General features: G+C 42.7%; 3 protein-coding genes, 1 non-coding gene and 1 pseudogene across 5 annotated transcripts in view; 3 read left to right on the top strand and 2 right to left on the bottom strand.

Annotated features, from left to right (window-relative positions):
• cryl1 (crystallin, lambda 1) overlaps positions 1-4,167 on the top strand; it is a 36,701-nt gene extending 32,534 nt beyond the window's left edge. Inside the window, exons 7-8 of the mRNA XM_024008645.2 lie at positions 1,833-1,939; positions 3,671-4,167. Of these exons, the coding sequence (XP_023864413.1) occupies positions 1,833-1,939; positions 3,671-3,769 (206 nt within the window). The 3' untranslated portion in view covers positions 3,770-4,167. The remainder of the gene's footprint in view (positions 1-1,832; positions 1,940-3,670) is intronic.
• Positions 4,168-5,334: 1,167 nt separating this feature from the next.
• LOC111978549 (gap junction beta-2 protein) lies at positions 5,335-7,344 on the top strand. Its single transcript, XM_024008663.2, has 2 exons — positions 5,335-5,422; positions 6,406-7,344. Exon 2 carries the CDS (start codon positions 6,433-6,435, stop codon positions 7,249-7,251), a length of 819 nt encoding a protein of 272 aa, XP_023864431.1. The 5' UTR covers positions 5,335-5,422; positions 6,406-6,432; the 3' UTR covers positions 7,252-7,344.
• A 758-nt stretch (positions 7,345-8,102) lies between these two features.
• trnav-uac (transfer RNA valine (anticodon UAC)) lies at positions 8,103-8,178 on the bottom strand. The gene has a single exon. It is a non-coding gene; the product is annotated as a tRNA-Val (tRNA).
• Positions 8,179-9,419: 1,241 nt separating this feature from the next.
• LOC111978522 (gap junction alpha-3 protein-like) lies at positions 9,420-14,208 on the top strand (annotated as a pseudogene).
• An 11,051-nt stretch (positions 14,209-25,259) lies between these two features.
• On the bottom strand, positions 25,260-60,041 carry LOC111978512 (zinc finger MYM-type protein 2). 2 transcript variants are annotated; one of them, XM_024008627.3, is made up of 23 exons: positions 59,714-60,041; positions 46,208-47,083; positions 45,777-46,065; positions 45,525-45,687; positions 41,437-41,655; positions 37,844-38,000; positions 37,186-37,301; positions 36,612-36,737; positions 36,219-36,369; positions 33,769-33,941; positions 33,503-33,668; positions 33,385-33,419; positions 33,123-33,255; positions 32,884-33,005; positions 32,472-32,619; positions 31,878-32,015; positions 30,018-30,118; positions 29,477-29,648; positions 29,205-29,359; positions 28,392-28,506; positions 27,777-28,022; positions 27,469-27,607; positions 25,260-26,075 (listed from the first exon to the last, which is right to left on the bottom strand). In XM_024008627.3, exons 2-23 carry the CDS (start codon positions 47,055-47,057, stop codon positions 25,868-25,870), a joined length of 4,122 nt encoding a protein of 1,373 aa, XP_023864395.1. In that variant the 5' UTR covers positions 47,058-47,083; positions 59,714-60,041; the 3' UTR covers positions 25,260-25,867. The 2 variants fall into 2 exon arrangements, with proteins under 2 accessions (XP_023864395.1, XP_070304695.1); XM_070448594.1 differs by lacking the exon at positions 59,714-60,041 and adding an exon at positions 48,109-48,169.
• Positions 60,042-72,089: the final 12,048 nt, after the last annotated feature.

The raw sequence follows: 72,089 nt of genomic DNA, 5'->3' as shown, positions 1-72,089 counted from the left end.
CAGAAGAGACAGAGAGAACGCGTTGGCAGAAGAGACAGAGAGAACGCGTTGACTGAAGAGACAGAGAGAACGCGTTGACTGAAGAGACAGAGAGAACGCGTTGACTGAAGAGACAGAGAGAACGCGACAGTAAGAAACAAATTAACAAGCTTTTTACACCTAAGAAAGAAGTTGACTAGTTTTAATGCTTAAACCCACTTACTAAATTCATTCAAATACACTGAACAAAAATATAAATGCAACATGTAACGTGTTGGTCCCATGTTTCATGAGCTGAAATAAAAGATCCAAGAAATGTTCAATACCCACAAAAATACTATTTCTCTCATTGTGTGCAGAAATTTGTTCACATCCCTGCGCATTTCTCCTTTGCCAAGATAATCCATCCATCTGACAGGTGTGGCACATCAAGAAACTGATTAAACAGCATGATCACTACACAGGGGCACCTTGTACTGGGGACAATAAGGCCACACTAAAATGTGCAGTTTTGTCACACAACACAATGCCACAGATGTCTCAAGTTTCTAGGGAGCGCGCAATTGGCATGCTGACTGCAGCAATGTCCAACAGAGCTGTTGCCAGATAATTCAATGTTCATTTCTCTACCATAAGCCTCCTTCCAGCATCATTTTAGAGAATTTGGCAGTACGTCCAACCGGCCTCACACCCGCAGACCACGTATAATCATGCCAGCCCAGGACACCACATCCGTCTTCACCTGAGGGATCGTCTGAGACCAGTCACCCGGACAGTTGATGAAACTATGGGTTTGCACACCCAAAGAATTTCTGCACAAATTGTCAGAAACCGTATAAGGGAAGCTCATCTGCGTGCTTGTCGTCCTCACCAGGGTCTTGACCTGACTGCAGTTCAGCGTCGTAACCAACTTTAGTGGGCAAATGCTCACCTTCGATGGCTGCTGGCACATAGGAGAAGTGTGCTCTTCATGGATGAATCCTGGTTTCAACTGTACCGGGAAAATGGCAGACAGCGTATATGGCATTGTGTGGGCAGGCGCGGTTTCAACGTTGTGAACATAGTGCCCCATGGTGGCGGTGGTGTTATGGTATGGTCAAGCATTAGCTACAGACAACGAACACGATTGCATTTCATCAATGGCAATTTTAATGCACAGAGATACCGTGATGAGATCCCGAGGCCCATTGTCGTGCCATTTATCCGCCGCCATCACCTCATGTTTCAGCGTGATAATGCACGGCCCCATGTCGCAAGGATCTGTACACGATTCATGGAAGCTGAAAATGTCCCAGTTCTTCCATGGCCTGCAGACTTACCAGACATGTCACCCATTGAGCACGTTTGGGATGCTCTGGATCTATATGTACGACAGCTTGTTCCAGTTCTCGCCAATGTCTAGCAACTTCGCACAGCCATTGAAGAGGAGTGGGACAACATTACACAGGCCACAATCAACAGCCTGATCAACTCCATGCAAAGGAGATGTGTCGAGCTGCATGAGGCAAATGGTGGTCACACCAAATACTGACTGTTTTTCTTTTGTTATCTGTGACCAACAGATGCACATTTGTATTCCCAGTCATGTGAAATCCATATATTTATTTAAATTGACTGATTTCCTTATATGAACTGTAACTCAGTAACATCTTTGAAATTGTTGCATGTTGCGTTTTTATATTTTTGTTCAGTGTAGAATGCAACTAGGCCTAAATGACTTTGAGCACTTTCATTCTTGGTCATGGTGAGACAATACAAATCTGTTTTGTTACTATATACTGAACCAAATACAGTAAGATCTGCCCTTGGCCTTAAAGTCTACCCATCCCTCTCTATCCGGTCCACTCCCCCAGGTCTGGAGGAATATCTCCAGCGCTACAGAAAGGGAATGAAGAGGGTTCTGAACGCCTTTGGACCTGTTCCCGAATTCTCTGGGGAGGCAGCCGAGCGCATCAACAAAGTAAGCTTATGTGTTTGTGTGTTGTACTGTTTGTACCAACGCCTCTATATTCTAGGACTAGGTCAAATGTCTTCAGATTTTGCTCATCAAGTACAAGAAGGTATGAAAAACTGGGTTAGTTCAATGAGGGCAATGGAACATTAAGTCCAGCGAGCTCAAGGGCGAGCATTCAAAAGTTTTTCCCTTCTAGTACTATACCCTGTTAACTAGACATTACTCAATCATATGCAGTCAGGCTGTTCAAACATCATTCTCCACACTCCAATGGAAGCCGTCATGTGAGAACACCCTGGCCCTAAGCGTAAACTATTTCACAAGCATAAAATATTTCATATTGGACCGATTTTTAAATGCATAGTGTAACCAAGGAAATATTTCACTAGGATAACACCGAAATGAAATCCTAGCAGTTAAAACTATACTGAACAAAAATATAAATGCAACATTTAAGTGTTGGTCCCATTTTTCATGAGCTGAAATAAAAGATCCCAGAAATGTTCCATAAGCACGAAAAGCTTATTTCTCTCAAATGTGCACAAATATGTTTACACCCCAGTTAGTAAGCATTTCTCCTTTGCCAAGATGTATTTATTTATTTATTTTTATTTCAACTTTATTTAACCAGGTAGGCTGGTTGAGAACAAGTTCTCATTTGCAACTGCGACCTGGCCAAGATAAAGCAAAGCAGTTCGACACATACAAAAACAGAGTTACACATGGAATAAACAAACATACAATCAATAATACAATAGAGAAAGTCTATATACAGCATGTGCAAATGAGGTAGGATAAGAGAGGTAAGGCAATAAGTAGGCCATGGTGGCGAAGTAATTACAATATAGCAATTAAACACTGGAATGGTAGAATGTGCAGAAGATGAATGTGCAAGTAGAGATACTGGGGTGCAAAGGAGCAAGATAAATAAATAAATACAGTATGGGGATGAGGTAGATTGGATGGGCTAATTTACAGATGAGCTATGTAGAGGTGCAGTGATCTGTGAGCTGCTCTGACAGCTGGTGCTTAAAGCTAGTGAGGGAGGTAAGAGTCTCCAGCTTTAGTGATTTTTGCAGTTCATTCCAGCCATTGGCAGTAGAGAACTGGAAGGAGAGGCGGCAAAGGAAGAATTGGCTTTGCGGGTGACCAGTGAAAAATACCTGCTGGAGCGCGTGCTACGGGTGGGTGCTGCTATGGTGACCAGTGAGCTGAGATAAGGCGGGGCTTTACCTAGCAGAGACTTGTAGATGACCTGGAGCCAGTGGGTTTGGCGAGTATGAAGCGAGGGCCAGCCAACGAGAGAGTACAGGTCGCAGTGGTGGGTAGTATATGGGGCTTTGGTGACAAAACGGATGGCACTGTGATTGATTGCATCCAATTTGTTGAGTAGAGTATTGGAGGCTATTTTGTAAATGACATCACCGAAGTCGAGGATCGGTAGGATGGTCACGAGGGTATGTTTGGCAGCATGAGTGAAGGATGCTTTGTTGCGAAATAGGAAGCCGATTCTAGATTTAATTTTGGATTGGAGATGTATTCCCAGTCATGTGAAATCCATAGATTAGGGCCTAATAATATATTTCAATTGACTGATTTCCTTGTAACTCAGTAAAACCTTTTGAAATTGTTGCATTTTATTTTTGTTCAGTGTACAATTCAGAGAAGAAACAATGCATTCTCTCTACTCATCTTATTTCCCTCTCCCTCCCTTCTTCTTCTGATGTGTCCCTCCAGGAGATGTGTGAGCTGATCCCAGCTGACCAGCAGCACCTGTCTGCCAGGAGAGAGAGAAGGGACCAGCTTCTCATGGGCCTGGCCAAGCTCAAGAAGTGACCCCAGGACTATCACCACCACTGATGAACAGGGTGGGCTGAGGTCTGGGACTCTGCTGTCCATCACTCAGCCAAATAGCATGGTGATGAGGATGATCTGATCTCTCAGTAGGGCCTACACTGGGGATGTTACTGAATACTGTAGCCCTGAGTCCTCACACACAATCAATCAACCAATCTGGGATGTTACTGTAGCCCTCACACACAATAAACCAATCTAGGGATTGATTACCATGCCATCTCAGAAATCTAACCACATGTTTTATGCAATCAACACGTTGATCAGACAAGGAAATTATTGGTTTGGTCATACCACAATGGCTTCTTGAATTATGAATATGAAATGTTAATGTGAAAACCTTATGGGAGATTTTTTTTATTAAAATGTTGAGATTGTCATTTTTCCTTCACAATAACAGAGATGCACAACAAACAGTATTATGTACTATATCTGGTATTTTCCTATGGTCTCCCAAAATATCATAATCGCTAGATAGATCTTCAGTCAGCATGAGGTCATGCCTACTTTGTTGTGGTAATCTTGATTTCACAGAGGAAGTGTCCATCATCATGTGACTATACTGACTGTCTCATGACGACTTAGGCCTTGACCATGACTCTCAGTTCAGTTACATTACACAGAAGAGTCATTGGAGGAAGGCCTCTTCTGTAGAGGGGAGTTTTGTTAAGAGCCGCAATGCTCGGTCTGAACATTAACACGAGTCCCTTGCAGTATTGGAAGCATAAGGACATTTCATATCGTAAATAATAATAAAACAAAGTTACATTGATACACACCTTTTTATAGGGTTAGGGTTCCCACACGGACATATTTCCATGTTACAGCGCTTGTTTACGGGAGACAGTGGACTGACTACCTGTGTTAGTTAGCTATCTGCTTCTCTGAACACCTGTGTGTAAATGGAAGATTTAGCCACACACGTCACTGAAACGTGCTGCAACTGTGCTAAACCCTGTTAAAACAGTGTACACTAAGTGTGTATTCTGCATTTGTGAAGTTATTTTTATGTGATATGAAAGTAAAGGGATTTATGTTTCTAGAACCGTACTGCAATTGAGAATCTAGTCACGTTTATATGGAGTATTTAGCTGTTTTATCTTCCAGGGCCAATTCGCCTCTTAAACAACATGTAAGGTCCTTGGACTACGGAGTAACGTTGGGTTCTTTTAGTCTAATATTGGGCTAATGATGACTGCGTGCTTTATAGCTCGTACCGTAAATGAAGACCGAATTCAAGTGTATCTCTCTGAATTGTCTATAAACAGTCAATGTGAAAAGAATGTGATTGTGTTTGATTCAAATAAACAAATCAGTGTATTTCAGTGAAATCAGGTAAAACTCTACACGGCTGACACTTTAATCTAAAAGTTACACACTCCTGAACTGATGAGCGCTCTTTTTCTTCGTCCCGCCCCCTAGCAGGTGGATCGTCCTCAAGTGAAGATCGTAAAAACTCAGGTACATCTCATCAGAGCGCAGACTTCAGTCGGACCTACTTCCAAACAACTAAATTTTCCCCTCGGCTTCGTTTGGAGTTGCTCTCTCCGTCTTTGGTGTTTCTTGAAACGACGGCATTAAAGAGCACCGAAAAGTGAAATTAATGGACGTTTGCTGAAGTTCCGAGAAAGTGAGGTGAGTGCTGTGATTTGTGAATCATACTCACTTGTCTTATTCGTCATGTAATGATACAGCCACTGGTGATTTTTTTTTTTTTTGTTGCTGATGTTTAGGATTTTATTAAAGAAATGATTGTTCCTTATTTTTTTCCCCAATATACAGGTTAGAATTAACAGATTAGAAACTCGACAGGGAAACCTAACGAGATATGATTATTAATTGGCAAATTATGGACAGTTTACATTTGGAATAAAATGCAGGTAAACTCATCACTAATAATGCAGTCTTAGTAACTAGCAGCAGCCAATTTTAGTAAGTGTATATTTAAGCAACCACGCACGAGGAGGTGTAGTATATGGCCAATATACCACAGGTAATGACTTCTACACACGACTCAACGCGGGGTGCCTGGATGTATACCAAAACCCCCCGAGGTGCCTTATTGCGACTATAAACGGGTTGCAAACGTAATTAGAAAAGTAAAAAAATGTTTTTATATGGTCTGATATACCACGGCTGTCAGCCAATCAGCATTCAGGGCTCGAACCACCCGGTTTATAATGTATAATATACAAATGCTAATTTATTGCTTTGTCTTAAGTTAATGGAAATTAACTTTCTTGTGTACTGTTTGATTATTCATTGTTTTACTACACTGTTTTATCTGTCAATATAGCCTCACTTTTGATAGCCAGTGTTGTGTAAAAGTAATTACTTGAATGACAACACACATTATTATATAGTTTGATTAAGTTGTAGTTCGATTAAATTGTATTGGAAAGAAACACCACCTAGTGTTCAATTGAATAGTTCATGTTTGTACATTTTTGGTTAGGTTTTTCAAATGTCTAATTGTGAAAGACAAAAGGAAACGACAGTGATGTAGGCCTACTGGTCTCCTTCCCAGTGTACTGTTTGGGTTTCTGAACATGAAACCTTTTTGAAGTTCACTAAGAACTGATATTAATTTGTACAGTTTCCATTCTTGTGTTCTCCAGGTGGTCTAAGCCAAAGCTGCTGTAGAGATGAGTTGGGTGGCTCTGTACGCCCAGCTGGGCGGGGTGAACAAACACTCCACCAGCCTGGGGAAGATATGGCTGTCTGTCCTATTCATCTTCCGTATCACCATCCTAGTACTGGCTGCAGAGAGCGTGTGGGGAGACGAGCAGTCTGACTTCATCTGCAACACCCAGCAGCCTGGCTGTAAGAACGTCTGCTATGACCACTTCTTCCCTGTGTCGCACATCCGTCTCTGGTGCCTACAGCTGATCTTTGTGTCTACACCGGCCCTGTTGGTGGCCATGCACGTGACTTACAGGAAGCGTGGGGACAAGAGGCACATCATCGCGACGGCCTTGCACAGCGGTGGTGATGACAAGACCAGGCAGGTGGACCTAGAGGCCCTGAAGAGGAGTCGTCTGCCCATCACAGGGCCTCTGTGGTGGACATACACCTGCAGCCTGTTCTTCCGCCTGATTTTTGAGGCTGGCTTTATGTACGCCCTCTACTTTGTTTACGATGGCTTCGCGATGCCTCGTCTGGTGAAGTGTGAGCAGTGGCCCTGCCCCAACAAGGTGGACTGCTTCATCTCACGACCCACAGAGAAGACCATCTTCACCATCTTCATGGTGGCTTCGTCTGCCATCTGCATGGTTCTCAACGTAGCCGAGCTGGCCTACCTCATCGTCAAGGCCCTGATGAGGTGCTCCACCAGGATGTCCAAGAAGAGCCGTGCCGATGCTCACCCCGATCACATAACCACGGACAAGTCCCTACTACAGAATAAAAAGAACGAGATGCTGCTGTCCTCTCTTACACATTCCTCCAGCAACAAGACTGTGTGAGCCCAGCATAGTGGCCATGTTCTTCCCCATTTAGACTACAGAGAACTAGGGAGTAGAAACCTATCAGTGTTTTGTTACCATGAGAAGAGAACATACTTGTGAGGACATACCTGTAGCAGCTGAGAGGATTGGCCTAACCCTAAGTCTGCTTTTCTAGAGCAGTTTGCCAATTCCAGTCCTCGAGTACCCCCAACAGCAGACGTTATTGTTGTAGCCCTGGACAAACATGCCCGATTCAACTCATTGAGGGATTGATAATTAGTTGACAAGTTGAATCAGATGTGCTTGTCCAATGTGTATTTTTGGGGGTACTCGAGGACTGGAGTTGGGGAACACTGTCGTAGAGGATATTTCTCTCTCTGTGCCTTCCACTATGACTGACCCATGGGGTAATGTTTTAGCATTTTTTTTAAATGTATTTTTTTATTTATCTTGGTGCTTGTATGTTTGAGCTACATGTCTGTTTGGGAGGTTGAACAGCAGTGACAAATGGGTCTAGATCGCCACCTTCTGGTTTACAATGAGCTTGCAGGAGTTTGTTAATGTTTTATTGTGGAGCGCAACCAGAATTGGTTAATGTTACTTCTACAGCTTTTGTGTGAAACTTTACCAAAGCAGAAACTCACAAGTGTGCAGTTTAGCTCCAAGTTCTATTTGAGGCTCACACCGGCGAAGGAAATGTATTGAGTACCAAAGCAATTTTAAAACAGTGCCTTAGTCTATTAGCGGTGTCAAATAGTATGATAGATGATGCTGTATATTGAGCACTTACATTTTAGTAATTTAGCAGATGCTCTTATCCAGAGAAATGTACAGTAGTGAATGCATACCTTTTCACATTTGTTCGTACCGGTCCCCTGTGGGAATTGAACCCACAAGCCTGGCATTGTAAGTGCCACGCTCTACCAACTGAGCCACACAGAGCACAATGTTTTTAGGTGGCATGGCTGATACGCTTGAACATTCTGGACAGATTTCCTGGACCCAAATGAGGCCTATTCCTGTACTTAAAAATCATGCTCAATGGGGAATATCCATTGGAAGTGCTTCTTGGTCCAGGAGTTGGATTAAGCTGGGTACTGGAAACTGACCCTCTGAGCATTATGCCAACTGAGACTGATGTCTAGCCTATTGTTGTCAAGACTGATTGTAAACCTGGCTTCAGAGCCTATCATCTTTCAGCTTGTTCCTTATTTTAGGCACTGAATTTATCACTGCACCTCTTTCAATGTGAGTTAGCGGGCTGATCTACAGGCAAATTGGCCTAATGTGCTTTGTCCAAAAATGCATGTAGAAGTTGGACCATAATAACTTGTATCACTGTAGTGACAGTCTGACTGTTACCTGTGAAAAGGTAAGGACAGTTTTAGCAATGAGATGCATCACACACATTTGTGAAAGCACTTTGTGGGCTTACTTTCTCTCACAATCTTTACAGATGTATTGGGGCTTTTTGTCTGTTTTATATTGACTGTTGGGAGGAAATGCAAAATTCAGTAGTACAAATCATTCTTGGACATTTTTGAAAGCCTCAACATTGTCACTTGCTTCTTTACAGCAGCTAGAGCCTTTACAGCAGCTAGAGCCTTTACAGCAGCTAGAGCCTAGCTTTAATGTACACATTTATAAACTGCATGTTATTTGAAAGAAGGTTGTTTGTATTTTTTATTAGATCTGCACTTTGACCCTGGGTCTTGACTTTTAATAAAAAAACTGAAATGATACTGCAGGTTTACTTATTGCTTTCACAGTATCTGTTGTAATACCAATGTTATCAACCTCCAGCCACTGGGATGCGCTTCTCTGGACAACCAAGAGAGGGCGGGAGGTTACATGGGTTTGCGGTGGGTGACTGGATTTGCAGTGTAACTTTTGATAGCCATGTATCACAAGTAAATTGTATTCTAGTGAGGTGTAGAATCACAAATTGAAGACAATTTTATCTCACAGGCCTATGTTCTCTTCAGCATTCCAAATGAACTATTTCTCACAGATGGGCTACCTTATTGTCAGAAATGGCCAGCTTCCGTCACTAAAGGCCGAAGGTCAGATGTAAAACTATGAAAGCAGAACTGACTTTTCCCGGATGGTAACATGCACCACCCAGACTGCATAGCCTATTTGAAGCTCGATGTTTTATAGGGGCGTGGCGTGCATCGGTCCAGGGTGATGACTTTCTGAATTCACTCATGCATGGTCACACAATGTGACAGTCGCGATGGCTGGGAATGGGAGTGAGGTTTCCGCGAAGCGCAGCTATCTTCAGGTTCAATTCGTCTCGAAAAACTAACTTTTCTTGCTCAAATTTGGCGGCGAATCCACGTGTGAAGTTTGAATGAATAACTTGGCCTGGCTGCGTTTAAAAGAGTTTGGTAAACTGGCAGAGGTGCCAGGATTTGGTGAAGTAGGGAGGGCACCAGCTTCCCTGGGAGGTCTGTAGGCTATCCGACGCACTCAAAATATGGCACCAATGGCAGATGGATATTGCTTTCCATATTTAAATTGGGCATCTCCTGTCTAAGGTATGATTGAAATGAGGTGCGATTATTTTTCCTGGCATTCGTACTAATGTGATGCTGGTAACTCGTATCAATGGACATTTTATTTAATGAACATTTAAATGTTGAGTATTTAATTATTAGAAATTACAGTAGTGACCTATTATAATCGGTCAAACAATACGATAACAAAGGTATAAGGGAGCTAAAAATAAAGCTAGTGGACACAAAGCCTATCTGGCACCCTCTGTATTGTCGATTTGTGAGGCAGCACACTTTGTAGGTTACTGTTGGCTACCTGAACTTGATCGAGTTAATTATTGACTTATTTAATGGTCATCAAAACCTTCAAAAATCATCTGATATTCAATCTATTCGATTTGTATAATATGATGGGATATTTTCTGGACTGATACACGTGTTTAAACAAAACAAATGTTGAGACAACAAAGAACATACAACATTCCAACCTTATCAGATAGGCTATTCTAATACTGTAGTCCTTATAATAGCAGTAATAATGACAATACAAATAATAATACAAATAACTTTTAAAGCATTTCGATTTTTGTATTTGTATTTTTGACTGTGTTATACGGTCATGTATGTATCCAATCTTTAGGCGCGCATTTCTTTTAGATCAAAGTGTTTCTCTTGATCAGCACTTMAAATTCTGATGAGATGAGCATTCATTTGGGGTATGGCACTTTTAATATGTTTATAAKGTTAACACTTAATATATATTTCATATGTATTTGCCTTGAAGGGAAAAAAATCCCACAATATTTTCATCAGGATACAAACTATGCGGTGGGATGTTGATATGGAGAGAGAAATAGGTTAAAACATCTCTCAACTCTAGAGATTAACATTTCTTTGCATATCAATTCTGTGTCAAAATGCCTTGTTTTTCCAATCTAATTAATATCTTAATTTATGACGCCAATTAATATTTATGAATCAGGGCATGGTCTTTTTCACTTCAATAAGAGTTTTTTTTAAATAACAGTAAACCAAAAAAATACCTATCACGTGTGTCAGTCTGCTTAAAGATAAGGGAATACACTTTTGATGTAAATAAACCAATTAACATATTCATCCATCTTTTTTTCTTTACAGGTGTCATATTTATTCTGAACCCTAGTCGATGGATTTATTACCCTCAATACAAGAACATTTGAGTATGTTCCAACTATTTTATGTTTCTGCTTGCGTTTTGCTTTTGGTGTGAATAGTAGATTGATAGGCCTCTGCTGGCAAGTTCATGTGCACAAAGCTAACCAAACACTATACATATATAACAAATAAAATACTATCTTATTTGTCACATGCGCGGAATACAACAGGTGTAGACCTTACAGTGAAATGCTTACTTACAAGCCCTTAACCAACAATGCAGTTTTAAGAAAATACCTACAAAAAAAGTAAGAGTATTTGGCTTCATTCTCCTGTATTCAACAGTATTTTTTTGTGACTAGGGCTGGCAAATGTTGTGCAATGTCTTAGTTTCAAACGTATATTCAGAGGTTAGTTAAAAATCATTCTCATAGCTTGTTTTTGAGGATCACATATGGGGAAAGTGTAATCTGATTATTCTGTTTGGTTTTAACTTATACAGTATGACAGTATACATTGTTAGATAGTTAATAGCTTAGTCAATATATGTAATTGTGAATATGGTGTCTTTGCATTTATTGGCTGCAATTTCTTATATAATTGGCCATGAAAATAGCACAATATTTTTTACAAGTGTGTTACAGATGTATTAGATTTAGCTAATGATTTATCAGCATGTTAAAAGAGGCCTATAGCTGCCCCTGCTCTCAATGAAAATGTCATTCTGTACATCACAGGATATAAAGGCCTATTAGATGTTGAAGATTGTATGTTATATCTTGGACTTGACACCTAAGGCTCTGTTGGATCTGTAACAGTGGGAGTCGTGTGTGTCAGGGCCTACACACCGCAGTCCAACCTCTGCTCACTGCTGTTTTTGAACATTATAATGTTGATCTCAGCAAATGCCTGCTGGGCAGTGGAGCGAGCAGGTGAGAGAGAGAGAAAGAGAGAGGGAGTGTGTGTGTGTATGTGTGTGTATGTGTGACAGTGACCGAGAGAAAGATTTAGAGAGAGAGAACAGGAGAGTGAAAGAGTGTTAGCATAAATGTCAGGTTCATAGTTAATGCTAAATAGTGAAATAGGGGGCTTCACAAAATTCTGTGGCATTACAGAACATTTCTATACCGTTCACTTGCTTTGACCGATTGTTCGATTAAAACAATTGATTTAGCAGTTAACGCCAATGACTTCTTCAAGGCCATTCTATGGAAGTAATTTTAATAAGCGCTTAATGTGTTGTGCCGATGTGAAGTGTGATTAACTCTTTGTATGTTTGTGGGTGACGCGACCATTGCTTGCTCTCTCTAGGTTTGTAGTGTTTCTCTGTCCTTTATCCCCCTGCAGTTTATGCTGGGGTATTCATGCTTTATGTTACATGGTATCACTTTAACAGGTAACTGACAATCTCTTTCCCCCTCTCTGTCTTTTCATCCCGTCATCTTTCTCTCCTCCCTCTGTTCACTCCAGACTGTACTTTCTCCCTAGGCTAGAAATCTTGAAGCATGGGTGACTGGAGCTTTCTGGGGCGTCTGTTGGAGAATGCACAGGAACACTCAACAGTAATCGGCAAGGTCTGGCTGACTGTCCTCTTCATCTTTAGGATCCTGGTGCTGAGCGGCAGCCGAGGACGTTGGGGCGACGAGCAGTCTGACTTCACCTGCAACCACAGCAGCCTGGGTGTGAGAACGTCTGCTATGATGAGGCTTTCCCCATCTCGCACATCCGCTTCTGGGGTGCTGCAGAATCATCTTTGTGTCCACGCCCACTCTCATCTACCTGGGTCACGTACTGCACATCGTCCGCATGGAGGAGAAGCGGAAAGAGAAGGAAGAGGAGCTGCGAAAGGCCAACAGACTCCAGGAGGAAAAGGAACTCCTTTACAATGAAGGAGGGGATGCAGGGGGAGGAGGAGGTAAAAAAGAGAAGCCACCTATCAGGGATGAGCATGGCAAGATCCGCATTAGGGGTGCCCTGCTGCCGCACCTATGTGTTCAACATTATTTTCAAGACCCTTTTTGAAGTGGGGTTCATTTTAGGTCAATATTTTCTTTATGGTTTCCAGCTGAGGCCGCTATACAAGTGTGCACGGTGGCCCTGCCCCAACACTGTGGACTGCTTCATATCTAGGCCCACTGAAAAGACGATTTTTCATCATATTTATGCTTGTGGTGGCTTGCGTGTCTCTTTTGCTGAATTTGTTAGAGATCTATCACCTTGGGTGGAAGAAAGTAAACAGGGAATGGCCACCCCTGATCATGTGTTGTTGCCCGCTCTTAATGGTGTGGGGCCGGAGTCCATAACTTCTGCCTCCAGAACTGCCCTTCCCAACCTCAGCTACCCACCGACGTACACGGACGTGACAGCTGGAGTGGTGCGTTCCTGCGCCCAAGGTAGAGGCCTCCCCGGCAGAGTTCAAGATGACCCCCTGCAGGAGGCCCTCGTCCTCCTACTACATGAGCAGCAACAACAACCAAAGGCTGACCCGCAGCAGAACTGGCCAACCTGGCCACCGAGCAGCAGACTCGGGAGATGAAGGCCACATCCCCCTCCTCCTCCCCTTCCTCCGCACCCTCCTCTGATAGTAAGCAGCAGCCTTGTAATGCTGCTCCCCCACCACCACCACCACCACCACCAGCCCAGCTCCAGTGGGGGCAGTTTGAGTGGGGGGAATGTTGATCAGGAGGAAGGCCACGTCACCACCACAGTGAAATGCACGAGGCCCCCGTCATGGTCACAGACCCTCGCCGGCTCAGCAGGGCCAGCAAGAGCAGCAGCATCAGAGCCAGGCCCAACGACCTGGCAGTATAGTCAGTCCCCCTACACCTCCAACCTTCCAAAGCCCTCCCAACCACCCCAATGATTTTTCTATAAAAAAAAGATTTAAAAAAATAAATAATAATAATTGGAGGCAATGTGAGGAAAGGGTCTGGGATCTGGAGTTGTTGCCTAATTTATATATTAACAGCAGTTAATATCAGTGCAATTGGTGAGTTGTAGCATATGCATTATGATACAAAAAAAATGTGCAGTGTGATTGTGCAATGTGCGTTAAAATGGTCTCACAGGCCGAAGGCTTCAATATACTGGACATCAGGGGACTTTAGGGTTCTCATTCCAGTTTAAAATGGCCAAGTAACTTTTTTGTTTGAATTCGGTTTCAATGGCCTGGTCTGTGTCAATGTGCTCTTGTCAACAGTGGTTGTTGTTGTTGTGTTTATTTGATGAACATAAAAGCCTATTTATTCCAATTAGGAATGATACTGTACATTCATCAAGTTGTTGAGTTCGATTGGCAAATTGCTGAGAACCAATTTCGAATAAAACTGTAATGTGGAACAAGTACAGGGTGTTTTGAGACTAGTTGTTTGTTTAGTATATTTTCTCTTTTGCTGTTATACAAGTTGAACCTTTCTTAAAGATCCAAGGCAGCCGTTTTTATCTCAATATCAAATTATTATTAACAACCTGTGATTTTTTTCAATTAAAATGGTGAAGAAAAAGAATTTGCTTCTTAGCAAAGAGCAAATTCTCCAAGCAAGAATGTTCTTAGAACTGTCTGGGAGGGGTCTGAGTGGGGAGGGGAAAACTGAAAACTAGCTGTTATTGGCAGAGAGATTTGCAACGCTCTTTCTTATTGGTCTATTAACTATATCACCAGGCAGGTAAAAACTCCATCCCACCAAAACAGGCAGAAATTTCAGGCAGTCTTTTCAAACAGCTCAACACTAAAGGGCCATTATGATCATGTTCACAATTTTACAGTATTATTCCAACCTCATAGTGTGGAAATATAAAACACAGGAAAATCACATTTTTAATAGCACTGGGCTTTTAAAATACGTTTTTTTTAAACAATTTTTTGGGTGTATCATAGAAAGTCCATTGCAAGACAAACTAAATCAGCAGAATGTATGCTCTCATCCTTTCTCTAGGATTAAGAATACTGTACAATGTCAGCAATGACACAGATATGGGGATAATAACATTTGCTTGTTCATTATAGAACTTTTATCTTGTACTTTATGACACTGCCTGAATTTCACAGTCTAAATTACTTTTAGAATATTCAGGAAATAGCTCAGTGTTTGGAAATACATTTTTTGTATTATGTGTTTGAAGAGTAATGGTGGAATCTGTAAATGCAAAACTACAACTCACTGATTCACTAACAGGTCTGCAGGTGCATTTCTTTGTCTTAGTTTTACCCAGGATCCACTTACTGAACACATCATTTACACAAAAACTATAAGAAAATTATGGGTCAAAACTAGGAGTTTAATGTTTTCTTGTAGTCCACAGCTGTTATTACTGCAGGTTCCATAGTTCCAGACCCTGCTCCTACATTTGATTCTCRAATGCAGAAATTAAGCAAATAACGTACTTTTTTTTTTGCCTGAAATTAGAAAGCATACTGACATATGCACAATGAAAAGTTAACATCCAATTTTCAAGAGGTTGAAAACAAAATAAACCCAAATGCTTTAAATTAAGAGGGTAAATAAACCAATTACAGGATATTTAAGTATCACACATCTTGCAAATGTGATGAAACTAGATTAACAACACCATCTAAAAAGCTGACACGTTGAAGATTTCCAAATAGTTTTTCCAGATGTTAATTTCAATCAAAAGTAACAAAGCGCTTTGATTTTACTGGAAAGATTTGTTTATATTTACAGAACCAGTCAAAAGTTTGGACACACCTACTCATTCAAGGGTTTTTCTTTATTTGTATTATTTTCTACAGTGAAAACATCAAAACTATGAAATAACACATGGAATAATGTAGTAACCAAAAAAGTGTTATACAAATCAAAATATATTTTATATTTGAGATTCTTCAAAGTAGCCACCCTTTGACTTGATGACAGCTTTGCACACTCTTGGCATTCTCTCAACCTGCTTCAATTTTCAGGTCGCCTTGTTAAAAAGTTAATTTGTGGAATTTCTTTCAAGGCACACTRAAGCAGCATGTTTGAGCCAATCAGTTGTGTTGTGACAAGGTAGGGTTAGTATACAGAAGATAGACCTATTTGGTAAAAGACCAAGTCCATATTATGGCAAGAACAGCTCAAATAAGCAAAGAGAAACGCTAGTCAGTCAATCTGAAAAATGTCAAGAACTTTGAAAGTTTCTTCAAGTGCAGTCGCAAAAACAATCTAGCGCTATGATGAAACTGGCTCTCATGAGGACCGCCACAGGAAAGGAAGACCCAGAGGTACCTCTGCTGCAAAGGATAAGTTCATTAGTGTTACCAGCCCCAGAAATTGGCAATTAACTGCACCTCAGATTGCAGCCCAAATAAACGCTTCACAGAGTTCAAGTAACAGACACATCTCAACATCAACTGTTCAGAGGAGACTTTGTGAATCAGGCCTTCACGGTTGAATTGCTGCAAAGAAACCACTACTAAAGGACACCAATAATAAGAAGAGACTTGCTTGGGCCAAGAAACATGAGCAATGGACATTAGATCGGTGTAAATCTGTCCTTTGGTCTGATGAGTCCAAATTTGAGATTTTTGGTTCCAACCGCCGTGTCTTTGTGAGACGCAGAGTAAGTGAACGGATGATCTCCGCATCTGTGGTTCCCACCGTGAAGCATGGAGGAGGATGAGGTGTGATGGTGTGGGGGTGCTTTGTTGGTGACACTGTCATTGATTTATTTAGAATTCAAGGCACACTAAAGCAGCATGTTTACCACAGCATTCTGAAGCGATACGCCATCCCATCTAGTTTGCGCTTAGTGGGACTATCATTTGTTTTTCAACAGGACAATGACCCCAAACACACCTCCAGGCTGTGTAAGGTCTAATTGACCAAGAACTAGAGTGATGGAGTGCTGCATCAGATAAGCTGACCTCCACAATGACCCGATCTCAACTCAATTGAGATTGTTTGGGATGAGTTGGACCGCAGAGTGAAGGAAAAGCAGCCAACAAGTGCTCGGCATATGTGAGAACTTCAAGACTGTTGGAAAAGCATTCCAGGTGACTACCTCATGAAGCTGGTTGAGAGAATGCCAAGAGTGTACAAAGCTGTCATCAAGGCAAAGGGTGGTTACTTTGAAAAATCTCAAATCTCAAATATATTTTGGTTTGTTTAACACTTTTTTGGTTACTACATGATTTCATATGTGTTATTTCATAGTTTTGATGTCTTCACTATTATTCTACAATGTAGAAAATAGTAAAAATAAAGAAAAACTCTTGAATGAGTAGGTGTGTCCAAACTTTTGACTGGTACTGTGTGTGTGTATATATATATACACACACACACACACACACAATATCACTTTTTAATCATTGCATCTTCATGTTGAGGGTAACTCACTCTCATACATCACGTGGTACTTTATTGGTTTTTCTTAAAAGGGTTGTTMTTTTTTTTAAACATAATTAAATTATAATGGAATCTAATTTCTTAACTGTAGTCAGTTTGTGACAACCAAAACAGTTATTTGGTACAAAACAGACAAAGGCAATGATGTTGCAAGTGTCATAATGCCAGGATGAAAAGTGAATTCCCATTTGATTTTTTTGTGTTTCAGTTAACATCTTGATAGAACCTCAACTATTTCTACTACACCTGTTGTAAGCAATGGCATGCACAGTCTTCCGTTTAGTTAGTATAAATGTAATATTTCACCCTGTAGATTACCTGAACCATCTTGAATAACTGAAAAACTATGCAAGTCAATGCACGACATGACCACTCACTTAAAATAGGCCTTTTCATAAAGGACTTAGGCTACCTGTGAAACATGATTGGTATGGTACAACACCTGTACCAAAATATATGTATTTCTTATACCTTCAAATTACCATATGTTAATAGTTTATAGTTAGAGAAGGATCTGAAATAAACACAATAACAAACAATGCAAAGTAAAAACCATAATTACAACAGTGGTGAGACGACCAGAGGAGACTATGTAATGCTTTGCTTATAACAGTGTTACTCTTATTGGAACAATCCATTTTCCCCCAATGTATGTTACCTTTTCATTGAAACTATTTCAATGTACCAAACCACAAAAAAATCTGTGTTATTGCATTTTGGTTCTTAAAGTTTACATTTTAGTAAAAATATCAAAGATTTGCACATTAAGACAAAACATGCTGTTCTATGAATCATATATCTATGTATAGGAGAGAGAAGTAAAGACACCAGACTGCCAATGTTTATAATCCTTAAAGGAAAATGTCTTAACCGTTAAACACAGCGGCTCTTTGCGTTAAAGACATCGTTTCATAAAATGACATCAAATGTGAATATAGGATACATCTATAAGTTAACTCATGGTCTAAGATGATTGCAGAAAGTTTGGATTTTCAAATATAGAAAAAAGTGGGCTGTGAGTATTTTCTGTGTGCTCACTCAGTGCTTTCACTGTGTTTTCTTCTCACAACATTCATGTGGCTCTGTAGTTAGCTTGTAATACAATGTCACACTAATGTTGAGAGAATGTCAGCTGGGTAGCTGGCCCTTCCTCTCTTCTACACACAGCAATGTGTGTATTGTTTTGAGTTGCCCGCAAGCCCCTCATCCAATAGGTTAACATACAGTAGCTTTCTTCAAACTCTTGATGTGTGTCATCAGAGCGTTATTTCTCTGGCCAGTCAGTGAGTAGGAACCATCTACTGTATGCTCAGAACAGCAGCCTGTTTCAATTCTGTCTTAAGAGAAGTGCCTTGTGTATGACATTTTGTAAGAACAAGTTGATGTAAATGTTAATTTACCTCAAATGTTTACAAAACTGTTATTAAATAAACTTTTTGTACCATATTTCTGGAGTATGTGGTGGTCAATAAAATTGAGCCAGTGTGTGGACCTTCTGTACTTAGGTATACATTTGCAACACACACACACACACACACACACACACACACACACACCACACACACACACACACACACACACACACACACACACACACACACACACACACACACACACACACACACACACCTACACACAACACACACACACACACACCACACACACACACACACACACACACACACACCACACACAACACACACACACACACACACACACACGTGTACCTCCATGAGTACACTACATGACCAGTAATATGTGGACACCTGCTCGTGGAACATCTCATTCCAAAATCATGGGCATTAATATGGAGTTGGTCCCCACTTTGGTGCTATAACAGCCTCCACTGCGTGGACTTACTTCCATTCAGCCACAAGAGCATTAGTGAGGTTGGCCACTGATGTTGGGCGATTAGGCCTGGCTCGCAGTCGGCGTTCCAATTTATCACAAAGGTGTTCAGTGAAGTTCTTCCACACTGATCTTGACAAACCATTTCTGTATGGACCTCGGGCATTGTTCGGGCAGTGCACGGGGGCATTGTCATTCTGAAACAAGAACTTCCCAAAACTGTTGCCACAAAGTTGGAAGTACAAAATCATCTACAATGTCACTGTATGCTGTAGCCTAGCCCAAACCATGAAAAACAGCCCCAGACCGTTATTCTTCCTCCACCAAACTTTACAGTTGGCATTATGCATTCGGGCAGGTAGCGCCAAACCCAGATTCATCCGTCGGACTGCCAGATGGTGAAGCGTGATTCATCACTCCAGAGAACACATTTCCAATGCTTCAGAGTCCAATGGCGGTGAGCTTTACACCACTCCAGCCAACACTTGGCATTGCGCATGGTGATCATAGGCATGTGTGCGGCTGCTCGGCCAAGGAAACCCATTTCATGAAACTCTCGACTAACTGTTCTTGTGCTGACGTTGCTTCCAGAGGCAGTTTGGAACTCGGTAGCGAGTGTTGCAACCGAGGACAGATGATTTTTACATGCTACACGCTTCAGCATTCTGCGGYCCCGTTCTGAGGCCTACCACTTCACGGCTGAGCCGATGTTGCCCCTAGACGTTTCCACTTCACAATAACAGCACTTACAGTTGACCGGGGAAGCTCTAGTCTAGCAGGACAGAAAAATGACTTTTGTATATATAGTGTATATCACGTCTTGGGGAAGCTGGGGTGGATTTTGTACAAGAAGAGCTCGCACTCATTGACCTACTCAACCCTTATACTTATCGCTCCCTCTCTTCACATTCCAAGAGGGGATGTGAGAATGTGATAGTGAGCTGGAAGGGAGGAGTGACACATCCCTCCCCACCGTGCTGACTACCCTGCGTACACACATCCACACGCATAACTAAAGTTAGACCAGCGTGTCAGTCTCACACGTTGGAGACAAACATTTATCACTAACCCATTTAGCACTGTCACACAGACCCAGCAACAATTTACAACACCCTGCTGTACAAGATGCCAGTGAGCCAACTTCCAAACATTAAACGTCCAGGAAAGTTAATATGAGTTTGGCACAGAGGTGGCATATAACAAGTAGGATAAAATCAGAGACAATCAACAGTATTATAGTAAACTGCAACCTAAGAAAACTGAGGGAAATTGAGACACTTTCTCAGGGTCTACGTCAAGGTAGCCAGCTAGCTTATGAATAAGAATTGAAACATCCATGTGGGAACCCCATAAGTGTCAAAAATATCTATATTGGGCACTCACAGGAGTCAGTGTGTGATTTGTAATCTTCCTAAAAGAACAATGACCAGGTTGAGGGGTGTCTAGTGTACTAGAAGGGCTTAGAGTAGCACCTGGATCAGGAGCACCAGAGGCATGAGAATGAGGAAGGAATGACCCTTCAAGCTGTTCCTGGAACTCGGGGGTACAAATGACATGGACACCTGTTTTGTACTTGTGGACATGTTTGAGAGTCGAGAAGAACAGAGGCTAGCAGCAGATGTGACATTTAGGGAGATTGACAATGGAAAAATAAATGTGAGTAGGTCCCGTAGGAGGAGGAGAGAGATGGGGAATATTGAGTGCATAGATCAGGGCCGACCAGACAGGCAGAGGGACAGGCAAGCACAGAGGGACAGGAGATATGTGCGGGGTTACAGGGCCCAGTGGCAAGGACTGTTGGTAGATTGCTGGTGTGTTGGCAGGGGGATGCAGTGTGAAGGCTGCTCTGCATAGAGCCAGGCAGGGCCGGATTACCGGATGGGGATGCAGGGCCCCCCTGGAGGTCGGGGGCCCCCCAGATAACAGATGAAAATGTCATAAGCAGCGGCAAAATGTGTAGAATTCCAGGAAATTAGCTTAAAAACTGCAACATTTTCTCTCATCCTCATGGCAAAATGTGAAGAATAGCATGAGATGAGATGTTTTTTGGAGGGGGACCTGGAGGTATTTGCCCCGGGGTCCCAACTGCAGTTGTCCGGCCCTGCAGCCAGGGCCCAGGGCCTAAAACAGACAGCAGTTATTTATAGCCTTTAATCACCTAACAAATTCACACTGGCCCCAGAGTCCAAATACCTCAGTAAGCCAGTCAGTCAGTACACCCGTTGTTTATTTCACTAGTGCCCTGAATGTTTTTATTGGACGTAGTATAGCCTTCATACAGACATCATCTTCTAATACAAGGCCTCAAAATTCAGTGACAGGGGGTGCGTGGGTATGCATGTGTGCATGTGTGAGAATGAGTGATATACAGTGATGTTAATTAAACCTACAGCAAAGACATTGAAACATTTGGAACAGTGTGGCGGCTGTGGCCAAATAGTACATTCCATTTTTGATTGTCAAATCAGCAAGCTAATTGAAATTTGATTAATGAATCGTATCCACATTGAAATAGAGTGAATTGAAAATGGGATTGACCCTAACCCTGGTATTGAGTACTTCATGTCCTGTGATTTTCCTACAGTGTGGCCAAACAGTGCATCCAACAGGGAGCCTGTGTTTTGACTGTCCATGAGAAGGAGGGGCTTGTCATGAGAAAGTGAGGTATGGGCCGCGTTCCCCTGCTCAGACGTTGCATGCATCAACCAATGTTTGCGTGCCACGTCATTGACTGTGACATCGACTGACAGATTGCTATAACATATGATGTGGTTAGTTTATATGTTAAATACTTATCTAGGCATTGTAAGATCTGCCAGGTGTCAGCAATGCCTGGGCAGAGGAACGCGCCCAAAGCTGACAGCACATCCCAGCAACAGGAATGTGGGGACACGGGGTTGAAAAGAGGGAGGCTAGTCTCAACAGAGACACCTATAGGCAAAGACAGGGCCCAGTTTTTCAAAAATGATCTATCTTGATTTTGCATATCGGATAGGATTAAATGCATATAAATATAATGAATAGAACGGACAAATCAGTGACTTGAATGGGGACTTCCGTTCTCTTCATTCGATTTCTATGGATTTAATCCTATCCAATAAGCGAAATCCGAATAGATAACTTTAGAAAAACTCCCTGTTAGAGCGAGAGAGCTGTGTGTGTGTTTGTCAGAGGGTTACACCCACTGCTTCCAGAAGTCCCCCAAATAAAGATAGGTCATCCTAAATGTAACTTAATCCACCCCCAACAACCCTTTGTTGAGAGCCAGCCTTTAATGCCAGCTTCTCAGGGTTACAGGGCTTTGTGATGAAGGTGGACACTGTCCTGTCCATCAAAGATAATGTAGGTATTTGCAGCACCTCTTTGGGCCAATGAGAAGGACAAACTAAACCCTCCATAATTTACACAGGGAGCAAAGAAGGCTGAGAAATCAGCTACTGTCAGATACACCATTATTGAGTATTGACAATGAGAACCAAAAGCTCAACAAGATGTCATGTGTTTAAATTTAATCCTTATCTTTCTCCCTGGGCTTTTAAAAATATTTCTTCACTGGGGTCTGAGCCATGTGTTGGGAGCACAAAACGTTAGAAATGCAGTTGTCATCCATTCCACCCCCCCATGGTCTGGTGCAGGTGTACGCTCTGCACCCCCCTCCCACTCTGTTGTTTTATAATTAAATGGCGACATTAGTTCATATCATGTGATTCGAAAAGAATTCATCACATTAGAGGCCCTAATCACCACCTATAGTCTGCCTGTCGCCTGGGGCGCAGGGTTCACCCACATGACCCTGCTGAGCGCAGCTCTTCCTTTATGCCCCCTGAAAGAACCGGGGATTGAGCCCAAACAAAAAAAAACACTAGGGTGAAAAATGTTTTTACACCCGATCCGCTCTCTCTCAGGGCTGGCTGTGTGCGCGCAGGGCCGTTTCAGCTTTWGATCAATGGGACAAGTTACTGGAGTCTGGCCAACTCTAACCGATAGAAAATAAAGAAAAAAGCTGACACTTCCCAACAAAAAAAAAKACCAAAAAAAGACAAAACAAAAAAAAGAAATGAGGGGTTTATCATACATTTTTCATAAATGCTCATGATGAAATTGTCTGTCTTTTTTAAACACCTTAAGTTTTATGCTTGACCTTTTAAAAGATATCTAGATACATTTTACACTGATAATGTTGAGGCCTACACTCTTTGAGGCCTACACGCTTTTAAAGTCACACACACAGGGGAAACACTGCAGCATCTTTCAGACACACTGTCGTGGGGCTCAGCATAGCAGCGCTCAGGTGTGGAATGATGGGTATTATTTTAACGCAGTTCTTTGCTGTGATGTTAATAAATCAAGAGTTTATGCACCGTACGGGCCTCTATGAATGGGTAATTGGCGCATGTGTGCGCTCATGGCAATAGCGCCCCCCAATGGTAACATATATTCAATACCATTGTTCAGAATACTTTTCAAAACAATATGAACACTGAACAGGAATAAGAATAACATGTTTCAGAAATCAATGGACAATTTTGAGTTGAATTTAAATTCACTTCCTGAGTCGACCCCAATCACTTTACATCCAACAATGGATAATTTACCAGAATGTCATCCTCATGATGATACTGTGTGGCAAGACATTAACATTTCAATCCAGTGAGAGAAAATAGGAATGGAATACCAATCTTTTCATGGAAAGTCCTTACTGAACTTGAAACTTTTCATAACTTTACATCATCGTTTCCTGTCATGTGATCCCCCAGCCTCTTCTCCTGGGTGAGTCTCAATAGTCTAACATGGCTTCCACTAACTGGCTCCTCAGGTGTTGCTTTTAGACTATTGAGATGCACCCCCAGAGTTGTCGACATGCAACACCCCTTTATGACTTCTGTCTGCCACCTAACAGATATAGGCCTTCGTCAGTAGCCCGTGTTTGCCTGTCACCTTGGTACTCAGGAAACGGGTTGCCCCCACTACAGGCGAGGGCCCCTGTGTTACGCCACAGACAGAGCCAGTGAGGTCTCACTCACATGGACACATCACACAGCTTCACAACTGTGCACGTAAGAGATATATAAGCAATGTAAAACATCTAAGAAATTAAATTATTTATTTTTATCAATTTGGCAGATTCAGATTCAGCCCACACACTGAATTAACCTGGCAAGAAGTTACACACACTTTCAGTACACACAGGCACATTCACATTAGGCTTTGGAGCCAGCCGGCTAGTCAGAGAACCAATTGTGACTCCTTTCCTTGACAGGCTCCATCCAGACATCCTCCAGCCTTGAAGCGTAGTCCACAGACAGTACATGGAAGGCAAGGTAGGTGCCATTCAAAGAAAATCCTATTCAGAAGTCAACGTAAAAACGAGGTATTTGCATGTCATTTATTGATAGAAAATAATACAAATAAAATTTAAAAGGGTAACAATAAAAAAAAAACATAAATAAGTTCAGGAGATGCAGAGCTTTCTAGTGTAATTTGGATGCCTGGAGATGGAGTGAATTTGGAAAACGTCACCAGGCATGTTTATAATGTGCTAATCCTGAAAGAGATCTGTCCACCCTAGTTACAACACAAACAGTTTCAGTTGCCATGTTAACAGAATATAACTCATCAGCTGGGAGTAATACAACACCCATTATCAAGTGCTACGTTTACAACTAAATAATCAACATCAAATAGCTTCAATGAGACAAAACAAAATACACAGGGATTAAAACAGACAAAATATGTAGTCTTTAGGCAGTATACCATCTCCTTCATACTTGTACCGGCAACTTGGTCATGTAGATGGGATACAGCTTTTGTCAAATTTGCTAACCCTAACCATTTTCATAACCTTAACCTAATTCTCCTAACCTGCTACGAAAAGTCAATTTTGATAAAAGCTGTCTCCCCTCTAGACAAAACCCTGCAGGTCTTCTGAAGCACCAGACAATACCCCTGCAGCCACCCCTACCTCCACCCTCAGAACAAAGAAACGGGAAAGACAGAGACACAGGAGAGCTCCAGGCTGCAGCAGGTTTAATTAATCAACTAATTAATGCTCTTAACGGAGGAGAGAAAAATGGCACACGCATCACAATGGAACACGCATCCCATCCCGGCGTACAAAGAACAAACATACAATAGAACCAAGACCAATCAATCAATCAACCGCAATAAATAAATGTCTTATCTTTAAAAGGCTTCTGGGGGTCAAAGCTGAGGAGGATTCAGTGGGATGGATTCTGGTGGATGTCTGTCTCTTCCCATCCCCTACTTAACTTTCAGAAATATTTACACAGCATAGCAGCCCAATCTGGGCCTAGTAAGTAATGCTACATCACGTGAACGGACTTTCCCTACGGAAGGAAGAGCAGCAGTTCATGGGGAATTTGCTTTTCACACAACACACTCCCAATATCACCCCTAGCTACTTGCAGACTGAGTCCCCTTCCTTGGCCGTTCAGGGAAATGCTTTCCTCCGATCAGCTCTGGGCATGTGCAGCATAGAAATAGAATGAATAGAACAGGCTTGGAACCTCTAACCCTAACAATTTGACTGGTAAACACCACCAGCTCACCCATTAAGCCATTATTGACTTAAATGGGTATGCCCGTTCTATACATTCTATTTCTACGATGTGTAGGTCCTTCTCACCTGACATCCACTGTACGCTCACAGCTGGCCTGAGATCGGTGAGTAATGGTGTAAAAGATAGAGAATGCAGCAACCCAGTTGTAATGTTGTTGAGGATGGGACTGGATGGAAGAAAAGAGGACCCTAATCCTCCTCTTCTCTGAGATGGAGAGGAAGAGTGGACTCTATTCCACACCTCCCTCCTCCTCCTCTTCTAGATGGCGCTCTCTGTAGATGTCTTTGACCAGGAGGAGAGGGGTGAGGATGCTCTCCAGGACACTGCGGTCCAGAGGAGTAGAGGAGAACCACAGGGAGCTGTCACTGTCACTGCTGCAGCCCGATGCCTCTGGCTGCACATAGAACACATCCATACGCTGCCTCAACAACCCCGGGCTGCAGAGAGAGGAATGACCACATTAACCACAAATGAAATTATAGCTTCGGAGCTACATTTGGGCCAATACATTTGTTGCAGGTTGACGTTGATTGGGATGAATCTTGTCCTGGAGGCAGAACTGAGCGATTTCCGCTAGATGGGCCAGCTGCAAAGTCAAAATTCATATAAACAAAAATGTGCTTTTTGGTCTTAATTTAAATCTAAGTTAATTTAACTTCTTATGGCTGCAGGGGCAGTATTGAGTAGCTTGGATGAAAGGTGCACAGAGGTGCCCATAGTAAACTGCCTGCTCCTCAGTCCCAGTTGCTAATATATGCATATTATTATTCATATTGGATAGAAAACACTCTGAAGTTTCTAAAACTGTTTGAATTATGTCTGTGAGTATAACAGAACTCATATGGCAGGCAAAAACCTGAGAAGTTCCACTTCCTGTTTGAATTTTTTCTGAGGTGGCAGATTTTCAACCAAGCTCTCAATGAAATTACAGCGAGATATGGATGAGTTTTCACTTCCTACGGCTTCCACTAGATGTCAACAGTCAATAGAACTTTGCCTGATGACTCTAATGTGAAGGGGAGCCGAAGGAGATAGGAATGAGTAATCACTGCCACGAGCTGAGCATGCTTTCACCATGCGCCTTCACATGAGGAGGACCTCCGTTCCACCGCTCTTCTGAAGTCAATCTAATTCTCCGGTTGGAACGTTATTCAAGATGTATGTTAACAACATTCTAAAGATTGATTCAGTACATCGTTTGACATGTTTCTACTGACTGTTACGGAACTTTTGGACATTTCGTCACGTTATAGTGGAGGCGCTTTGTGACTTTGGAATTGTTTACCAAAGGCGCTAACCAAAGTAGCTAATTGGACATAAATAACGGACATTATCGAACAAATCAAGCATTTATTGTGGACCTGGGATTCCTAGGACTGCATTCTGATGAAGTTCATCAAAGGTAAGGAAACATTTATCATGTATTTTCTGGTTTCTGTCGACCCCAACATGGCGGCTAATTTGGCTATTGTTCTGAGCTTCGTCTCAGATTATTGCATGATTTGCTTTTTCCATAAAGTTTTTTAAAAATCTGACAGCGGTTGCATTAAGGAGAGGTATATCTATAATTCCATGTGTTTAACTTGTATTATCATCTACATTTATGATGAGTATTTCTGTTGAAACGATGTGGCTATGCAAAATTACTTGATGTTTTGGAACTAGTGAATGTAACGCGCCAATGTAAACTCCGATTTTTTGTTATAAATATGAACTTTATCAAACAAAACATGCATGTATTGTGACAATCAACACATAAATGACCWCAATGTAGTAAGGTAAATTGACCACTTGAGAAAGTCGAGGTCATAGAAGAGAAAAGGGACACACCACTTGGAACGGTAGAGCTCGTAGAGTCTACCCTCGTGCTTCTTGACTGGACAGTGGCTGGAGCTTCCTGAGCCGTCATCTGGCTCGTAGGCCGGGTCACTGTCCTCTTTACGTTTCCTCTTCCTGGACCCTGTTTGTACTACTCACAGACACAAATAGACAGGGAGGATTAACAACATGACAGGAGCCCTGGCACAAAAATAGGCACATCTAAAGAAATACTGATAAAAAGATGCACTTGACCACAACAGTGTGTGTGTGTTTTGTGTGGTGTGTGTGTGTAAGTGTGTCTTAGTGGTCAGACTCACAGGGGTGGTCCTGTGAGGAGATGGAGGGGACTCGGATGCAGACAGTGGTTTCCTGTGTGGCTGGGTCTGTGTGGTCTGGCCCGTAGACGTTACTAAAGGAGAGGCACAGGTGCTGCTCCACGGTGCGCAGGCCAAAGTACTTGGTGTTRAGATAGACCAGGGAGCGCAGCAATGCCGCAGGACTCTGCTCCCCCAGCAGCTTACAGCTCCACAGGCACTGCTCCTCCACACAGCCCCACCGAGCACCTGGGGGCACAGACAGACAGATAGCTGTTAACAACACTGATCATAATACAGTCCCTCTGGACATAACATTAACACAAACACTGATCCACACAAAAGCTGTTACAAATTAATGTGGTTTTAGACTGATCATGTCTACAGTGTCCTCATATCATAAATATAGTGCAATCAATATTGTTTCAGAATGTGAACAGCAAAAATAGTTCTAATCATTGGACACTGCGGGTAGGTCTTCTACAGAGTTGCAGTTAAAAACAAACACTTCCAGGTCTAAAACCTTACCGTAAAGAGCATAGATGGAGTGTGTGCTGAAGATAATTCAGTTGATAGATGTGAATTGAGCAGTGATAAAGTGTAAGTGTATTTATTTACCATCTGGCATCACGCTGGGCTGCCAGTCTTTGAGGACCTTGTTGAGCTCCTCTCCAAACGGTTCGAAACACGGGTCACTGAACAGTTCATCTTTCCTGCCTTTGGCCTGCAGATGCTACAGACAAACAGAGAATAACTGGACTAGGGGAAAATCTTGTGGAAAGCCAAACTTAGACCTGGTTATGAGATTGTGAAGAATATAGATGTTGTCCTCATATTATAAATAGTCAACACCATGTTTCAGGATGTGAACAGCAAAAGTTCTAATCTTTGGACACGTCTTAAAAAATATGAAAGGAGAGTGGTGAGAAATAGAGGGGTCTCTTCCAAATAAAGCAACGCTTGTCTAATGAGAATGAGAACCCGCATGCCACATCGCCATGGTTACACTGTAAATGTATAATTCAGAATCAAGGCCTCTTCCATCAATCATAACTGCAGCCCTATGAAACTATGACATCCTCAGCCAGTCTGACTGACTCCCAGTCCCAACCCTGCATCTCGTTACAAACACCTAGCGCTGCCTGTGGCTATAACAGCCCTCTTCTTTCATGACTGCAGAGAGAGAGAGATATAGGGGGGCCTGGAGCCATTCTGAWCCCTTGCAACTATTCAGTCAATGTTCATAGATTTGTATAGTAGTATAGTAGCATTACAACAGAAGCTCCATCACCATATTGCTTTCACCTATACAAGTCTTGTCAGATCTGTGAACACTGTCTGATGGGGGAGGAGCAAAGGGCTGAAAACTGAAATGGAACCAGGCTACAGAAGGTGACCGAGGAGGGGAAACTAAACAGGGAGGTGACTGACCTGCTGGATTCCCAGGCAGAGGTAGAGGATGCTGTCGGGGGCGTAGCGCTCTCCGTTGGGCCGCCGAACCTCACGGACGAATCGGGACAGGGCCAGGCTGAGCTCTGACGCTTTCAGAGAGAGCAGGTTACTCTTCGAACGGGCCAGTGGAGATTCTGAGGACAAATAATTATAATCTCTTACCAATTTAATTATATAGCACCTTTCATACAGAATGTCCAGTGGTTCCAAGTGCTGTACGATAATAGTTTCTGTGGGCGGCGCTAACTCACCCTGCTTGAGGCGGTCTTTCCCTTTAGCGTCACCTGATTGGTCAGCCGAGGACAGCGCCCACCGTTTCCAGGCGTTGACCCCGTAGTGAGACCTCAGGGGTAGCGAGCGCCTCTCTGTCATAGTGGGAGAGGGGGGAGAGGGGTCTCCCTCTACAGCTCGCCTCTTATGTCCCTGAAWCAAACACACAGCCCTATGAATGAGACTTGTAATGTCTCGGTTGAAGCCTTTTGTGTGGGAGATCTTATCCACTCCACCATTTTATATGTTTATCTTCATAAGAACATCATTCATGGTTTATTATTCCATGTTCTCATACGAAAAATAACAATCACAGAGTTTATTTTTACAGGGACAGTGGACATGAATCAACATTTCAGTAAAAGTGCCGGTTTTAGCCAGCCGGCTCATTTTCAACTGCAGTCCCTGGGCAGGTTGTGAACAGCACTAGAGTTCTAATCGTTGGACACACTTCTGCTTCCAACTGGAGCTAAATGAAAGGTTAGGTAGATGAAAGGGGTCAGGGTGGGTAGAGTAGTGTACCTGTCTCCTGGCTCTGGGTACCTCCTCCTTCTCCTCAGCCAGGAGAGGGGGCAGGGTGAACCCCATATCCACGTCCAGGCTCTCGAGCGTAGGAAAAGGGTCTGGGGTTAAAACAGGACAGACAGACAGGACAAACGGACACAGGTAAGGGGTGAGMCAATTCAAAGCCCACCAGACTGGAGTTCGACAGAGGTAGGCAGAGCTAAAGTGAGCCGGGCTGAGCTGAACCAATCTGGACCGAACTGTGCTGTGCCAAAGCAAGCCAGACAGATGGAGAGGGAGGTGAATGAGTGAATTAGCAACTGCCTTTACAAGTAGGGGTTGGGGTGAATTGAATCATCAAACAGCTGTTGTTACATAACTACCTTCTCTCTAATGAACACGTAGTCCAGAGCTGCTGGTCACGGGCTCAGTTAGCCAAGTTCTTAGTTGTATTATTATTGTATTCCTATATTACGTATGTTTTTTATTGTATTATTCCTGTATTAGCTAAGTTCTTTATTGTATTATTATTGTATTCCTGTATTAGCTAGGTCTTTTATTGTATTATTGTATTCCTGTATTAGCTAGGTTCTCTATTATATTCCTGTATTAGCTAGGTTCTTTATTGTATTCCTGTATTAGCTAGCTTCTCTATTGTATTATTATTGTATTCCTGTATTAGCGTGCTCGTTATTGTATTCCTGTATAGCTAGGTTTTTTATTGTATTCCTGTTGTATTCCTGTATTAGCTAGGTACTTTATTGTATTATTATTGTATTCCTGTATTAGCTAGGTTCTTTATTGTATTCCTGTATTAGCTAGCGTCTCTATTGTATTATTATTGTATTTCTGTATTAGCTAGGTACTTTTATTGAATTATTATTGTATTCCTGTACTAGCTAGGTTCTTTTTTGTATCCTGTATTCGTAGGTTCTTTATTGTATTCCTGTATTAGCTAGGTTCGTAATTGTATTCCTGTATTAGCTAGGTTCTTTAATGTATTATTTATGTACTCTCGTACTAGCTAGATTATTTATTGTATTATTATTGTATTCCTGTATTAGCTAGGTTCTCTATTGTATTATAATTGTTTTCCTGTGTTAGCTAGGTTCTTTATTGTATTCCTGTATTAGCTAGGTTCTCTATTGTATTATAATTGTATTCCTGTATTAGCTAGGTTCTTTATTGTATTATTGTATTCCTGTATTAGCTAGTTCTTTAATGTATTATTATTGTACTCCTGTATTAGCTAGATTATTTATTGTATTATTATTGTACTCCTGTATTAGCTAGATTATTTAATGTTTATTATTGTATTCCTGTATTAGCTAGGTTCTTTATTGTATTATTCATGTATTAGCAAGGTTCTTTATTGTATTATTATTGTATTAGCGAGGTCTTTTATTGTATAATTGTATTCCGTATTAGCTAGGTTCTTTATTGTATTATTTTGTATTCCTGTATTAGCTAGGTTCTTTATTGTATTATTGTATTCCTGTATTAGCTAGGTTCTTTATTGTATTATTGTATTCCTGTATTAGCTAGGTTATTTATTGTATTATTTCGTGTATTCCTGTATTAGCTAGGTTCTTTATTGTATTATTATTGTATTCCTGTATTATCTAGGTATTTTAATGTAATTCTACACCTGGCCTTCTGAATACCCTTCTGATTATAAATACACCTAAATAAATCCCTTTGTCCGATATGCCATAATATAAAAAAACACACCCATGTCACCTGGTGATATTGTTTAGCACCTTTCCACTGTACTGAGAGACAGAGAGCAGTCAAATAATATCCTTTTCCACAATAGAGGACAGGACTAGAAAGTGTCTCACAGTGTCAGGGTGGTCAAATGTTGCTCAGTAGTCGTACCTTGAGGAAAGTCGTTCTCCAGGTCCAGATCTGGTTCATACTTCTCCTCCTCAGCCTCCGATTCAGAGCTGCTGTTACTGGAGCTGCTGCTGCTGGACCTGTCCCCCCCCTCTCCTCGCTCCCTCTTCACCTTCACATCTGAAACAGTCACACAACACAACAATCAACATTTCATCTGTGGCTGCTTGCAGTGATGAGGCAGAGAGGTACATCCCATTCAGCTAGACAAAGATGCATACCGGTAGCCATGGATAAAGAAGCGCCATGGTTTGTTTCATGTCCTCATATAACAAAATACCAATCACAGAGTTTCAGGATGTGAACAGCAATAGAGTTCTAATCATTGGACACGCTTAAAAGTATTTGAGTCACGCTTGATTTAGTTTTGAGTTTGCACTTTTGGAACTGTAGATGTGAAGTCCTTTGTAGCTCAGTTGGTAGAGCATGGTGCTTGTAACGCCAGGGTAGTTGATTCGATTCCTGGGACCACCCATGAGCAAAATGTGGTCACGCATGATTCTAAGTCGCAGAGTTTGCTAAATGGAATATATTAAGTCGGTACCCGGCTTTCTTTCTTTCTGTGTGTGTGTGTACCTGGCTTCTGGTCCTCTGCAATCATCTCAGCCATGGAGAGGTCCGCCTCATGGGGGTCAGTGGGGACTTTGGCATTCAGCTTGTTGATGGTCTGGACAATCTGCTCTGTGCCCTGCAGTGTGGTGGGTAGGAACACTGGCACTGGAACCTGGGGTAGGAGGGAGAGACAGGGACCACTGGCTGGTTAGGGACTGTTTATGTGTTAAATACTTGAAAGACTCATTCGAGAGTAAATATCCACTCCACCTTATCCATGGTTGTCCTCATATTTACAAAATACCAAATCACAGAGTTTCAAGATGTGAACAGCAATAGAGTTCTAATCATCGGACACACTTCTGCATAAAATTATTCCGGATTTGTACTTTTGGACCTATTCCATTGGTTCCATGGAGCCCAGGGTGTTTCTTACCGGGACAGGTAGTGTGATGGGAATGGGTGTGATCTGGGCGTAGAGGTTCATGGGGACTGGGATGAACACAGGTACAGGGATGGGCACGGGAATGTACTCCCTCTTCACCCAGTCATCCTCATCTGGAGACAGACACACAGATCAAAAGGTCAAACCAAGGACATACTACTTCGTGAGAGACATAATGTGTCGCACAGTTTGACCTTCAATTTCCCAAACAGTAATATTGAGGTGTCTACCTGTCTGTAGGAGCTTGCTCTGCATGTGTGGTTTGCAGTAGGTGGCCTTGGTCATAGTGAGAGGCTTGCAGAGTACAGCTTTATTCTTCACATCCTTTAGGATCCCTCCACCGGTGTACGGCTGACTCAACATCTAGTAGATAACAGATGATACAAGGATAACAGATGATACTTGTTAAAGAAGGAGAATACTATTCTTTACTTTACAGTCAGCTGTGCTGTAACGATTATAGGGTTGTAACATTAAGTACTTTTTTCTCACCGCAATGTTGGTTGCCTCAGTTTGTATTCCAAATCCTGTCAATAGAAAACATGGTTCAGTAAGTCAACCGCACAGATGCACTTGTTTTCAAAAAGTCTAAATGCACACAAATTAGTACCAAGTCTGGTGTTCTCTGGGCCCTTCTGCGTTGCCAGGTTGGGTTCGTTCTGCTGGCAGTAAAAGCGGAGGAGACACTGCTGGTCACAGAAGTGCTTCATCTCTGCTCTCCACTGCACCGACTCAGTCAGGTTCCCTTGCACCTTACAGCAGTCACAGCGCGCCGCCTGGTGGACATAACAGGAAACACACAAATCCCCTCCTGGACGCACAATTTTGAGAAATATGATTTTTCATTGTGAGACTGATTTAGGTACGCGCTCTGACCTTGTAGTACCACTCGTGGAACTTCTTGGCGCAGGTTTCACTGCAGAAGTCCCTGGACACCCCAGCCAACTGCCTGGTCACTCCTCTCTTACACAGCTGAGTGCAGTAGTTACAGGTGACACACTTCAGACCCAGCCGCTTGGCAAAGTCCTGCTTGAACAGCAGCTTACAACCTGAGGGGAAATAGGGAAAACAACGTTTAGAGGTTATACAATGTCAATGCTCAAGTGATAAACATACTGTAGCTCAACTCATGTGTTGTCTGGGTAAAGTAGGGCTGGGCAATACGGCCTAAAAATATATTCCCCCACCCCCCGAAATTCTGGGCAATTCACRATATATATATACACATTTAAAAAAATGTTTTCTCTAAATAAGCTTTGTTGTACAATTAAAGGTCAAATCCACTGCATTAAAAACAGTCAGCAATAATCTAATGAATTCAGGTCTTGTGAAGTTATATCTAGGCTGAATATAAGTCTTCCACAACCATAAGACCCACTCATTTTTTATTGAACCTTTATTTAACTAGGCAAGTCAGTTAAGAACAAATTCTTCTTTTCAATGACGGCCTAGGAACAGTGGGTTAACTGCCTTGTTCAGGGGCAGAACGACAGATTTTTACTAATAATGTAATTATTTTATCAAAATAGATCAACCTGCTTTTTTGCAATAATCACTGATTTGGCTTTCAAGTCTGTCCATTAAAATGCCATTTTTATTACAAATTTAACCAGAACCATGCATAATGCACATTCACTTCTGGCAGGCATTAAACTATAGAAAATGAACCCAGATCTCAAACAATCTCTCAAGCACAAGCCCGCATGCTAGTGAGTAGCCATCTAATCTTTATATTTCAAGTTTAGCCAACTTGGATCTATTTGCTAGCTAACAGGGTTATGAACACACCCTTCTGTTCATCTTCAACTGTAAGCATGTCCACTTTGTTCAGATGTTGAAATCTAGTGGCCTGCCTTATTTCTCAGAATGASAATGAGTGACAATTCTTTATATGATTGTGTTTTATGCTTATTGCACATTTGTAAAACACAGACTAGACAGCTAGTATAACAGTCTTCGGCTAAAATGCTGCTAGCAGTACTTGGTACCACAATGCCACGAGCGACAACCTTAGCATTCCTTTTCCAGAGTCAATGTTCATTGATACTCTCTGTTTTAGTAGTGTCTGCTCTGCGCTCAATCTGAATCAATGTTCATTGATACTCTCGTTTTAGTACTGTCTGCTCTGCGCTCAATCTGAATCAATGTTCATTGATACTCTCGTTTTAGTACGCTGTCTGCTCTGCGCTCAATCTGAATCAATGTTCATTGATACTCTCGTTTTAGTACTGTCTGCTCTGCGCTCAATCTGAATCATTAGAAAGGTTAACTTCTCCTCTATTACAGTAAAATAATGTCTCAATGTGTTTCAGTCTCCATATGACCCATTCTGTTGGACCAAAACCTCAAATACAAATAGCGAGTTGAAACCACTTGCCAGAGAGGAAGAAGTGATCTCTCATCTTTGTTGTTGTGAGAAGCAGGGGGAGGGGCTTGGTGTGTTTGTGTAAACTAAAGGAAGAGGCAAAGCGAGATGTTTCACTCGCTAAAATCTTTCTAAAATAAGCCCAATGAGTTTCTATGGTCTTATTTTGGACCTAATCTTGTCGCTTGCCTTCCCGCCTTTGGGACAACGACTGCCATTGTTAGGACAGAAGCATGAGCATCTCATCATTATATACAGATCTCTGGTGTAAATGGGAAGGTGCGTACAACACAGAAGGAGAGAAGGAGACAAGACCAAAGAGACAAAATGAGAACAAGCGGACATAAAACGAAAAATACAACTAAACTTGATTCTTGTGATATAGGCATTTGGAACATCACGCAAAAAAAACATAAATGAGAATGAATCGAATTCCTTCGATATATCGCCCAGCACTAGGCTAAAGTGCCCAGGCTAGTGGCAGAACATGTCAGGGACATGTAGAAATATGGGATGAGGACAAGTATTATTGTCACGCCCTGACCTTAGTCCCTTTGTTATGTCTCTATTTTTGGTTTGGTCAGGAAGTGAGTTGGGGTGGGCATTCTATGTTTTGTTCTATGTTTTATATTTCTATGTGTTTGGCCGAGTGTGGTTCTCAATCAGAGGCAGCTGTCTATCGTTGTCTCTGATTGAGAACCATACTTAGGTAGCCTCATCCCACCTGTGTTTTGTGGGTTGTTGTTTCCTGTTGTGTGTCTACACCAGCCAGAACTGTTTCGGTCGTTATTCTTTGTTATTTCAGTGTTCATTTACTAAATATGGACACGTACCAGCCTGCACCTTGGTCCTCTCCTTCCAACAGCTGTTACAATTATTCACTCTGGGTTCTCTCACTCTCCCAATCAAAACAGACTAGCTGACAAGGACACAGATTAGGGGAGTGAGGGCATTGTCAGACCTTCGCTGCAGAAGGGCCTCTTGACCCCAGAAAACTTGACCGTCTCGTGGAGCGTCTTCTCCTCCTGGCAGTACTCGCAGAAGGTGACGATGCAGTGCAGCTTCTTGTAGTCCTCACAACATATCTTACTGCAGAACTGGTACACTTTATCCTGGGGGGAAAATACATACCCACACAATGTTGAATCCTCCTGCATATTTAATTGAGGCTTGACCACTTGATATATATCCTGGACACAGAGGGAGAGGTTGAGCATGTACACTCACAGACTTCGACAGAAAAGGTGTACAATTAACTTTAATGATCAATTTTCTGAAGAAAAAAAACCTCAAACTAAAAATATAATATAATTGTGTTATATAAACCAAGTTCATGACCACAAAGTGAATGTACCTCCCACTCCAGGGTTTCAGGCTTCAGGCTGAATGCTCCTCGACAGTAATTACATTTGAGCTGGATGTTGTGGTTCGTTGTAGACATGGGAGCCTGTCCATTGGTTACTGTTTGAATGTTTGCATTCTGAAGAGAGAGAAAGAAACATTTCCTTGAGCTGCAGGAAACTAGATAAGGTAACCAGAAAGTGAGGGACTTTTTAATTGTTTAGTTGCACTGCACTAGACATGTTCTTTCTAATTTTAAAAACATTTTTACTCCTTTTTCTCCCCAATTTCGTGGTATCCAATTGGTAGTCTTGTCTCATTGCTGCACTCCCGTACGGACTTGGGAGAGGCGAAGTTCGTGAGCCGTGCATCCCCTGAAACACGACCCCGCCAAGCTGTACTGCTTCTTGACACAATGCCTGCTTAAGCCGGAAGCCATCCGCACCAATGCGCCACCCGGGAGGCTAGACATGTTCTTTCTAACGTGAAACCTAACTGTCAGTAGGCTTTAATAATTCTTATTCAAATGTTTTGTCCTGGTTAACAAGGTGATATTTTTTTAAAGAAAGAAAGGAGTCAGTACACACCTGAAACTTGGTAACACACGTTGAGCTGCAGAAGTTTAGGACATTCCCCTCAAGCAGCGTGGCCTGGTACTGAGGTAACGATGTCTTCTTACAGAAGTGGCATGTGGGCTCCGAGTCTGCAAAGGAACAAAAACACCCCTTGACACATAACCTTCCTACACACGGTATGATCAAATGTAGGTACTGTAAGTACCAGCACCTTTATAATTGTACTTGCTGTACTGCACCCACACACCAACGCATATGTACACAGAAGAAAATGATACAACTTCAACTACCACATATACCACATCCCACACATCAAAGAAACCACACCAACAGTCAGTGTGAATGACGTAAGATGTGGGCTCACTGGAGAGTGAGAGTGGCAGTGCACTAATATGTGGCAGGTAGCCTAGCGGTTAAGAGCGTTGGGCCAGCAACTGAAAAGTTGCTGGTTCAAATCCCTCAGCAGACTAGCTGAAAAATTAGTCAACGTTCCTTTGAGCACTTAACCCTAATTGCTCCTGTAAGTCACTCTGGATAAGTGCTTGCTAAATGACTAACATGTAAATGTGTGAGACAGGGTTCAATTCAGAAAGTTAAACTATATTCCAAGTAAAAAAGTGAAAATTGAGGACAGTGATGCACTGATGGTGAGGTATAAACAAATACTAACCGAGGACAGTGGTAGTGGGTCTGGCGATCTTGGTCTTGTTCATGCAGGCTGTGGAGCAGTATGGTTCCATGGTGCCGCTGGCCCCGATGCAGTGAGTGACTTCACTAGACCTGACCATGGCACTACAGCCAGTACACATTGTCATTTTAGAGTGGGGCTAGAGGAATGAGGGAATACAAATACATTGCCTTCAGAAAGTATTTATACCCCTTGAATTTTTCCACATTTTGTTGTGTTCCAGCCTGAATTTTAAATGGATTAAATTGAGATGTTGTGGTCACTGGCCTATATACAATACCCCATAATGTCAAATTAATAATTAACTTAACAAGCCACATAATAAATTGCATGGACTCACTCTGTGTGCAAATAATAGTGTTAAACATGATTTTTGACATACAATTATCTGTAAGGTCCCTCAGTCGAGCAGTGAATTTCAAACACAGATTCAACCACAAAGACCAGGGAGATTTTCCAATGTCTTGCAAAAAAGGGCACCTATTGGTAGATGGGCAAAAAAAAAAGAACAAAAAAAAGATATTGAATATTCCTTTGAGCATGGTGAAGTTATTCATTACACTTTGGATGATTTATCAATACACCCAGTCACTACAAAGTGGCAGGTGTCCKTCCTAACTTAGTTGCTGGATAGGAAGGAAACCGCTCAGGGATTTCACCATGAGGCCAATTGTGACTTTAAAACAGTTACAGAGTTCAATGGCTGTGATAGGAGAAAACTGAGGATGGACCAACAACATCGTAGTTACGCCACGAAACTGATCTAATTGACAGAATGAATGAAGGAAGCCTGTACAGAATAAAAATATTCCAAAACATACATCCTGTTTGCAACAAGGCACTAAAGTAATACTGCAAGAAAAAAGGTGACAAAGCAATTCACTTTTTGTCCTGAATACAAAGTGTTATGTTTGGGGAAAATCCAATAGAACACATTACTGAGTACCACTCTCCATATTGTCAAGCATAGTGGTGACTGCATCATCTTATGGGTATGCTTGTCATCGTTTAGGACTGGGTAGATTTTCAGAATAAAAAATTAAAGGAATGGAGCTCAGCACAGGCAAAATTCTAGAGGAAAACCTGGTTCAGTCTGCTTTCCACCAGACACTGGGAGATGAATTCACCTTTCAGCAGGACAATAACCTAAAACACAAGGACAAATCTACACTGGAGTTGCTTACCAAGAAGACAGTGAATGTTCCTGAGTGGCCAAGTTAGAGTTGACTCTTAAATCTACTTTAAAATATATGTCAAAACCTGAAAATGGTTGTTGAGCAATGATCAACAACCAATTTGACAGAGCTTGAAGAATTYTGAAAAGAATTATGGGCAAATGTTGCACATTCCAGGTTTTGAAAGGTCTTAAGAGACTTACCCAGAAAGACTCACAGCTGTAATCACCGCCAAAGGTGCTTCTACAAAGTATTGACTCAGGGGTGTGAATACTTATGTAAATGAGATATTTCTGTATTTCATCTTCAATACATTTGCMMAAAAAAATATTAAGCATGTTTTCACTTTGTCATTATGGGGTATTGTGTGTAGATGGATAAAACATATATATACACTACTGTTCAAAAGTTTGGGGTCACTTAAAAATGTCCTTGTTTTTGAAAGAAAAGCAATTTTTTGGTCCATTAAAATAACAGCAAAATTGATCAGAAATACAGTGTAGACATTGTTAATGTTGTAAATGACTATTGTAACTGGAAACGGCAGATTTTTTATGGAATATCTACATAGGCTTACAGAGGCCCATTATCAGCAACCATCACTCCTGTGTTCCAATGGCACGTTGTGTTAGCTAATCCAAGTTGATCATTTTAAAAGGCTAATTGATCATTAGAAAACCCTTTTGYAATTATGTTAGCACAGCTGAAAACTGTTGTCCTGATAAAAGAAGCAATAAAACTGGCCATCTTTAGGCTATTTGAGTATCTGGATCATCAGCATTTCTAAAGTTCTGACTCTCTGTTATGTGCTTGTAGTCCCTGACATATTCTATCTATTACCTGCTTGTAATCCCTGATACAGTTCTGACTGGCTGTTACCTGCTTGTAATCCCTGAAACACTTCTGACTGTCTGTTATGTGCTTGTAATCCCTGATATTTTGCGTTACCTGTTTGTAATCCCGCATACAGTTCTGACTGGTTGTTACCGCTTGTAATTCCTGATACACTTCTGACTGTCTGTTATGTGCTTGTAATCCCTGATACATTCTAGGGTTACCTGTTTTGTAATCCTGCATCACAGTTCTGACTGGCTGTTACCTGCTTGTAATCCTGATACACTTCTGACTGGCTGTTACCTGCTTGTAATCCCGGATACATTCTAGCGGTTACCTGCTTGTAATCCCTGATATCACTTCTGACTGTCTGTTATGTGCTTGTAATCCCTGATACATTCTAGCGGTTACCTGCTTGTAATCCTGATACAGTTCTGACTGGCTGTTACCTGCTTGTAATCCCTGATACACTTCTGACTGCTGTTACCTGCTTGTAATCCGGATACAGTTCTGACTGGTGTTACCTGCTTGTAATCCGGATACAGTTCTGACTGGCTGTTACCTGCTTGTAATCCCGGATACATTCTTACTGGCTGTTACCTGCTTGTAATCCCTGATACACTTCTTACTGGCTGTTACCTGCTTGTAATCCTGATCCATTTCTGACTGGTTGTTACCTGTTTGTAATCCCGCATACAGTTCTGACTGGTTGTTACCTGCTTGTAATTCGATACAGTTCTGACTGTCTGTTATGTGCTTGTAATCCCTGATACATTCTAGCGGTTACCTGTTTGTAATCCCGCATAACTTCTGACTGGCTGTTACCTGCTTGTAATCCCGGATACAGTTCTGACTGGCTGTTACCTGCTTGTATCCCGGATCAGTTCTGACTGGCTGTTACTGCTTGTAATCCCTGATACACTTCTTAGGCTGTTACCTGCTTGTAATCCTGATACACTTCTGATGGCTGTTACCTGCTTGTAATCCCTGATCACTTCTGACTGGCTGTTCCTGCTTGTAATCCCGATACATTCTGCTGCTGTTACCTGCTTGTAATCCCTGTACACTTCTGACTGGCTGTTACCTGCTTGTAATCCCGGATACAGTTCTGACTGGTGTTACCTGCTTGTAATCCCGATACAGTTCTGACTGGCTGTTACTGCTTGTAATCCCTGATACATTCTTACTGGCTGTTACCTGCTTGTAATCCCTGATACATTTCTGACTGGCTGTTACCTGTTTGTAATCCCGCATACAGTTTTGACTGGTTGTTACCTGCTTGTAATTCAGATACATTCTGACTGTCTGTTATGTGCTTGTAATCCCTGATACATTCTAGCGGTTACCTGTTTGTCTCCCGATACTTTTGACTGGCTGGTTACCTGCTTGTAATCCCTGATACACTTCTGACTGGCTGTTACCTGCTTGTAATCCCGGATACAGTTCTGACTGGCTGTTACGTGCTTGTAATCCCTGATACAGTTCTGACTGGCTGTTATGTGCTTGTAATCCCTGATACATTCTAGCGGTTACCAGCTTGTAATCCCTGATACAGTTCTGACTCACTGTTATCTGCTTGTAATCCTGCATACAGTTCTGGCAGCAGAAGCGTTTCTGCTTGCCGTCGATGATGAGAAAGTGGTTGGCAGTGGCGCGGCTGGGCAGGTATTCACCACACTGCTCACAGCAGTTCACGATGAGCCCGTTGGCCATGCGGTAACGGTTGAAACAGGCATCGCTGCATATTTTATGGGTGACCGTCTTGAAGCTCACCTCATGGCGGATCTGATATGAGGAAAAGGAATAGAAAGAATGATTTATAATAACGTGTGAAAATTCAATCATATTGAATGAATACACAGGCAATGGGAGATCGGTGTTAGATTCTAGCTGGTGGGTGGCTGATGTTGTTGTGGTTGTTTATAAACTGTTCCATGGTCAGATGGGAACCACCCTCCATTTTGATGCCAACTGTTTTCCATGCAGTAACCATGGACACCAGGCTCAAGGCTTGGACAGACACAGTGGCTGAGAAACTGTGCCGTCGGCAGCCATGTTGGAGGGAGAGTGAGTGGAATATACTCTGTCCAAATCGACCCCTACCCACTTCTTTTGATCTAAGACATTGATGGGGCCCCTTTTTTAGGCCTGTGGATCAATTTCCACCGCTTCAAAAAATGTGTATTTTGTATTTTTAGTTACTCAGTCAGTGTCTCAACTTACTGTTGAGAGTTAGAATAGTAGAATACACAAGGTGCAATTTCAACATTTGGTTGTGCATCAGTAGTTTTTCTTAGGAGTATGCCGAGTACACTGACAAAACGAGTATCATAACGGATATGGAGAATTTTCCAAATGACACAAGAATACATWWAAAAAWAAATAATTGATCACAAAAAAGTTWTTTTCAGCTGCCAGCACACATCTTTCTTCCAGTCAAACAGTGTGAAGCGCTGTGTGCTGTAAACCACTAAAGATACGGTAGGGGTATCGGTTGAGAAACAACATTTCACTTAGGAGCAGGCCTGGAATTTCGTGATTTTAGGGGCAAGGCCATTTGGCCTTCAAGAGGTGCCCAGTCTGCCAGCGCACCAAGGCCATCTGCTAGGGCACCATGGCCATCTGCTACGGCACCAAGGCCATCTGCTACGGCACCAAGGCCATCTGCTACGGCACCAAGGCCACCTGCTAGGGCACCATGGCCATCTGCTACGGCACCAAGGCAATCTGCTAGGGCCCCAAGGCCATCTGCTAGGGGCACCAAGGCCATCTGCTAGGGCACCATGGCCATCTGCTAGGGCACCATGGCCATCTGCTAGGGCACCATGGCCATCTGCTAGGGTACCAAGGCCATTAACCAAAATAGCCAATTCAATCGATTTGAAAACCACAAGCTATTCTGTTTAGAAAAACATAAAAGTGGATGTAAATGTACATAAATAATTTGCCTACATGTCAAAGTCTAGGTGATAGCCTATGTGTATTGGCTACAGTTTGTAATGTCCAGACCGGTGCTGACAGGAGGGAGTTGCCAGAAAATGTAGCCAAACTTTAATGAGACTTTTAATTACATATACACTGAACAAAAATATAAACTCAACATGGACTACAGGAAAAGGAGGACCAAGCACGCCCCCATTCTCATCAACAGGGCTGTAGTGGAGCAGGTTGAGAGCTTCAAGTTCCTTGGTGTCCACATCACCAACAAACTATCATGGTCCAAACACACCAAGACAGTTGTGAAGAGGGCACGACAATGCCTATTCCCCCTCAGGAGACTGAAAAGATTTGGCATGGGTCCTCAGATCCTCAAAAGGTTCTACAGCTGAACCATCGAGAGCATCCTGACTGGTTGCATCACCGCCTGGTATGGCAACTGCTCGGCCTTGGACCGCAAGGCACTACAGGGGGTAGTGCATACGGCCCAGTACATCACTGGGGCCAAGTTTCCTGCCACCCAGGACCTCTATACCAGGCGGTGTCAGAGGAAGGCCCTAAAAATGGACAAAGACTCCAGCCACCCCAGTCATAGATTGTTCTCTCTGCTACCGCACGGTAAGCGGTACCGGAGTGCCAAGTCTAGGTCCAAAAGGTTTCTTAAAAGTTTCTACCCCCAAGCCATAAGACTCCTGAACAGCTAATCAAATGGCTACCTGGACTATTAGCATTATCCCCCCCATTTTTACGCTGCTGCTACTCTCTGTTTATTATCCATGCATAGTCACTTACCTCTACAACTTACCATAATTACCTCAACTAACCTGTGCACATTGACTCTGTACAGGCACCCCCTGTACATAGCCTCACTACTGTTATTTTATTGTTGCTCCTTAATTATTATTTATTTATCTTATTTTTTTTAATCTATTTTATTTTTATTTATTTTTACTTCAGTTTATTTTAGTCAATACTTTCTTAGCACTTTTCTTTTTTTACTGCATTGTTGGTTTAGGGCTTGTAAGTAAGCATATAACTGTAAGGTTGTATTCGGCGCATGTGACAAATAAAATGTGTTTTGATTTGATGTGTTGGTCCCATGTTTCATGAGTTGAAATAAAAGATCCCAGAAATGTTCCATGTGCTTTAAAAGCTTATTTTTTCTAAAATGTGGTGTACAAATTTGTTTACATCCCTGTTAGTGAGCATTTCTCCTTTGCCAATATAATCCATCCAGCTGACAGGTGTGGCATATCAAGAAGCTGATTAAACATAATGCTTATTACACAGGGGACAATAAAAGGCCACTCTAAAATGTGCAGTTTTGTCACACAACACATTGTCACAGATGTCTGACTGCAGTTCAGCATCGTAACCGACTCAGTGGGAAAATGCTCACCTTCGATGGCCACTGGCACACTGTGTCAAAAGGGCACTGCACATGCAATCCGTTAGAACATTTTAAAGAGGGGAGATCTAATATGCAACAACTAGCATTGGTTGCTAATATGACTAGGATTGTGCCTTCAGCTACAGGACAATGAAAGAAAGTTGATATAAAATAATTTCCTCCTCGGATATGGTCTGATTTTGGCTATGCTACTTTGAAGCAAGGTAAGACATACCTTATAATATATATAATAACATTCAGATTTCAAACAATGAAGTATATGTTTTCTAAATGTTTTATTCTTCTCCCAGACAATTGGTTGGCGCCAAGTTAATTTATTGGATTTTCATACATTCTTTATTATTATTAAAAATWAAAAWAAATGGCCAAAAGCCAGCTATTACCGGCTAATGAAAACCCTGCTACCGCACGAAAACCCTAGTTGAGGTAATTATGGTAAGTTGTAGATGTCACGCCCTGGCCATAGTATTCTTTGTTTTCTTTATTATTTTAGTTAGGTCAGGGTGTGACATGGGAAGTTTGTGTGTTTTGTCTAGTTTAGGGTGATTGTATTGTTTAGGGGGTTTTGTATAGTGTATGGGGTTGTGTTCAGGAGAGAGGTCTAGGAAAGTCTATGGTTGCCTGGTTTGGTTCTCAATCAGAGACAGCTGGTTATTGTTGTCTCTGATTGGGAGCCATATTTAAGGCAGCCATAGGCTTTAGGTGATTGTGGGTAATTGTCTATGTTCTATGTTGCATGTGTGCACTTAGTTCGTTTTAGYTTCACGATCGTTTGTTTGTTGTTCGTTTAATAAGTATTTGTTTTTTCTTCATTAAAAGAAGATGGCTTTCTTTCACGCTGCGCCTTGGTCCTCTCTCTCACCCATAGACGATCGTGACAGTAGAGGTAAAGTGACTATGCATGGATAATAAACAGAGAGTAGCAGCAGCGTAAAAATGGGGGGGACAATGCTAATAGTCCAGGTAGCCATTTGATTAGCTGTTCAGGAGTCTTATGGCTTGGGGGTAGAAACTTTTAAGAGCCACTGCGGCCCCTAATAATGAGTTCAGATTTTTTGTGGCCCCCGCCCCCATCAAATTTGCCCATCCCTAATCTAAGTAATCATGGTCAAATTCCCGGCCCGGGGACCACATTCATTTTGTTAGTCAGTCTCACTCAGATATCATATTAACTCTAAAGAGAGGKGCCGCTAAAATGTTTTGCTCGCAAGGTGGTGGGGGGGTACGCACATGTGGGTACGCAGATTTTTTGTGGCCCCCACTCCCATCAAAGTTGCCCATCCCTGGTGTAGTGTGTTGAACTGACCTCAGTGAGCTTTCCGCACACAGTGCACTTGGTTTTGAGAGAGGACTTGGGTGGGTTCTGTTTGTTCTCATAGGCTCCCAGACAGCCTGTACTGCAGAACTCCTGGAACGACTCACTGGAGTCCACCTGTGCCACTATCGTGCCCTTCATTGTAGTGATGTCCCTGGAAGACACACGTTAACACACACACACACTAGAAATAAAGTAGAAAATTAGATATATCAACACACACACAGTGACACTTCTTCTTACTTTTTGCACATGGTGCAGCACTTCTTGGGGGTGGGCTTGTGTGAGAAGGCAGAGAGGCAGGTGGTGGAACAGAACAGGTGAGTGGATCCTTTCCGCTGGTAGGCCGTCTGGCCTTTCTTCAGAGGCTTCTTACAATTGGCGCAGGTCACCTTGACAGTGCGAGGGGGGTTCTGGGAGCCAGAGGGGGAGGGCCCGGGCGGTTTGGGCAGAGAGGCGGTTGGTGACGGAGAGTCCACCCCCGTCTGTTTCTGGTTCCGTGGGAACGAGGCCGACTGGGATATCCACGAATCTGTGGAGAATAAACACAAACAAACAAAGTTTAGCAGACCTGAAGAAACAACGTAACAGGTGCAATGTGAAAAGAAGCTGTAAGCCAGCATAGAATGGTTCAGCACAATAGTGTTAAAACCATATGAGTTTGTGTTTACTACCAGGCCTCTGGTGGGTTCCTGTGTCTCCGTTCTGTACAGGCTGGCTAGTGGTGGAGGTGTTGCTGACTCTGCCAGGGTTGAAAGTGGCCGGGGGCCTGGTAGTGCTGATGGAGCTCCGGGCCTCAGGGTTCAGACTGAAGGTGCTGCTAATCTGCAAGCCCTTCTCCACTACACCCGACCCCCCGACCCCCACCCCGCCTTGCAGCGACGTCACACTGGTGATCATCAGGTTCATGTCCCTCTCAGGCTCTGCCACTGACTCGGCTGCTGTAGCTGCCGTGGCGACGGCAGAGGGCCCCAGCGTTGTGACGTTGCCAATCTTTATCTCAGAGTCCGGCTCCGTGCTGCTCAGGATACCTCCGCTGTACGAAGAGGGGCCTCCGGCTGTGGCCAGTAAAGAAGAGCCTCTGTGCCCGAGATCCTCCTCATCGTCAATGACGATGGGCTCTGTGGATGGTGCTGAGGTGGCAGGTGGACTGTTTTTTTTTAAGGGGGCTGCTGCTGCGGCGGTTGTCGTGTTTACCGTTGCCGTGGTTTCTGTTTCTGAGGGGCGTGGCTCAGTGTAGTCTGCGGGGGTGCCAGCATGGGAAGGAGGAGTAGCAGAGGGGGTGGGGGGCTGTTTCCCTGAGGGAGATGGGGCCTCTTCCACCAGTACCACATCATCATCATTGTTCTCCGGAACCCAGGAGGGTTCCTCTGTTACCGTGGTGACGGGAGCCTGGGATCCAGTGGGGGGTGTGGTTTTCTCTGAGGAGCGAGTGGTGTCTGTGTCCATGGGTTCCTCTTCTGGGGCTGGGGTTGTGCTCCCCTCCACTACCCCAGGCTTGGGCTCCAATTCCCCATCCATCATTTAGGCTGCTACCACCTGTCCTGCACCTACACAAACACAGCACATGTTATTAGGAGTAACCTACCATAAGCCTAGTCCATGTTAAACATGTTGAGTGCAGGTATCTCAGGTACAAGCTGTATGTATGTGAAGAAATAGGAACACTGCCAACCTCTGTTTAGGCTACCTAGCTGATTACAAAATAATCATTAACGAGCTCAGGTAAAACCCAGGTAATATTTGTGTGTATATTTGTGTTTTCGGTTATTGTCCTGCTGAAAGGTGAATTTGTCTCCCAGTGTCTGGTGGAAAGCAGACGGGACCAGGTTTTTCTCTAGGATTTTGCCTGTGCTTAGCTCTATCCTCCCTAGTTCTTGCCGATGACAAGCATAATCATTTCACGATGCAGCCACCACCATGCCTGAAAATATCAAGAGTGGTAGTCAGTGATGGGTTGTGTTGGATTTGCTCCAAACATAACGCTTTTTATTCAGGACATAAAGCACATTTTTCTCGGTTTTACTTTAGTGACTTTAAAAATATAGATTTTTATTCTGTACAGGCTTCCTTCTTTTCACTCTGTCAATTAGGTTAGTATTGTGGAGTAACTACAATGTTGTTGATCCATCCTCAGTTTTCTCCTATCACAGCCATTAAACTCTGTAACTATTTAAAATCACCATTGGCCTCAATGTGAAATCCCTGAGAGGTTTTCTTCCTCTCCGGCAACTGAGTTAGGAAGGACGCCTGCATCTTTGTAGTGACTGGGTGTATTGATACACCATCAAAAGTGTAATTAATAACTTCACCATGCTCAAAGGTATATTCAATGTTTTTTTTTTACCCATCTACCAATAGATTCCCTTCTTTGCGAGGCATTGGAAAACCTCCCTGGTCTTTGTGGTTGAATCTGTGTTTGAAATTCACTGCTCGACCGAGGGACCTTACAGATAATTGTATATGTGGGATACAGAAATTAGGCAGTCATTAAAAAAATCGAGTTAAGGGGGCCTCCCGAGTGGGGCAGCGGTCTAAGGCACTGCATTGCAGTGCTAGAAGTGTCACTACAGACCCGGGTTCGATCCTGGGCTGTATCACAACTGGCTGTGATCGGGAGTCCCATAGGGTGGAGCACAATTGGCTGGCTTCCGGGTTAAGCAGGCAGGTGTTAAGAAGCGCGGTTCGGCGGGTCATGTTTCAGGGGGCGCATGACTCGACCTTCGCCTCCCAAACCCATTGGGGAGTTGCAGCGATGAGACGAGATCAAAATTGGGAAGAAGAAGAGGGTAAAACACAAAAAAGATATATATAATTGTTAAACATTATTATTGCACACAGAGTGAATCCATGCAACTTATTATGTGACTTTAGCAAATTTTTACTCCTGAACTTATTTAGGCTTGCCAAAACAAAAGGGGTTGAATATTTATTGACCCCCCACAAAGTAAAATATTGCACTGACATTTCAGCTTTTCATTTTTCATTAATTTGTAAAAATGTCTAAAAACATAATTCCACTGACATTCTGGGGTATTGTATGTAGGCCAGTGAGAAAAAAAAATCTAATTTTAAATTCAGGCTGTAACACAACAAAATGTGGAAAAACTCAAGGGGTGTGAATACTTTCTGAAGGCACAGAGTAAATCTGCTTTACCAGTACTAACGTGACTACACCGTTTTCATGTTACAAAACACGAAGCTGTCTCTAAAACGGCAAGTTGTCTCCACAGTAATAAACATAGCTATCAAAGGGAATGTGTGCTTGCTGGCCAATGTGACACAAAATACTGCAAAGTAATATAAAAACTACAGTTCAGGTAAAGTTGTAAGGACAAAACATAATTATGTTTTAATTAGCAAGCTAGCTTGCTATCAAAGATGAGAGATTAGGTGTATATAGCTGGTGAAATTAGTTAATCCCGCAATGTTGCACTTCTGTGTTTAGCAGAATAACATTCCAACAGCAACCAAAATGTGAGAACTAATACTGTTGCTGCCTATGTGCCATTTTATCTTAGGCTACCCATCCCCAACCCCCCTCTGCTATGCATGGCCACAGAAGTGAAACCATGGGGCGGCAGGTAGCCTAGTAATTAGAGTGTTGGGCCAGTAACCGAAAGGTGGCTAAATCGAATCCCTGAGCTGACAAGGTAAAAGTCTGTTGTTCTGCCCCTGAACAAGGCAGTTAACCCACTGTTCTTAGGCTGTCATTGTAAATAAGAATTTGTTCTTAACTGACTTGCCTAGTTAAATAAAGGTAAAATGGCCAGACACCTTCCTCTCCACAGAGAATGCTTGAGTATGTCATTGTCAAGTTCATAGAACTTAGGCTATACATTGATCCATGACTGACAGACTATGTGACTATTCACTAACTCCACCTTTGTGTCTGTGTTTCAGGAGTCAACAGCCTCACTGAAGTTTGTCCAGAGTGCAGGCCTGCCACTGAAAATAACATCATAACTCAAGTAAAGTAGAATCAGGACAATAACAAGACTGGACAATCATGGGTGGCTTGACCCAGGTGTTGATGTGCACAGTGGGTAATGTATGGACCAGACTATATGTGTTTCATGTGTCTTACAGGACTGAGTCCTCCCGGGCTGTGTGATGCAGACCTAGGACAGGGGCTGAGCAAGCAGCAATATTGTAATATTGACAAAGTGAGGATGTGGATGAAATTGTTTTTGAAAAATATCACAGAATGGTACCACGTTTTGTTCTGTTTATCATTCAATGCCTGTTCTAATAATGTTTACATAACCAACTAAAATCATGCAAGCTAACAGTCGGGCCACAAACATACAAAATAATGGCACAGTATAACAGTGGTGCACAGAATGGCACAACGGAACGCACAACTCTTCGATCCTTGTCACGGATGGGCTATTGCAGCAGACAACCATACCGGGTTCCACTCCTATCAGCTAAGCGGCTTCACCAACACTGGACAATAGACGAGTGGAAAAACATTGCCTGGGCCGACGAATCCCGGTTCCTGTTGCGTCATGCTGACGGCAGAGTCAGGATTTGGCATAAGCAGCATGAGTCCACGGACCCATCCTGCCTGGTGTCAACGGTACAGGCTGGTGGTGGTGGTGTACTGGTGTGGGGAATGTTTTCCTGGCACATGTTAGGTCCCTTGATACCAATTAAGCAACGAATGAACGCCATAGCGTATCTGAACATTGTTGCTGACCAAACCCAATAGAGTATCTTTGGCATCTTTGGATGGAACGGGCTGTTCGCAGCATGATGCCATCGCAACTTCATGATACCATCGCATCAGCATGGACCAACATCCCTGTGGAACATTTCCAACACTTTACAGAATMCATGTCCAAAGAATTCAGGCTGTTCTGGGGGCAAAGGGGGTCCAACCAGGTACTAGATGGGTGTACCTAATAAACTATATATATWTTTGTAACGCCTTAATGCAAGGGGCGCTGCTGCTTTGTAACCAAATATCCACAGTTGCTAATAGTTATCAGTAGCTAGCTAGCTAGCTAGCTTTTTTGGTCCAGGGAGTAGCTAGGTTAGCTAACCTCTAGCTTTGCTGGTAAAACTCCAGTATTACTGCTAAACTCTGTATTCATCCTTGATCATTAAATTCCGTTGCAGACGAGGGAGGAGGAGAGTGGATGGTCATTCACCATGTCGTAGCTAACGTTACCAGTAACAGTGCTGTGCTCCATAGCTAAGCTTCCCTGAGCCTGGCTGTTTGGTTTGTTAACAAATAACGGAGTGTGGGCTGTGTCAGAGACCGCATGGGCTGTGCACATGTTGGAAGGTGGAGATGTGCACGCCCGATTAATCAATATTTATAAGGAGCCATACGTCCATGTTCCGAGGGTGGAACTAAATCCACCTTTACCAACTCTGTTGCCAAGAGACGCAACACCTTTGGTTACTGACCCGTAGTGATCAGGAGAATACCATGGAGGTTGGTTTTACTCTGTAGACATCAGGGTCACGTTCAGTACTAGGCACTAGGCGCCAAACCCGGAGGAGAAATGCAGCACTACCTGGCTACATTCATTCTCCAGTTTGGGTACATGTACAGAGTATACCAAATATTAGGAAAAACCTTCCTAATACTGAGTTGCACACTGCCCTTTTTCCCTCACAACAGCTTCAATTAGTTGGGGCATGGACTCCACAAGGTGTCGAAAACGTTCCATTGGGTTCCTGGCCCATGTTGACTCCAATGCTTCCCACAGTTGTTTCAAGTTGGCTGGATGTCCTTTGGGTGGTGGACCATTCCTGATACACATGGGAAATTGTTGAGTTGTAGTTCTTSACACAAACCGGTGTGCCTGGCCACCATTCCCCCTTCAAAGGCACTTACATTTTTTGTATCTGTGCCATTCAGAGGGTGAATGGGCAAGACATAATCCATCTCTCAATTGTCTCATGGCTTAAAAATCCTTCTTTAACCCGTCTCCTCCCCTTCATCTACACTGATTGAAGTGGATTTAACAAGTGACATCAATAAGGGATCATAGYGTTCACCTGGATTCCTCTGGTCAGTCTATGTCATGGAAAAAGCAGGCGTTCTTAATGTTTTGTATACGCAGTGCATAATCCAGTCCACTATATCAAATATGATTGTAGACTGCAACTGATTGTAGTTGCCACGGCAGGGCTCGATATTAACGTTTGTCCGCTTGCCTGGGCAAGTAAAAAAAAATGTTGGACACCAGATTTAAGTTGTCTGAATGAACAAGAAAATAATTCATGCAAAAACAAATCACAATATCAAACAAATAGGCTACTCCGATCATAATTGGATCAGAATTGATGCAATGTTTTGCTCACTGTTCTCCCAATCTCTGCAGAGCACATCGGAGTATAATTATTATAGGCCTGCATTGGCAGGCACAAGCAGTCTTTCAATCATGCAGTCGCGAGATGTGTTTGAGATCAAAGTGAGCCACGTTGGCACATTTGTTGATAATAATTACTAGCGAGTTATTTGCCCAGTTTGAGCAAATTTTTGGTCAATGAAAATCTTAGAAAAGTCATGGTGTGTGCATCACCTGCGTRTGTGCCAGCGGGAGGTTACCAGAGGAGAGTATTTGTGGTCCAGTTGCCAGGACCATAAATACAAATTCCATCTAGACACCATTGCCCTAGAGCACACAAAAAACAAAACATACCTCAGGTAAACATCAGCGCCACAGGTAACTTCCACAAAGCTGTGAACGAGCTGAGAGGCAAGGCAAGAAGGGCCTTGCCATCAAAAGGAACATAAAATTTGACATACCAATTAGGATCTGGCTAAAAATACTTGAATCAGTTATAGAACCCATTGCCCTTTATGGTTGTGAGGTCTGGGGTCCGCTCACCAACCAAGAATTCACAAAATGGGACAAACACCAAATTGAGACTGCATGCAGAATTCTGCAAAAATATCCTCAATGTACAACATAAACACCAAATAATGCATGCAGAGCAGAATTAGGCCGATACCCGCTAATTATCAAAATCCAGAAAAGAGACGTTAAATTCTACAACCACCTAAAAGGAAGCGATTCCCAAATCTTCCATAACAAAGCCATCACCTGCAGAGAGATAAACATGGAGAAGAGTCCCCTAAGCAAGCTGGTCCTGGGGCTCTGTTCACAAACATAAACAGACCCCACAGAGCCCCAGGACAGCAACACAATTAGACCCAACCAAATCATGAGAAAACAAAAAGATAATTACTTGACACATTGGAAAGAATTAACAAAAAAACAGAGCAAACTAGAATGCTATTTGGCCCTAAACAGAGAGTACACAGTGGCAGAATACCTGACCACTGTGACTGACCCAAACTTAAGGAAAACTTTGACTATGTACAGACTCAGTGAGCATAGCCTTGCTATTGAGAAAGGGCGCCGTAGGCACACTTGGCTCTCAAGAGAAGACAGGCTATGTGCACACTGCCCACAAAATGAGGTGGAAACTGAGCTGCATTTCCTAGCCTCCTGCCAAATGTATGACCATATTAGAGACACATATTTCCCTCAGATTACACAATCCAAAGAATTTGAAAACAAACCCAATTTTGATAAACTCCCATATCTACTGGGTGAAATACCAGTGTGCCATCACAGCAGCAATATTTGTGACCTGTTGCCACAAGAAAACAGCAACCAGTGAAGAACAAACAACATTGTAAATACAACCCATATTTATTTCCCCCTTGAACATCGTTACAACACTGTATATAGACATAATATGACATTTGAAATGTCTTTAWTCTTTTGGAACTTCTGTGAGTGTAATGTTTACTGTTAATTTTTACTGTTTATTTCACTTTTGTTTATTATCTACTTCACTTGCTTTGGCCATGTTAACATATGTTTCCCATGCCAATAAAGCCCTTGAATTGAATTGCGAGAGAGAGAGAGACATTGCGCAGCAGGTAAAACAATGATATACAACCGACTAACTAGACAACAAATTCAAAACATAGTGTAGTTTGGCTGGTTATCTTTATAGTTAACTATTTAGCTATTAACATGCATTAAGGTCATTGTCATGTCTGATGTCCTAAAATATCTTTCTACCGCACTCCTGTATAACTGTAAATGGACAACACGCAGTTGATGAAACCAATAGTGGATACTAGTCCGGTTGTAAAACAGTCTCTCAAGTGCTCAAAATTGGCTAGGATTCTCCTCTCTTCAATACTGGCCATGTATTTCTGACCAAGTTAAAAAATATTATTTGAATAGCCTGATTGACAAGTAACTCCTATGCTGTCAAGATCTCCCCTGAACATTGAATATTTTCACTTTACAAATAGATAAACATCTTAATTAACTACCTTGCCCACCTTATTAATTTGATCCTTGATTCATTGAATGGGGGAATTCTTTAATAAAAACATATTTGGTTGTAATTGTAATGTTGCAGGGTGGCCAACATTCCTGGAGAGTCCAGGCTTTTGCTCCAGCCCTGCTCGAACACACCACATTGTAAAAAATAAAAAAATAAGCTGCTCAACAGGACGAGCAGGATGGATCAAAAGCCTGCACACCCAGTAGCTCTCCAGATGGAGGGTTGACGGACCACATGTGTTTTGTACAGTAGCCTATCAGTGCAATATTTTACTTTGTGGGGGGTTAAGTACCTTGCTCAAGGCCATAACGGCAGGAGATATAATACATGGGATCAGAGACCAGTAGCCTTTCATTGTGTCAATAACAGTGATAATAATGAAGGTTATTTTCTGAAGTGGTTCCTTGCATCATACAACACAATGTTCAGTCAGATTTTTGGCCGATGGTGTAACGGACCATTTTTATTTTTGGACAAGTGACTTGAGCTTTCGGATAAGTAAAAACATCAGTCCTACTTACCCGAAGAACAAGTGGCTAAAAATGTCAAGCCAAGTGGCTAAAAATGTCAAGCCATGTTATACAGCCTTTTATGATTGCGATTGACACCCCCAAAGACCAAAGCTGAACACAACTGAATGGCCATTCTGTTATGGCAACATAAACTCTGCAAAAAAACAAATGTCCTCTCACTGTTAACAGCATTATTTTCAGCAAACTTAACATGTATAAATATTTGTATGAACATAACAAGATTCAACAACTGAGTCTGAGACATAAACTGAACAAGTTCCACAGACAAGTGACTAACAGAAATTGAATAATGTGTCCCTGAACAAAGGGGGGGGTCAAAATAAAAAGTAACAGTCAGTATCTGGTGTGGCCACCAGCTGCATTAAGTACTGCAGAGCATTTCCTCTTCATGGACTGCACCAGATTTACCAGTTCTTGCTGTGAGATGTTACCCCACTCTTCCACCAAGACACCTGCAAGTTCCCGGACATTTCTGGGGGGGAATGGCCCTAGCCCTCACCCTCCGATCCAACAGGTCCCATACGGGCTCAATGGGATTGAGATCCGGGCTCTTCGCTGGCCATGGCAGAACACTGACATTCCTGTCTTGCAGGAAATCACGCACAGAACGAGCAGTATGGCTGGTGGCATTGTCATGCTGGAGGGTCATGTCAGGATGAGCCGGCAGTAAGGGTACCACATGAGGGAGGAGGATGTCTTCCCTGTAACTCACAGCGTTGAGATTGCCTGCAATGACAACGAGCTTAGTCCGATGATGCTGTGACACACCGCCCCCAGACCATGACGGACCCTCCACCTCCAAATAGATCCCGTTCCAGAGTACAGGCCGCGGTGTAACGCTCATTCCTTCGACAATAAACGCAAATCCCTGTCCCACCCCTGGTGAGACAAAACGGTGACTCGTCAGTGAAGAGCACTTTTTGCCAGTTCTGTCTGGTCCAGCGACGGTGGGTTTGTGCCCATAGGTGACGTTGTTGCCGGTGATGTCTGGTGAGGACCTGCCTTACAACAAGCCTACAAGCCCTCAGTCCAGCCTCTCTCAGCCTATTGCGAATAGTCTGAGTACTGACGGAGGGATTGTGCGTTCCTGGTGTAACTCAGGCAGTTGTTGTTGCCATCCTGTACCTGTCCCGCAGGTGTGATGCTCGGATGTACCGATCCTGTGCAGGTGTTTAAACCCTTTATAATGAAGATCTGTGAAGCTATTTGGATTTTTACGAATTATCTATGAAAGAYGGTGTCCTGAAAAGGGGACGTTTCTTTTTTGCTGAGTTTAGTAAACATCAGTGTTTTCGCTGCAGTCATTTAGCTGTGGCACTGCACCACCCCAAAGAAAGTATAGAATATGGAAAAATATTTATACCGTCGCGCACTTTGAAGATGCTGGAACAGTCTACATTTACTTTTCCTCTGCAAACAAAATGAGTAATGAATCGAAAAATCATACAACCCCATAGTAGAATAGTTTATCTATTTGCCTAGCCGGCTTGTTGTGTGTTCTATGCGAGATAAATATTCCTCTCGAGGTTAAGAGAATCAAATATAGGCTTCAAAAATAGGCTACATTTATTTAGTAGGCCACACAAACTTTTACCAGCAGTAGCAGTTTACACTTTATATGGCCTGCGTTTGGTCTAATGAATGAAAGCCTGAATTAATGTAATAAACAACTGATAATTAACTGAATTATCAAAAACTTTGTGCAGGCTGTGTATTTATCTACACCGTTAATGTCCTTTTACTCACGCAGCATGTTTCAACGATGGTGTTGCAGTCTATTCCCTTATCATAACCTTTCTTTTTATTTCTCTGGATAGGGAAAGTGAACTTGGCAATGTGTCGTATTCTCACGTGGGGAGAGGGAACATAAGCTCTGCGCGTGGACAAATTAGACACGTTTTAGCACCACACAAATAGGGGACAGTTCCTGGCTCCACATCTCAATGTGTGCATGGCTGGTAGCATGCTGACCAAACCGGACACGCGTGTGCGCCATCACGCGCAAGTTGATTTTGTTCACCCACACCAGAAGCGATCAGGACACGCAGGTTGAAATATCAAAACAAACTCTGAACCAATTATATTAATTTGGGGACAGGTCAAAAAGCATTAAACATTTATGGCATTTTAGCTAGCTAGCTTGCTGTTGCTAGCTAATTTGTCCTGGGATATAAACATTGGGTTGTTATTTGACCTGAAATGCACAAGGTCCTCTACTCCGACAATTAATCCGCAGATGAGAAAGGAATTCGGTTTACCGTTTTGTCATCTCTCCTCCTTCCTCAGGCTTCTTTTTTACTTCTTTGGACTTTATATGGTGGTTGGCAACCAACTTTACGGTGCATTACTACAACGACTGGAGTGTGGATGTCAGTTCATCTTTCAATCACCTATGTGGGTATATGCTCTTAAAAACCAATGAGGCGATGGGAGAGGGCGGACTTGCAGCGCATTGAGGATCACAAATAGAACCGATTTCTATTGTAGCACCTGGCCACACAGACGATCGCTGAGGCGCGCAAGCAGTGTGGGTGCAATGATTGAATAACACGTATGTGTACATTTATTTGGCAACGCACGCACACGCGACACGACCGTTGTGGTCAGCATGTTTTGTCTGCCTTGCACAGAATAGAATTCGCATCACAATGCAAAACAACAACCTGCTGCGTTTAAAACAAAGTGTATTATCTTGATTTCAAATGTAATTATTCTAAACTGCTAGCCAACCCAAGGGTTGAAAGAATGTTTTAATTCCACCCGCCAGCTGATTTTTTTGTGGCTCACCCATGGGTATCTGACCCAATGCAGGACTCTACTAATGATTAGCCCAACAGGGTAAATGCAGATAGGCAATCCCATGCTTCAGCCTATTTATTTATAGCCACTATGCTGATTCAGTTGGGTTACAGGTCATCATGCTTATTGCTAATAGCATATCTGATAATATGGACCACGTCTTTTTAAAAAGTTACCAATTGGGTGCTAAATCAAGTAGCCTAGTTGAATCTAATGTGACACGTTGACAAAAATCCCATTTAATTCCACTCAGGAAAAAAGTTGTTTCCTTTCCATTTGATAAATTAAATTCCAAGATTTGTTTGTTTGCGTGCTTGATGAAATCAGAAGTTCTGACCAATCTCTCTGCTGTAATTCTTCTTCTCACACTTATGTTTCAGAAAATGCAACAGGAAAATGAAGTGGGGTGGTGTTCAAGATCCCTAATCAGTTTATTAATGTTTTGAAAAAAGGCTTCTACAAATGTCATATAGGACAGTGGGGGCTCTACTCCACATCCTTATAAAGCCAATCTGCCAGCTATGCTCAATACTTTTGCAATAGTGGTTGAAGGGGGGTGGACAGGTGTTAAATAGTATCCATATGGTAGTTGTGGGTTCTATACATTAAAAGTAACAGCATGCATTATTCATATCAAAATGGCAAAAATAAATAGCAAAACAACCCATATGTTGATATGTGCTAGAACCAAGTCAATGATACTGATACAGCAAGAAGCAAATAGACTCCAGACTGCAGTGCAGCACTGTGAATGTGGTCTTCATTCACGTGTCTACTTCCTGCAAAGAGCTTGGACAGGCAACGTTCCGCCAACAAGACTTATCAGATGATGCCCCTACCCTCATAATAGAGGCGTGGTTAGAGACATTCGGGATTCGAACTGAACACTGAAGCACTGCATTAGACAGACTGTACACAGGCCACAGTGTCATACATTATCTGCAAACTGGCAACACAGCATACAGCTAAAACGGCACAATTTCCATTAAATCATGGGGAGTGACTTAGGTATGATGTAATTACGACAAGCACATGCCCATGCCATCATCATACCCCGGGTGGTCCCTGGTACTCTTCTACGCTCAACATAATTACCATTTGGTCAGATTATATAACGCTCAAGCCACTGTTTATGACTGATGCATGATGCACAGTGAAGCAGCTACCAGACACCTGAATATGCCATATTACAAACTATTCTATTCCTGCTGCTAGACTGCGAATGCAACTCAAATCATTTATATAATTTATTGCCACCAAGACCCATGTTTGGGGCTACTAATAGTTGATGCTCCCTAATGATGTGACTCAGTACATGAAAAGCCTACCACATTTGGCCCAAAGCTCTCCCTCTCTCCCCATCAGGCCGTGCCCTTGACTACACAAGCCGGGTAAAACCTCTGTTCAATCGCGAGGACCACAGCTCCTCCGGCTCCACTCAAGACAACCGGATAACGATGTCAACCCGCCATGCTATCATTTTTATTCAGAAAACTTAGAGCAAATGTTCCAAAACTTTAGGTGGACAATAGACCGATGACAAATATAATTAATTGATACCCGATAAGCTGCCCTGACGAACAGAGGAGCGGGGGAGATGGGGTCTGTGAGCTAACTTGAGGACCACAAAACGTGGTTCAGTTCCGTTCCCACCCCTGCTGCCCCGGCCTTCCACGGAATGGATTAGCGGCGAACTTGGTGTCGAGCCAACGAGACTGCGCCATTGTTATTACAGATAAAAATATCACAAGTTATTCGCGACCCATGTGATGTTTAGTCGCATAAGCAACGTATTATTCACGTTTCTACAGTACCACTCAACCCTGCTTCAAATGTCAATGTGATGATAGGCTAACGTTACATAGCTAGCTAGAAGGGGGGGGGGGAATCACCGTGCTCAGAAGCTAACACACATTATTATTTAGTGGACATTACTTGTTTTCCCAACACAGTCTGAAAACCAAAACAAATGTATTGTTTTTGTGATACCTGTGTAACGTAAACGTTTAATTGGAAAGTTGCCCCAGAGACTATCCGGGGCAATCACAGAAAATACACGTTCAGTTGCCACCCGAAAGGGGGCGCTATACTGTTACATATCTAGAAACTGCCCTGTTTGTGTCAATAAAATAGTTGACAGACCTAAAAACATATGTACTCTCAGTATGTCCTTTTTAGAACACTGATCCAAACCTGAGGGGGTAACTAAACATTTTCAACAAGGCAAGGGCAAAAATGTGCCCCCCTTCCGTCAGCAAGCAGCACTGCCTCACGTCCGCCATTAGAGAGCGAGCGAAACAATACGAGAGAGCGGAGGCAATATAACTAGTACCCTGCCACGGCAGAGAGGGGGAGGAAATCTCAAGCGGGGTAAAAATGTACTGCTAAATCGTCACAAATGCTGACTTTATAGCATAGCAGGGGACTCAATGGAGCCCGTGGACATATAGCTAGTTGCTGAAACTTTGACTAACTAACCGTAACATTTGAATAAAAAGTATCTGAAATTCTTACCAGAGTAGAGCTTGAAACGATATAGCGCCACTTTTGTGCCTTGACATAAATCGGGGAACGCATGCGCCTCAATGTAAAGACCAAAGATGGTGGATAAATGAAGATATCCCATAAAGGCCGTTTACAATTGAGAAAAATGGCCACAGTTCCGGTCTACTTAAGGGGTGGCTCTCCCATAGGCAACAATGCGATAGCAGCTGGGTCTGGTCTACTTAGGTAATTGACTGTATATGAACCAGAAAAAAGGAACCTATGAAATGTCTCGATTTCTCTTCCGTCTCTGGTAAAGACGTTCTAGTCCGCGCGTGGGAGGATACTGCCAACGGGATCCTTCTCGCTTCTCATCGTCGCGCAAGCGCACAATGTTCAATCAGAAGTGGTGCGGTTGACAATTCAATTGGTCAAGAATAATTAATCTACCTGAAACTCATATACAAATACCTGCATATTAACATAAACCATAAACCATAATGAATGTGGCAATGATTACGCATTTTACTTTGCCATCTGGGGTGTTTTCGTTTGGACAGCAATCGAGGTCGCATTGACCGCTCTAGTGAGATCCAATCAGCATTCAGTCCGGTCACGGTTGCGTTCAGGTCTAACACACGTCTACCTACCGGTGGTTCAATGCATTACATCATACTTTTCCAATAGGAGAACACGATGTGTAACATTTTTCATTTATTTAACCATTATTTAATTAGGCAAGTCAGTTAAGAACAAATTCTCATTTACAATGACGGCCTATTAATAAAATACATGTTTAAACGGTCGAATATAACGTCAAACACCACCCTTGAAATGTTGTAGCATATGTGGAGATATGGAAAACCGAGTCATATGCTCTTGAACATCTGGTTGCTAAAAAAAATCCTATGAATTGGTTCAAACCACACTTTGGTCAGTGTGTCTGTGCTCACTGAGCTGTACGGTAGACAAAACAATGTCCTCTACAACAAATTTGGAACCGCCTTTTGGTAGGCCATCAATGTAAATAAGAATTTGGTCTTAACTGACTTGCCTAGTTGAATAAAGGTTCAATAAAATTAAAATAAAAACCGTCTTGCGACGCAGTGGGACCATCCTCACATGTTGAGAGAGAGAGCACGGGCACCTTTCATAAAAAGTACACAGGACTAGAGGGCGTCTAAAAATGTTGAATCAGGTGCGTTTACTTTAATTAAAATGTGGTCCTGAGTCAAGTATGGGCTAATAAAAAATACTAACTTACATCTGCAAACTTACCGCATTAAGACAACTCAAGGACATTACATTCATGTTGATGATGCTATAACGGTGATATCTGCTCAGGTGTTGAATGATTCAGGTTCAGCTTGCTCTGACCTACCACTAAAACTTATTAATAACACGAAAAAAAAAACTGTTCCTAGACTTGTACTGTGTGATATTTGAACCACATCCCTTTATTGGTCTAACTCCACCTATCGGTGAATTTAGGCTATTACAGTGATTGTGTGCGTGTGCACTGACATATTAGCTATACATTATTGTTGAAGACAGGACTGTTGATGCTTATAGTATATGTGTGTGTGTGTGTGTGTGTGTGTGTGTGTGTGTGTGTGTGTGTGTGTGTGTGTACATGTGCATGGGTAACCTTCCTGTGATCTGACAACTTGTATAAGTATTGGTAATGCCTAGCCTTTAGCTCAGCAGGCAAACCCAACCTTTTAGCGCAGACCTGATTTCGACCCCAGTTGGTCACACAAGCGCATCCTTAATCAGTGCTTATTATACAATTATGACCCTTCATAGTCAATAGGCCATTAATATACATACATTATCAATAGAGATTTGATAGACCTATTAAAAAATACTCTCTATAGATGTACATGGGTGTATGGTGTATATCGAACCTAATTCCAAACCATTCACAAGCACGTGTACCTTATTTTGCAGTTCGTTGTTCTTACTAGATATGTTTATTTATATTTACTTAGTTTTAACTGTTAGTTTGTTTTGCCAATATCTCACTTGTTGTCAGGTTAAGGTTTCTTTTATTTTCAAATATCAGTTTTAAGTAATTTTCTTGTTACTTACAACCTCATGCCAATCGCATTAGCCTACGCTAACCGTCCCAAATGGGTGACTTGAATGGTTGGTCAACATTGTGATGTAATCTGCCTTGTGTAGTTCATCAACAGGATTTGCATTCTAAGAACTTCCACTCAAGCAGGGACAAATACCTTGTTTCAAAATACTGCATTCCAGTTCTTTACTCTTCTCTTTACTCTTCATGGATTTAAAARCATTGGATTGGTATAAGAATGAGCAAGAGGGTGTTTCCACCATAATTCTTGGTCCATTTCTTTTTAATCCATGTGGGGGAGTGAACAAGTGCACAAGAAGGGGAGAGATTGGACCAGTGCACTCTTGAGTCTTGCAACTGTCACTCAATTCACTCCAGCCCTTTTGTTCTTCCCCAATTGACTCTCCGCACATGATGTTAACTTAAGGATCCGCCCCTTCTTATCAATTTTCGCCAAAAATGACATACCCAAATCTAACTACTGTAGCTCAGGGCCTGAAGCAAGAATATGCATATTCTTCGTACCATTTGAAAGGAAACGTTTTGAAGTTTGTGGAAATGTGAAAGGAATGTAGGAGAATATAACACAATAGATCTGGTAAAATATAATACAAAGAAAAAACCAACCGTTCTTTTGTATTTTTTGTACCATCATCTTTGAAATGCAAGAGAAAGACCATAATGTATTATTCCAGCCCAGGTGCAATTTAGATTTTGGCCACTGGATGGCAGCAGTGTATGTGCAACGTTTTTAGACTGATCCAATGAAACATTGCATTTCTGTTCAAAATTGTGTATCAAGACAGCCCAAATGTGCCTAATTTGTTTATTAATAACTTTTCATGTTCAAAATTGGGCACTCTCGAAAACAATAGCATGGTATTCTTTCACTGTAATAGCACCTGTAAATTGAGTAGTGCAATTAGATTAACAAGAATTTAATCTTTCTGCCAATATCAGATATGTCTATGTCCTGGGAAATGTTCTTGTTACTTACAACCTCATGCCAATCGCATTAGCCTATGCTAACCGTCCCATGAAAGGGACACCGATCCCGAAGAAGTGATGTTAAGATAAAGGATCGTCCAGGGGCCTGTACAGGACATTGAACCGGTACAAGACGTTCAGATAGAAATATATTGTGTAGGAAAGATGATTTCGTGTCATTAGAATAGGATATAGAATCCTATGTCAACTCTATACATTACGTTTCTATCAGCAACAATCTGATTGAACGTGTCACCTTAGAGAATAGGACCCTGCTCAGCATTCAGATGACACTTGATTAGACAGGATGGGTTTAACATTATTAGGGGGTACATTGATAAACTAGTCACCAATATACAACAAGTGCATGGCTTTCTATGGCACTAGTCTTTTCTGCTTCCATGCCTACCATACAGTATGGCGTTGGGTGAGATTTCATCCAGATATACCAACTGTGTGAATAATGGTATAAGCTTTCCTTTGTGTGAGGGAAACAGAAACTAGTCTTCTCATGTTTAGGGACTTTATATTGGTGACTTGACATTCAGGATATAAAGGAAAACATTCTTATCCTGTTTGTCTGACAGCTTTGTTATCTCTTCAAAACACCTTCAATCCCCATTGCATTTAGTCATTTAACAATAATTTAAAAAATGAAATGATTTTATATGGAAACATATGTACACTTTATTTATCATAGGCACAGACATAGCCTCAAGGTGTCAGGTGTATCAGACTGCAGCAGGGTCAGGAGAGGAATACACACACACAGAGGAGTGAAAATAATTATCAACGAACCGGCAGATATAAACAGAAATAAAACCTGACTATTTTCTTGAACTAGGCCTACAGTGTTCAGTATTATGCATGGGTTACAGATGTCATATGCACATGCTTGTAAAAAGGCACTGTTTGAAATGAAACTTAACTGAATGTATCGACATTAGACAAAGACAAAGTCTGGAAAATGTTGACAGGCCAGTAATGTAATCAACTTACAAAAGGACATATCTTCAGAATAAACTACATGTCACGCCCTGACCATAGAGAGCCATTGTTTCTCTATGGTGAAGTGGGTCCGGGCGTGACTGGGGGTGATCTAGTTTATTTATTTCTATGTGGTGTTCTAGTTTATTTTCTATGTTGGTGATTTGTATGATTCCCAATTAGAGGCAGCTGGTAATCGTTGTCTCTAATTGGGGATCATATTTAAGTAGCTGTTTTTCCCATCTGTGTTTATGGGATATTGTTTTGAGTTAGTGCACGTAGCATCTCTGTAGTCACGGTTCGTTGTTAGTTTATTGTTTATTTGTTTTGCTAAGTTTCACTTTATTATTCAATTATGTGGAACTCAACATCCACTGCGCCTTGGTCCGATATTTATTCCAGCGAACGTGACACAACAGACATGGGTAGGTATCCTTGGTGAATTTCACCCTGTTTCAATTCAATGCCACAATTTGAACAGCAGTTGACAAAAATGGGGAAAAGAATTCAATAATGTGGCTAAGGCAGAAGGAATCCTCACAAATGAATTCCCACATCTTATACAACAAGGATGGCAATACCTTCATATTACAGTAGATTATCATTAATAAATGTTTGTCCCATATCTGTTGTGTCAACAATGGCATGTTGTTGCCGGGATGTGCTCTGCATTATCATCATCGCAACAAGTGATCTGGATTTCTATTTTGACCAGGTAGTTAAGTCATGCATTCTTGAAAGCTCTCATGTAGTTAAAGTAGGTTAGGTTATAGAATCCGGTGTGGCAAATGTGTCTAAAACAGCCATTATTCAAACTTATGACACCTCACATGTCTATGTACAGACCATAAAATATAGACAACTCCAGAAAGGCAAAATGCATAAACTCTAAATGGTATATATTTTTTGTAATTGTATAATTGGGCAAAGCATTAGCTTGGTCCAAAGAATCAGACACTAACTCAATCTAATTTTATTCTTCACATGCTTCGTAAACAACAGGTGTGGAAAAGAGAAATAATAGAATAGTAAAACATGTAATAACAAAAGTAATACAATACACAAATAAGTAACGATAACTTGGCTATATACAGTGGGGAGAACAAGTATTTGATACACTGCCGATTTTGCAGGTTTTCCTACTTACAAAGCATGTAGAGGTAGATTTTTTATCATAGGTACACTTCAACGGTGAGAGACGGAATCTAAAACAAAAATCCAGAAAATCACATTGTATGATTTAAGTAATTAATTTGCATTTTATTGCATGAATTGCTGCAAAGAAACCACTACTAAAGGACACCAATAATAAGAGACTTGATTGGGCCAAGAAACACGAGCAATGGACATTAGACCGGTGGAAATCTGTCCTTTGGTCTGATGAAACCATAAATCTAAAATTTGGACTCAACCGCATTGTCCTTGTGAGACACAGTAGGTGAACAGATTATCTCTGCATGTGTGGTTCCCATCGTGAAGCATGGAGGTGTGATGGTCGGGGGGGTTTTGCTGGTGACACTGTCAGTGATTTATTTAGAATACAAGGCACACTTAACCAGCATGGCTACCACAGCATTCTGCAGCGAAATGCCATTCCCATCTGATTTGTGCTTAGTGGGACTATCATTTATTTTTCAACAGGACAATGACCCAATGGACAATGACCACCAGGCTGTGTAAAGGCTATTTGACCAAGAAGGAGAGTGGAGTGCTCCATCAGATGAACTGGCCTCCACAATCATTCGACCTCAACCCAATTGAGATGGTTTGGGATGAGTTGGACCCGCAGAGTGAAGGAAAAGCAGCAAACAAGGCAACTAGGCAAGTCAATTAAGAACAAATTCTTATTTACGAGAGCCTACACAGGTCAAACCCGGAAGACGCTGGGCCGATTGTGCAACGCCCTATGGTACTCCCAATCCCGGCCGGGTGTGATACAGTCTGTAATCAAACCAGGGTGTCTGCAGTGATGCCTCAAGCACTGAGATGCAGTGCCTTAGACCGCTGCGCCACTCAGGAGCCCACCGAGTGGGAACTCCTTATGTGGGAACTCTTTCAAGACTGTTGGAAAAGCATTCCACATGAAGCTGGTTGAGAGAATGCCAACAGTGAGCAAAGCTGTCATCAACGTAAAGGGTGGCTACTTCGAAGAATATCAAATATATTTAGATTTTTTWAAACACTTTAGGTTACTACATGATTCCATATGCGTTATTTCATAGTTTTGATATATTCACTATTATTCTACAATGTAGAAAATAGGCAAAATAAAGAAACACTTGGAAGAGTAGGTGTGACTGGTCCTGTGTATATATATATATATATAACTAGGAATAAAGAGATAGTAAACAGTAGCAGCAGCGTATGTGATGAGTCAAAAAACTGAGTGCAAAAAGGTCAATGCAGATAGTTAAATAGTTAACCAAATAGCTACCCGGACTAACTATTTAGCAGTATTATGGCTTGGGGGTACGAGCTGTTCAGGGTCCCGTTGGTTCCAGACTTGATGCAATGGTATTACTTTCCATGCAGGAGCAGAGAGAACAGTCTATGACTTGGGTGGCTGGAGTCTTTGACAATTTTTAGGGCCTTCCTCTGACATCGCCTGGTATAGAGGTCCTGGCTTTGCGGAAGAATGCCAAGCAGTTGCCATACCAAGCGATGATGCAGCCAGTCAAGATGCTCTCAATGGTGCAGTTGTAGAACCTTCTGAGGATCTGAGAGCCATGCCAAATATTTTCATTTTTCATTTTTTTTCATTTTTGTTGATGTTGAGGGAAAGGTTGTTGTCCTGGCACCACACTGCCAGGTCTCTGACCTCCCTATAGGCACTCTCATTGTCGTCGGGGATCAGCCCCTACCACTGTCGTGTCGTTGGCAAACTTATTGATGGTGTTGGAGTCGTGCACGGTCACACAGTCGTGGGTGAACAGAGAGTAAGGGAGGGGACTAAGCACGTACCCTTGAGGGGCACCCCATGTTGAGGATGAGCGTGGCAGATGTGTTGTTGCCTACCCTCACCACCTGGAGGCGTCCCATCAGGAAGTCCAGGATCCAGGTACAGAGGGAGCTGTTAAGTCCCAGGGTCATTAGCTTAGTAATGAACTTCGAGGGCACTATGATGTTGAATGCTGAGCTGTAGTCAATGAACAGCATTCTCACGTACAGTTGAAGTCGGAAGTTTACATACACTTAGGTTGGAGTAATTAAAACTAGTTTTTCAACCACTCCACAAATTTCTTGTTTAAAACAAACTATAGTTTGCATGACACAAGTAATTTTTCCAACAATTGTTTACAGACAGATTATTTCACTTATAATTCACTATCACAATTCCAGTGGGTCAGAAGTTTACATACACTAAGTTGACTGCCTTTCAACAGCTTGGAAAATTCCAGAAAATTGTCATGGCTTTAGAAGCGTCTGATAGGCTAATTGACATCATTTGAGTCAATTGGAGGTGTACCTGTGGATGTATTTCAAGGTCTACCTTCAAACTCAGTGCCTCTTTGTTTGACATCATGGGAAAATCAAAAGAAATCAGCCAAGACCTCAGAAAAGAAAATTGTAGACCTCCACAAGTCTGGTTCATCCTTGGGAGCAATTTCCAAACTCCTCAAGGTACCACGTTCATCTGTACAAACAATAGTACGCAAGTATAAACACCATAGGACCACACAGCCGGCATACAGCCTGTCACATCTGCTCCTGCTACGCCCTCTGGTGTTCATCCGGAGTCTTCTTGACCTGTAGTTACTCCCCCTGTACACTCTCTCTCTCTCTCTCTCTCTCTCTCTCCCTCTCTGTGTGATTGTGTAGTTGGAGACAGGTGTGCTGGAGTCAGAGCAGATCCCTACCAGCTGCAATTCGTTCCATAATCAAGACTTCTACAAATACTCAGTCCTGCCACTTCCACTCCGCCAGATCATAATCTCTGCTCAGACAGTTTATGATTATAGCCATTTATGATTATTCAAGATCCTGTTACTCTGCTGTGCCTGTTTCCCTGCCTGACACCGTTTATCCTCTCATTGCAGTTACTGCGCTGTCTCTGGCTTCTGTCTCCTGTTCCACATCTCACCACCCAACTACCTTGCTCTGGATTTTACTCACCACCACTACCTTGGATTCCCCTCAGGACTTGTTTACCCTGTTCTACCCAGCTAACTCCAACACCAGTCTATTCCAGAACCCCCAGACCTGTCTTCTGTTCCTCCAGAATATCACTGTCTAGCTCCTGTATTCAGTAAGCACCACACCCCATCTCTGCCGCCTCATTGGCCGTACGACTGTGTTTTCGAGCTTCAGCCTGGAGCTCCTCTCCCTAGTAGCAGGTTGTCTAAGCCCTGAGCAAGAATCCATGGAAGAATATGCCCAGGACTCCCTGGCTGTCAGACATATCAGGCCTTCTTCCCCTCTGGTGGGAGCCAGGTTTTTCTTTGTCAAGAAGRATGGGTCACTGAGGCCATGCATAGACTTCCGTGGGTTGATTAGTATCACTGTCAGGAACAAGCATCCCTTGCCACTTATCAGTGCTGCTTTTGCCCCCCTCCATGGTTCCACAGTGTTTACTAAACTCAACCTCCGGAATGCCTACCACCTTGTCCGCATCAGAGAAGGGGATGAGTGGAAAACGTCGTTCAACACACCACTGAGTGAGACCCTGCTGTTTTTCAGAGCCTGGTTAATGATGTCCTGAGGGATGTCATTGGGCGTTTTGTCTGTGGATGACATTCTTATTTTTTCGAAGGACCTTGAGGCTCACAAGAAACACGTCCACCAAGTTCTCCATCGACTATTGGAGAATAAGCTATTTGGTAAGGCTAAGAAATGTGAGTCATGTTTCCTCTGTGTCCTCCTTGGGTTACATTATTGCTCAAGGACAGCTACGGATGGACCCTGCCAAGGTTAGGGCAGTCAGAGGGGCCTGTGCCCACGTATCTGAAGCAGTTAGTGTTTCCTGGGGTTTTCCAGTTTAAAAAAAAAGATTCATCTGTGACTACAGTTTGGCAGCTCCTCTCACCTCCACTCCATTCCACTGGTCCCCTGAGGCAGAGGCAGCGTTCTGGGAACTCACGCACCGCTTTACTTCTGCTCCGCCAGACCCGGAACTCCAGTTTGTCCTCGAGGTGGACGCTTCAGACACCGGGGTAGGTGCAGTCCTGTCTCAACGTTCTCCCTTGGATCAGAAGCTCCATCCTTGTGCCTTGTCCCGCAAGCTCTCGCCTGCAGAGAGAAATTGACATAGGTAACTGGGACCTCCTGGCTGTTAAGCTGGCGCTTGAGGAGTTGCGTCACTGGTTACAGGATTCGATCCTTCCCTTCATTGTGTGGACAGATCACAAAAATCTAGCCTACATCCAGACCGCCAAACGTCTGAACTCTCGGCAGGCCAGGTGGGCATTGTTTTTTGGAAGATTCAACTTCACACTCCTTTATCGCGCCGGATCTAAGAATACCAAGTCTGACGCCCTCTCCCGTCAGTTCACCGCAGACAACACAATTTCCGAGCTAGAAACCATTATGCCATCCTCCTGCATCGTTGCTGCTCTTTCCTGGGAAATTGAGTCCCGTGTTCGTCAGGCTCTTCTGAACCAGCCTGATCCTAGAAACGGTCCTTGTAAGGTTCTGTTTGTGCCAGATTCAGTTCATCTGATGTTCTTCAATGGAGCCATTCTACTCACCTCACCTGTCACCCTGGCATGAACCGGACTGTCACCTTCCTGCGTCAGCGATTTTGTGGCCCACCATGTAGAAAGACGCTCGGGAATTCATCTCAGCCTGCTCGGTCTGTGCTCGGCGCAAAACCTACATCTGGTCTGCTTTGTCCTCTTCCCATAACCAGTCGCCCCTGGTCACACATAGCTTTGGACTTCGTCCCTGGGTTTCCCCCATCGAATGGTAACTCAGTCATCCTCACTATTATTGACTGATTTTCCAAAGCGGCTCACTTCATTCCCCTCCAAGCTTCCTTCCTCCCGGGAGACTGCAGACCTGCTGGAATCCCATGTTTTGCGGCTGCATGGCATCCCTAGTGACATTGTTTCTGACAGAGGACCCCAGTTTACATCCCAGGTATGGAGAGCCTTCTGCACAGCTCTGGRCATTAATGTCAGCCTTTCGTTTGGATATCACCCCCAGACCAACGGCCAGACCGAGCGGGCCAACCAGGAGTTGGAAACTGAAATACACTGACTTCGGCTAACCCTTCCTCCTGGAGTTCCCAGCTACCCTGGGTGGAATATGCCCACAACACCCTCATCAACGCCTCATCAGGAATGTCTCCCTTTGCGTGTGCTCTGGGTTACCAACCTCCCTTGTTCCCTGCCCAAGAGGTCGATGTAGCGGTGCCCTCAGTCCAGGACCACATTCGCCGTTGTCGTCGCACCTGGAGGAGGGCCCGGGCTGCCCTTCTTCGTCCCTCCGTCGGTTGCTTCAGCCCCAGTCTACACTCCAGGCCAAAAGGTATGGCTTTCATCTAAGGACTTGCCCCTGAAAGTGGTTTCCACTTATCCTCTCATTGCAGTTACCACTCTGTCTCTGGCTCCTGTCTCCTGTTCCACAACTCACCACCCAACTACCGTGCACTGGATTTTACTCACCACCACTACCTTGGATTCCCCTCAGGACCCGTTTACCCTGTTCTACTCAGCTAACTCCAACCTCAGTCTCCACATCTGTTTTTTCTGCAACTCATCTGAGCTTCCCCGGATCTGCACTCCTTATCTCTGTGTAACAATAAATATTTGGTTCATTCATCCCTGTTTCCTCATCGGAGTCTGCTCTTGGGTTCCCATGTGTCGCTCCGCATAACACCGCTCAGGAAGGAGACTCGTTCGGTCTCCTAGAGATGAACGTACTTTGGTGCAAATCAATCCCAGAACAACAGCAAAGGACCTTGTGAAGATACTTTTGTACCTGTGTACTCCAGCATCTATAGCCACAGTAAAATGAGTCCTATATCGACATAATCTGAAAGGCCGCTCAGAAAGGAAGAAGCCACTGCTCCAAAACCACCATTAAAAAAAGCCAGACTACAGTTTGGAACTGCACATGGGGACAAATATCGTACTTTTTGGAGAAATGTCCCCTGGTCTGACGAAACAAAAATAGAACTGTTTGGCCATAATGACCATTGTTATGTTTGGAGGAAAAAGGGGTCGGCTTGCAAGCCGAAGAACACCATCCCAATCGTGAAGCACGGGGGTGGCAGCATCATGTTGTGGGGGTGCTTTGCTGCAGGAGAGACTGGTGCACTTTACAAAATAGATGGCATCATGAGGAGGGAAGTGATGTGGATATATTGACGTCAGTCAGGACATCAGTCAGGAAGTTAAAGCTTGGTCACAAATGTTTCTTCCAAATGGATAATGACCCCAAGCATACTTCCAAAGTTGTGGCAAAATGGCTTAAGGACAACAAAGTCAAGGTATTGGAGTGGCCATCACAAAGCCCTGAACTCAATCCTATAGACAATTTGTGTGCAGAACTGAGAAAGCGTGTGAGAGCAAGGAGGCCTACAAACCTGACTCAGTTACACCAGCTCTGTCAGGAGGAATGGGCCAAAATTCACCCAACTTATTGTGGGAAGCTTGTGGAAGGCTAACTAAAACATTTGACCCAAGTTAAACAATATAAAGGCAATGCTACCAAATACTAATTGAGTGTATGTCAACTTCTGACCCACTGGGAATGTAATAAAAGCTGAAATAAATCATTCTCTCTACTATTATTCTGACATTTCACATTCTTAGGATCACCACTTTATTTTAACTGACCTAAGACAGGGAATCTTTACTAGGATTAAATGTCAAAAATTGTGAAACTGAGTTAAAATTTATTTGGCTAAGGTGTATGTAAACTTCTGACTTCAACTGTAGGTGTTCCTTTTGTCCAAGTGGGAAAGGGCAGTGTGGAGTGCGATATAGACTGTCATCTGTGGATCTGTTGGTGCAGTATGTGAATCGGAGTGGGTCCTGGGTGTCTGGGATGATGGTGTTGATGTGAGCCGTGACCAGCCTTTCAAAGCTACAGATGTGAATGCTACGGGGCGATAGTAATTTAGAGTAGTTACCTTGGCGTTCTTGGGCACAGGGACTATGGTGATCTGCTTGAAACCTGTAGGTATTACAGACTGGTCAGGAGAGGTTGAAAATGTCAGTGACTTGCCAGTTGGTCAGCGCATGCTCAGAGTACACGTCCTGGTAATCGGTCTGGCCCTGCAACCTGTTTCAAGGTCTTACTCACATCAGCTTCAGAGTGATCACACAGTCGTACGGAATAGCTGGTGTTTTCACACATGGTTCAGTGTTGCTTGCCTCAAAGCGAGCGTAGACGGCATTTAGCTCATCT

Source organism: Salvelinus sp. IW2-2015, linkage group LG2, assembly GCF_002910315.2.
Source record: "Salvelinus sp. IW2-2015 linkage group LG2, ASM291031v2, whole genome shotgun sequence".
NCBI lineage: Eukaryota > Metazoa > Chordata > Actinopteri > Salmoniformes > Salmonidae > Salvelinus > Salvelinus sp. IW2-2015.
This window is presented reverse-complemented; position numbering and strand designations above follow the sequence as displayed.

Excerpts from the sequence above, each read along its gene's own strand:
- LOC111978549 (XM_024008663.2), top strand. The coding sequence starts at position 6,433 with ATGAGTTGGGTGGCTCTGTACGCCCAGCTGGGCGGGGTGAACAAACAC.